Consider the following 68599-nt stretch of genomic DNA (forward strand, 5'->3'; position numbering starts at 1 on the left):
AATATGTCATGCCACATGTGCCTTCCTCAACCCCCAAAGGAAGATGAAGTAATTTGCAATAAGACCCCTTGTCCTTCCCCATAAGGGAAGGTGATCTTGCCTGAAACAGTCCTTTTTTTTTTTTTTTTTTTTTTTGCTAATAACATCTTGTCTCACCCTCCTGTCTTTAAAAACCTTCCATTTTGCACAACTCCTCAGAGCTCCTCTCTATTTGGTCTATGGGATGCTGCCCACTTCTTGAATCGATTAAAAAAGCCAAGTGGATCTTTAAAGTTTACTCCCGGGGCACCTGGGTGGCTCAGTTGGTTACGCGGCCGACTTCGTCTCAGGTCATGATCTCACGGTTCGTGAGTTCGAGCCCCACGTCGGGCTCTATGCTGACAGCTCAGAGCCTGGAGCCTGCTTTAATTCTGTGTCTCCTTCTCTCTCTGCCCCTCTGCCTCTGGAGCTCTGTCTCTGTCTCTCTCAAAAATAAATAAACATTTTAAAAATTAAAAAAAAAAATAATAAAGTTTACTCCCTTGGCTTTTTGTTATTTAACAGACACTTTCCCCAAAGCAAATGCAGACAAATCAACAAATGGGCTTCCAAAAATCACTTTAGTACAACAATGCTTTCTTCATACATTAACTTCCAGACCCCTAGAAAAGAGTTAGCTTGGTGCTTGGGAGGAGGAAAAACCGGCAGGAAATGGATAGGACACATTCTCTCCCACTGGCAAGAAGAATCCAGTTGTAAAGCAATAGACAAATGAGAAATAACTACGGGGTGTTTTTAAGTTAATAATCGCAATCACAGACTGAAGTTCCGGTTGAGATTCTGACCCTATGTCACCATCGCGCGTCCGGAAAGAACTGGAATTACTCCTACTCCAGGGAGGAGCCAATGGAGTTACCTCCTATGAATTTGGTCGTCGACTAAATCAGGATTGCAGGGATGTCACGACAATTGGAGACTATACATTACATGCTGCGATTGGTAGAAGCACGGTGACTACTATGCAGGGAAAGTCAGAGAATAAAAAATAAGGTAAACATTAAAATTGGACTGCGCTTTCGCCTTCTTTGAGCCTTGACTCATTCGGCTTGCCGTCGTTGTCCTGGGATACCAAGAAACGCTGTGCCTTGAGCGTCCTGTATCTAGGGAGACGACAACATGGAGGCGGAGTGAGTTCTGAGAGTTGGTCCCAGGACCAGGGGAACAGCGCGAGCGGCCAAAGAAGGTATCTGTCCTGGAAGGCCGCCTCCTTTGGGAAGTTGTGGCCAGGGGTCCCCTCCATGTCCGTTAGACACCCCCTGTGGGACCGAGACTGAGGCGAGATCAGCCTGGGATCTCTTAGAGAAAGGAGGAACAGCTTTAAGTATTTTGATCACTTCATTTTACCAATTTCTTTCCCACTCCACACTACACGACGACCCACCACTTTTCCCACTGATCATATTAAGATTGTTTAGGTTGGAAATGAAGCAGATAAAGGAAGCTGAGATTATATATATATATATATATATATATATATATATATATATATACACATACATACATATACATATATATATGTATGTATGTATGTAGTTTATGTATATATAGTTTTTAAGTCCTCAAGTTTCAAAAATTGGATTTAAAAACAACCCCTACCTTGGCCCGTGTCTTCACGATGATTGCAGATGTGTGTCTTTTGAAAGAGTAGCTCAAGCTAGTATGGAAGTTATGATTGTTAATTACGATTGTAATTATGATTGTAACATCGGTTTGTCTAGGGCTTTTTCAAATTCCCTATTTCATTCCAGGTTCACATCAACTTTATGAAATAAGATAATCCCCATTAGGTGAGACGACTGAGACTCAAGGAGATTGAGAAACTTGCCCATCTCAACAAACCTGAGCAGGTGCTGGAACCCAGCTCTCCTTGCTTCAAGATCAGCGTTCACTTCCCTAAGCCCTAAGACCTGATCTGGACCAGATTTCTACCCCATTGTCTCTAATTTCTTCTATATGTGATGATTAGAGACTTTTTTCAGAGCCCCAAGGCAGTGACTATCTATAGAATCCCCTGAGGTCACAGACATTAATGAGTCTGGCAGGACTACAAAGCCATCCAGTAGCAGAAAAGTAATGGGACTCTCCTCCCTGTTTCCCCAGCTTGCATTTCTTTGATTCCACCTGAACCATCCTCCTTACAATTGAAGGTAAGGGTCTTGCCTGTCCATTGCCTAGCACTGGTACGTAACAGGCACTCAGTAAATGTTTTGTGAGTGAATGAATGAATGAGTGAGTGAATGAATGAACCTGAGATATTCTCCTGCAGAGGTTTGGAGGTGTTGCTGGTTAGGAAAAACTGAGTCAATGGAATCTTTTGCTTTGGATGGTGGTGGGGAGAGTATGGAGAGTGTCTGATGAAATTGTATAAATGTCTAAAGGGTGACCATAACATTGTTTACTAAAGTGTAATATGTTATAATAAGGAGTTGAACCCCCACCTTGAAAAGAAGTAATTTTAGGCCAAATAAAAGACAGTTTACATTTACTCATAAATGACGTAAAGATTAAAATTCATGAGAAGGCCTTACAACACTGCTTGGCACATAAGTTCTCAGTGAATGTCAGTAGAAGTTGTTACCATTTTTGAGATTGTTATTCAAAGAAGTGGGGAAGGACACTGTGGAGTCTGAAAAAAATATATATATATGCTCAAAAAGATATTAAATTGATGCTGTCCAATATGGGAGCCACACCTGGGTGTGTATGCTGAAGGAGGTCTGCTAAAGGAAGAGGGGATTTGGAGTCTAGGCTCCATATGTGTCTCCTAGAGCAGGGCCAAACACCCTCTGAGTATTCCGTGAAAGCTGTGGATTCTCTCCCTGGAAAAGAGCACTTCTCCAGATACATGACATTTTGCATATGATTTGCATATAACACTCACATATATTTGCATATAATTTCCAGCTGCAGTCTATCCAGGGATCCCTCTGCTCTAGAGGTTGATTCACTTATCCTTGGATTGAGTGATTATTTCAGTGAATGCTTACTTTAAACTTGGACTACAGGTTGCATACTGATGGAGGAAACCCCAAAGACCAAGAACCATCCAGTCTCATTTACCTCTTCTTTGCCCCTCCTCACAGGAGGCAAGTCACGTTCAGAAGCAACAAGCAGAGAGCAAAATCCAGATAAAGGTAATGCGAATGCTTTAGTCACACTCACTGGGGACTGACTGAGAAATGCCAAGTGTGGCCATGGCAGGCAGAGCTGCACGGGCCTCATCCCCAAGTCCCTTTCCTGCATGGTGAATTTCTAGGCTCCTGGGCAAAGCACTGGATCTTGTGTTCAGGCTCATTTCTCATGGTGTCACTCATACCTTGGTTCCAAAGCCGGCAAGCCGGCCCTTCTTCATGATAATGATGGCCACGGCAAGTCTACTCCATCAGCCTCTTTTTGATGTCCCTCCTGTCTCCCCTGTGGTCTTTTCCTAGCTCCAAATTGGCAAGAACTCCTGGTTTAGCCAGAGTGCTCCCCTTGGACTTGTGTTCCAGGTGTGTGATGCTCATCCAGGCAGCCCCAAGCCCCCTGACGAGGACCAGGGACAGTGGTGACTACACCATGAACTCCGGGTCCTGCCTGAGTACCAGCACCATGGCCATCCCCACCATCACTGGCAGCAGCGCGGCCCTGAGTGCCTGCAGTAGCAGCAACACCAGTGCCCACGTGAGGACATGTTCCGGGTGGGCGGGGCAGGGGCAGCAGGGCCGGGGAGAGGTGGCAGGGCAGGGGGGTAGGAATCTGCAAGGACCTGACTCTCCTGCACAGATTGGGCACCAAGCCAACTGGAGTGGCGGCTGTGGGGAATGGGAGTGTGTGTGTGAAGAACTCTAGGGAGGTACCCATCAGAGCTGAGAGAGTAGCCAGCGGTTTTCTCTTCCCTCAGAAAGTTCTTCTGGTCCTGATCCCTAGGACCAAGTGTTTGGCCAATATGTGGATGTGGCTGACTTTTTGCAGCTCTCAGGACTGTCTCTGTGTGACATGGCAGGGGTAGGGGGCAGTTGTCCCACAGGGTGCCTATGGGGTAGGAGTGTGTTTGGTGCAGCGTGTGTCTGTGTTATGTGTGGATTCTCATGCCTCCTTAGGTGAGATGGTGCTTGCATTTGCCTTCCCGAGGACTGGGAGTCACCTCACCCCTCCACCTGTGCCATTCTGGGCCTATTTGCCCCAAATTCACTCACTGCCCTTCCCCACTCTGCTCTGTGTGGGCAGGAGATTGGAAATGGGGAGGAAGGGAGAAGCCAGGGTATTTCTTTCCCTCCATCTCTACTTTTCCGACAGTATTTCCATCAGAAGCTGCACTTTCCCATGACTCCAGCCCCCACCAGACAGGCCTCAGGGCTCTGAGAAGCCCACCACCTCCCCTAACCTAGTGTGGCAGCGACTTCCTGATGCTGCCAGCTTCTGAGTGACTTCACTATGCCTTGGCTGTGCATTAAATTCCTTGTTTCAAACACCCAAAGTGGCTTCTGTTTTCCTGACCCTGACTCATGCACCAACCAATATTTATAATAAATTGCCCTTGCCCACCCATGTCACCTTTCCCCTGTGGGCGAACCAGGAAAGGAAATACTATATTGGCCATGTGACACTCTCCGTACCTACTTAAACCGAGAGTGTAAGCTCCAACAGAGAAGAGATGTATCCGTCTTGTTCGCTCTTGTCTTGGCACCTAGCATAGTGTCTGGCACATAATATGTTGTCAATAAATATTTGTCAAATGGATGAATATATCTCTACCTTAAGTAACAACATAGAAGCAATGCTTGGCCAAACAAAATAAAATGGCCATGAGTGGAGTGTTCATAGCCATGGCTGGGGTAGGAAGAGATACTGGTTCATCTTCCCTTCTCCTTGCCTTTCCCCCTGCATCCTCCTCCACCCTCCTAGGGATCAGGTCATGAGGGATTTTCCATTATAGATGGGAAGTGTTGGCACACTGCACCTCTAGCATCATCAGGAGCTGTGCCTGGGAGTGGCCCCCACATCAGGGTGGGGGGTGAGGGCTTGTTTCAGGCAAATTTACTCATTCCCCTGCTCCATCAGCCAGTTGAGGGACAGGAAGAGGGAGTGGTGGCGTATCCTTGTGGTCTCAAAAAGTGCCTGGGATAGACCACCCCAGCTAGGAGAGGCTTCCATAGTGAAAGGGCAGGATGGGAAGGAAGGAAAGGAAAAGGCAGTACCCGAAGGGCGTGGTATCTTTGGGTGCATGGAGGAACAGAACAGACCAGCCAAGATCGCTCAGTGCTGGATGGAATGGTCCAGGGAAGGCTTCAGGGGCAGGGTCACAGAGAATCTAGTTGAAAAAGCATTGTAGTGATTTCAGAAATGGTAATACCTCACTCCAAGGCCTGCCTGCCCCTCACCTTCTGTCTCCAGACCATCCCCCAAGAGCCAGCAGTGGTGTAAGTCCTCACTTTCCAGATATGGGAAATCTTTATCTGTTCTCTGGGTATTTGAATCTTACCTGGTTAATGCATCCTTTTTCTCCCCCTTTTCCCTGCCAACTGCACAGCCTGCCAGCTTCACGGGCACCCAAATATGCATCCCAAAGAAGCAAGACAAAGTGAAGAAGAGGGTCATCTGGGGCATCGAGGTGGCTGAGGAGCTGCAATGGAAAGGCTGGGCACTGGGGAAGGAGGTCACCAAGAACCTGACTCTGAAAAATCTATCCTTGAAAATCCAGAAGATGAAGTACAGGTATCAGAATGAGGGATCAGAGACCCAGCCCCTGAGTCCTCAAGCCCCTCAAACAGTCGCTCTTTTGAAAACAAAAACAAAAACAAAAACCTTTAAAACTATCATATAAAATTAGAAAAGGGTATATAAAACATGCACAGTTTGAATAATTATTGAAAGGGGAACCCATGGGACCAAATCAATAAGAGTAATGTGTCTGAAGCTCACCTCCCATGTCGTGTCACATCCGTACTGGAACACCTTCCCTACCCATAAAGGTGACCATGATTGGACTTAGTGATAATGATTTTCTTGCTTTTCTCAAGTGGATTTACCACCTACATTTCCATCCCTAAATGATATCATTTAATTTTGCCTTCTTATGAACTTGACATAAGTGGAATAATAGGGTATATATCTGTCTTTTAGATATGTCTTTTATTTTTGTTCTGTTATGTTTTTAAGACTCATGTGCATGCAACTATAGTTCATCTTTTTCACTGCAGGATAATATCCCAATAGATGCTTATATTGTAGTATATTCATCCATTCTTCTGTTTTTTTAAAAAAATTTTTTTCAAACCTTCATTTATTTTTGAGAGAGAGAGACAGAGCATGAGCAGGGGTGGGGGAGAGAGAGAGAGGGAGACAGAATCTGAAGCAGCCTCCAGGCTCTGAGCTGTTTGTTAGCATAGAGCCTGACGTGGGGCTCGAACTCATGAACCGCGAGACCATAACCTGAGCTGAAGTTGGATGCTCAACCAACTGAGCCACCCAGGTGCCCCTGGGTTGTATTTTTTTAAAATGTTTATTTATTTATTTTTGAGAGAGAGAGCATGTGACCAGGAAAGGGACAGAGAGAGACACACATAGAATCTGAAGCAGGCTCCAGGCTCTGAGCTGTCAGCACAGAGGCCGATTTGGGGCTGGAACCCACAAACTGTGAGATCATGACCTGAGCCCAAGTTGGATGCTCAACTGACTGAGCCGCCCAGATGCCCTCATCCGTTCTTCTGTTGAGGGATGTTTGGGTTGTTTTGGTTTGAGACTGTTGTCAACATTCATGTATAGATCTTTACTTGCAAGAGTTTTTTCTAGGGTAGATACACAGAAGTAGAATTGCTGTGATCTAGGACATGTACATGTTTGCTTTTATAGATAAGCCAAACTATTCTCCAAAATATATGTTTCTATTTATATCCATGCCAACCATGCATGAATTCCCATTCCTCCACTTTTCTTACCAACAATTGTTATTGCCAGAGTTTAAAAGTTTTGCTAATAACAGTAATTTTTTGTCATTCTAATTTGCATGTTCCAGCTTACTGATACAGCTGAGTGTCTTTCATATGCTATCAACCATTTCATTTTTGGAATTCCTGTCAAAGTCTGCGCCTATTTTTCTATCAGATTGCTTTTTTTTTTTTTTTTTTTTTTTTAGGTAAACTCCACCCCCAGTGTGGAGCTCGAACTTGCAACCCTGAGATCAAGAGTCACATGCTCTATGGACTGAGCCAGCCAGGCACCTCTTTTTTTTTTTTTAATGTTTTTTAAAATGTTTTTTTATTTATTTTTGGGACAGAGAGAGACAGAGCATGAGCAGGAGAGGGGCAGAGAGAGAGGGAGACATAGAATCTGAAGCAGGCTCCAGGCTCTGAGCTGTCAGCACAGAGCCTGACGCGGGGCTCGAACTCATGGACTATGAGATCATGAACAGAGCCAAAGTCGAACGCTTAACCAACTGAGCCACCCAGGCGACCCCCCCCTTTTTTTTTAAGTTCTTATGGTGGCTACCAATCCTTTGTCAGGTGTTATAGATATCTTTTCCCACCTTGTGACTTGTCTTTTCCTCTTTACCATGGCATTCAAAGAATAGAATTACTTCATTTCAAAGGAATCAAAAGAATCAATCTTTTTCTTTTATGGTTTGTGCTTTTTTTGTATCTTGCTTAAGAAGTCCTTCTCTCCACCTACCTAGGTCATGAAGACAGTCTTCTATAGTATCTTCTAAAGACTATAGCTTTGCCTTTCACATTTGCCTTTTAGCTATACAGAATTAATTTTTGTGAATGGTTGTACGATAACACTTTCCCTCAAACAAATGGCCAAGTATCTCCAAGCCATTTAGTGAAAAGTTCACACTTTCCCTGATGATCTCTTCCACCACTGATGTTTATCCTTGTTTCGTTTGTGATCTCAAAGTGAAAAATTCCAGTGTGTCACTATTTGTTTGGATGTTTCCTGTAGTTTTTTGTTTTGTTTTGTTTTGTTTTTTTTATTTTTTAAGATTTCATCAGGTTAAGGGTGTTCCCTTCTATTCCTAAGTTGCTAAGAGTTTCTCTCATAACACCTTGAAGGCTATTATTTTCCTTTATTGAAATTATCTTTTTATTTTTTCTCTCTTAATTTGTTAACCTGGTGGGTTACATTAATTGATTTTCTCTGTTAAACCAACTGTGTGTTCCTGGTGTAAGCTCACCTTTGTCATACCTGAGTATTCTTTCTAAACGTTGCTGAATTCGTTTGGTTCTCTCCTTTTGTTTTGGGATAGGACTGTAATTTTCCATTCTTCTCTTGCCTTTGCCAGGTTTGGGTAATAAAGTTACCAACATACCAAAGTTACATCAAGTCAGATTCATAGACTATGTAGGGGAGTGTGTTGCCACATTTCATATTACTGGGAAGATAAGGCTGGGATTATTTTTTTAAATTTTTTTTAAATTTTTTTTTAACATTTATTTATTTTTGAGCAGAGAGAGACAGAGCATGAATGGAGGAGGGGCAGAGAGAGAGGGAGACACAGAATTGGAAGCAGGCTCCAGGCTCTGAGCCATCAGCCCAGAGCCTGACGCGGGGCTCGAACTCACGGACCACGAGATCGTGACCTGAGCCGAAGTCGGACACTCAACCGACTGAGCCACCCAGGCGCCCCATTTTTTTAAATTTTTTGATGTTTATTTATTTTCAAGAGAGACAGACAGAGCATGAGCAGGGGAGGGGCAGAGAGAGAGGGAGGCACAGAATTCAAAGCAGGCTCAAGGCTCTGAGCTGTCAGCACAGAGCCCAACACGGAGCTCGAACCCATGAACCGTGAGATCATGACCTGAGCCAAAGTCGGACATTCAACCTACTGAGTCACCCAAGCGTCCCAAAGGCTGGGATTTTTTTTAATCAGATGTTTGGTAGGACTTGCTGTGAAGCCATCCAGCCTAGTGTTTTCTCTGTGGGAAGATTTTTTGCTACTTATTCACTGGTTTTGATGATTTTAGGTAGGGTGGCCATAAAATTTATTGTCTAATTCTTGAGTCAGTTTTGGTAATTTATACTTCCCTAGAAATGGGCTTATTGGCTCTAAACTTTAACATTTATTGGTATAGAGTTATTGGCAGTATCATCTTCCTATGAATAGTTTTGAAGTTTGCAATGTCTGTGGTTTTGCCCCACACTGGAACTCTCCGGCCTTGCCTAGGTCTGTTTGAAAGGCATCCTGATAGGTCTGTTCTCAGCCTTGGTTTCCCCCAGCTCGGTGCTCATGGATTTTTCTTGTTTTCTGGGCCCTGATCCCGAAGTGCTTAAGCCCTGGCTCTCTCCTGCAGGTCCCCCAAGACCAAGTTCTTCTTCACAGTCATCCCCCAGCCCATCTTGCTGAGCCCGGGCATAACCTTCACGCTCCCCATTATTTTTCGGCCTCTGGAGGAGGTAAGGTTTGCCACTTGGAGGGCACGGGCAGGGAGGGACACAGGCACGATGACCTTGGAAGAGGGAGCAGGGCAGAGCAGCAAGGAGCACCCCGCCCCCCTTGCACCTGTGCGTGTGTGCGTGCATGTGCGCACACACACACACACACACACACACACACACATCCTGCCAGCTATAGCAAAAACTCCAGCTAGTGAAGCCCTGGAGAGGCTCAGACTATAAACTCACTAAACTGAGGGGGGTTCCCAGTTGGATGTTGGGGGCTAAAATTTGTGCTACTGTATTAGCCACAAGAAAGCCCTAGATTCCTTAGCCCAAAACACTCCCCCAAATACTTTGTTCCTCACCAAAAAGGCCCCATATCTCTGAGACTAGGGCAGTGTTGAAGGACAGGCAACCGGCTTTCCTTCAAGACAAAAAGCGAGGGTCATGGCCCAGCCCACCCCTCAGTGACTGTGTTGGGGGCATGGCCAAGAGCTGGGGCGGGATGTGTGGTCCCTGAATACCATGTAGGTACCACCGATCAGTGACTGCCTGCTCCCCCCACCTCCTCCCACCCCACCTGCAGAAGGAGTACGTGGACCAGCTGTGGTTTGAGAAAGCAGAGGGGATGTTCTGTGTGGACCTGAGGGCCACCTTGCCTTGCCACAGTCTGACCTGCCCACGATCCCTGCAGTTGCCCACTTGTGCCGTGGGGGACATGACTGAGGCCTGGTTCTGCCTGGAAAATGTGGGGTAAGGGGAGCGGCTGAGGCTCCGAGGCAGGGAGTGTGAGTGCTGTGAGGAGGGTCCCAGGGAGCTGATGGGGGAAGGGGGAGGGGGAGAGACGGTGGGGCCCAGCATCACCACCTTTCTGAAGTAGGGGCAGCAGACAGAATGAGCTCAGTGACCCTGATCTACACCCCCTCCAGGGACTTGCCCACCTTCTTCACCTGGGAGTTCCCCAGCCCGTTCCAGATACTGCCCACCACGGGGCTGCTGGAGCCAGGCCAGGCCTCTTGCATCAAGGTGACCTTTCATCCCCTTATGGCCACCATCTATGAAGTTCAGGCCACATGCTGGTATGGAGAAGGCAGCAAGCAGAAAAGAAGCATCCAGCTGCAGGCCGTGGGTGAGGCCCGACTTCCCACCTGTCCCCAGAGCCCACCTGCTGCCCGTCCTGGTTCTCAAAGCCTCAGTGTGCCCCCTCCACCTCCCCTGCCGGCCTGTCCTCCACCAGTTTCCCACTCTCCCCCAGCCCTGCAGGCTCTGTCTTTGCTTTGCCTTCCTTGGTGTGGCAGACCAGTGTTTCCCTGGGCACATCTACCTTCTTCGAGGGGCTGTTCAGGTGGGGCCACAGAGGCCCCAGGTGGATTTCTTCCCAAGACTGTCTCATCTCCGTCCCAGCCAAATGTGCCCAGCTGCTGGTGAGCATAAAGCAGAAGCGACCAGAGGACCGGGATGCTGAAGGTTTCCAGAAAGTGTTGCACTTCGGCTCTGTTGCTGTGGGCTGCACTGCTGAGAGACAGATCAAGCTCTATAACCCTTCCATGGTACGCGTGGTAGGCGTCCTGTGTATAAGGGGGAGGAGGGGGCATCCCGTGTATAAGGGACTGGAGGGGGTGTCCTGTGTATAAGGGGCGGAGGGGGTGTCCTGTGTATAAGGGGGGGAGGGAACGTCCTGTGTATAAGGAGGGGGCAGACCACAGGGCTGGCTGCTCCTAAAACCCACCCCCTTTACAAAATGCCCTCTTCCTGTCCATACCTTTGGCCCCAAGCCTCGCGTGAACCACGTCTGTTGATACACACATGTGTTAACAGGTGTCAGCTGGTGTCCTCCTCCCTTCTCAGCTGGGGGTTGGGCTGGAGTATCCCTTGACCACCCCCAGAGCAACTCTAAGAGCAGCCCTAAGATTGTCCTAACCCCAGGACCACAGCCAGCCTTTATGATACCTTTGGGAAAGAAAAGAGTGTCCCCAGGCAGTCCCGGTGCAGGGCACACAGCTTGGTCTCCTCCTTCCTCCTGATGGAGGTGGCTTCATGCTCAAACTGACAAGAGGGGCATAGGCTGGACTTCAACTGCCCTCACCCCCTCAGCTGGGCACCTCGGCAAGGACAACTGCCTCACTCTGTGACCTCACCCTTCCTGCCCCCGCCTGGCCCCACAGGTGAGCGCCCCCTTCAGGATCGAAGTGGCCCCAGACATGCTGGCCAAAGATCATACCTTCTCCTGCCCCACTACCAATGGCATTGTGCCTCCGGGAGAGAAGAAATTCGTGTCGGTGTTCTTTCACCCCGAGACCTTGGACATCAGAACTATTGACTACTTGTCCATCATGCCCTCTGGCTGTGCCTCCCACACATTGCTCAAAGTCGTCGGTTTCTGTAGAGGTACTGGCAACCCTAGAATGCTGCCCGGCCTCTGGGGACCGGAGCAGCCAGCCTTTAGGGCAGAGCAGGGCTCTTTGCCAACTTTTAAGGGTGTGACGCATCCTTGCCCTTCAGCCTGGGTGTCTGGTGCCCCCTGGTGGGCTCCATGCGGAATCAGTTTTGGACACCTGGAGATCAGGTTCCCCCTGTCATCCCTGGTGACTTGGAGGTCAGCTCAGGTTGCTGGGGTTCTGGGCCTTTCCAGCCCAGCCTTCTGTCTCCAGGCAGCACTGCCTTCCACCAGAGGGACCCTTTCTGAGACATCCTCCAGGAGGCTGATGCCCCAGCCCCACACAGGTGCAGGGCCTGCTCACAAGAGCCCCATCTCCTATGCCCAGGCCCTGAGGTGTCCCTGCAGCACTGCTGCGTCAACTTCGGCTGGGTCAACCTCGGGGAGACCTTGGAGCAGACCCTGTGGATTGAGAACAAGTCAGACTGCACAGCCTACTTCCAGTTTGCCATTGACTGCCAAGAGAGTGTCTTCGACATCAGACCTGCCTTTGGGACCCTGGTGGGCAAGGCCCGCATGACCTTGCACTGTAGCTTCCAGCCCACTCACCCCACCATCTACTCTCGGCGAGTGGCCTGTCTCATCCACCACCAGGTGAGCGGTGGGGGAGGGAGGGAGGAGGGCTCTGCTGGGAGCTGGAGGAGGCAACCTGAGGCCCAGTGATGAAGACAATGCTTGGTGATCACGGCCCTGTATTCCGGAACTTCTGCTTGGATCATCTCTCCAGGGCCTCAGCCTGGCTTTTGGAGCCAGAGCTTGGCCAGGGTCACACGAAGGCTCACTCAGAGCCAGGCAGGTATGCCAGTCTCGCCCTGACGACTGCCAGGCCGAAGGCTTTGCTGCTGCTGCTGCTGCTGCTGCTAATAGGCTGGGAAGAGAGAGGGGAGACTGGATTCACCCCTCACAGCATGTGCGGGGCAGAGAGCCTTGAAGTGAGGACCCAACTCAGGGCCCTGGGGAAAGTCATACAAATTGTGCCCTGACCAGCTGACTCCTGGCCAAGGTGGTGAGTGGGGGCTGAAATCCAGCCTCACCCAGACACATGTCACAGGACCCACTGTTCCTGGACCTGATTGGGACCTGCCACTCGGACAGCACCAAGCCAGCCATCCTGAGACCTCAGCACCTTGCTTGGTACCGCACACACCTGGCGCGGGGCCTGACGCTCTACCCTCCAGACATCCTGGGCACCATGCTGAGGGAGAAGAAGCTGGAGCAGGATAAGAATGGGGCCCTCCTGATTCCTACTGAGGTTTGATGGACCCTTTGGGGCTCCCCACAGACAGGCTACCCTCCCCAGGTTCATGCCCCCTTCTCTAGAAACTCTTGGGAAACCCTGTGCCCCCAGAGCCCTGTGGGTGCCATCAGTAGTTGGGGATTGTTTGTGTGGAGCCCTTGTAGCCTTTTCCAGGAAGGGGCGTGTGGATGAGGAGCAGTGGCGAGAGGAGTGGCAGTTGGGCCCCTGCTCACCTGTCTCTCCACACACAGGCCCCGGAGAACGTGTCAGCCCCACAGTATCCTCTGATCTCCCCCATGAATGAGTACTTCTTCGATGGTACCAGCGACATAGCCATCTTCCCTCCACCTGTCAGCATAGAGCCCACTGATGTGGATTTCGGTGCCTGCCCTGGGCCCGGGGACCCCAACCCTGTCCCCCTGTGCCTGATGAACCACACCAAAGGCAAGATCACAGTGGTCTGGACACGGAGGTCTGACTGCCCCTTCTGGGTGACCCCAGACACCTGTGATGTGCCCCCACTCAAGTCCATGGCCATGCGCCTGCACTTCCATCCGCCTTACCCTAACTGCCTGTACGCTGTGGAGCTGGAGGCCTTCGCTGTCTATAAGGTGTGTGCAGGGAGACGAGATGGGGGTGGGGAGGGCTGCCTCTCTTCCCTGGAACCTGAACAGCAGGGTGGGGTTGGAGGGGGAGGTGCTGCTGTGAGATCCATCCTCTCTGTGCCAAGCTCCTCCTTGGCTGGATAGTGGTCCTTACTGGTTTGCCTTCTCCCAGGCTCATGGTCTTGCCTTGGCCAAGGGGCTTCTTAGCCCATCTGATTATGTCTCACTTATATGTGGCCTCCCACTCACTCCGGAGGGAGCACCCAGCTGGGGTCAAGCCTCTTGGGAAAATTTGGCATACAGGGAGCATCTCCCTAGGGCTCGTTAGGAGGTGGTCCATCCAAAGACCCATGGGCAGGAGGAACCAGGTCTGGGGCACTGAGTCAGGGGTGCTGGGTAATTAGGTGTGTGTCAGGGGGAGGGGCTTCTAGCACAACTTCCTTTGGCTGGGGAACTCAGACCACAGGCTGTGCCCAGCCCAGCCTCTTGGTCCCAGATGCTGGTCGCACCCTCTTCATCTCTGGTCCTGCTTTTTCCTTTCCTTGTTGGCTCTGCCCACCCTGCTGTTCTTTCCCAGAGTCCAGGTGCTGGGGCCGAGAAAAAAGTAGAGTCCCTTACCAGCTATGTGACCCTGGGCAAGTCCTTTAATGTCCCCGAGCCCTGGTCTTTTCATCTAAAAATTTGGGGCCATATCCGAACTTTTGAGAAGGACTTCCAAAGCTTAGTCTTTAATTGCCTCCATTCTAATATCTTGGCAGTGGGAAAATGCAGAGTTTTGTAGGCATAAGGCTGTGGACACCTGGCTTTGCCAAGGCTGAGCCCTCCAGATTTTTAGGCTGCTGGCTTTATAGCCTGCACTGTCTGATAGGGCAACCACCAGCCACATGTGGCTACCGAACACCTGAAGTGTGACTAGTCCAAACTGACATATGTCGTAAGACAGGCCTTCAAAGACTTAGCACGAAAAGAGTGTGAAGTAGCTCATGCGTCACTTAGATATTGACTATATGTTGAAATGATAAGATTTTGGATCTATTAGGGTAAATAAAACATATCCCTGAAATTAATTTCCCATGTTTCACTTTGTTAACGTGGCTGCTAGAACATGTAACATTACGTTTGCGGCTTGCATTTGTGGCTCATGTTCTATTTTGATTGGCCAGCGCTTCTCCAGGCACATTCCTGCAGGATGAATGCTGTTCTCACATCCCAGCCCCAGCCTTGTCCTTGTGCTGTTGTGGTTATTAAAGAGCATATTTGCTGAGTGCTCAGCGTGGGCCTGGCACGCTGCAGTTGGAACTGTCAGGATGGTTGTTCTCTGCACTGCCTTCCCAGGGAACCCCTCTCTCTGTGCCCAATGTGGGACTCCTGCAGTGCAGAGGAGGAGCTAGGGGACCCCACAGGGTCAGACACAGGAATTCTGAGCTTATCCTTGGGTCCACCCCCCTGCAGGTCCTCCAGAACTACCATAACATCGAGGAGGACTGTACCGTGTGCCCCTCCTGGTGCCTGACCCTCCGCACACGAGGCCATAGCTATTTTGCTGCCTTGGAGCCCCACATCCCTCAATATTCTCTGGACGCCCCCAAGGTGAGCGTGGCCCCAGTAGCAGTGGGAGGTGGGACAGGGGAGCTCGGCTTCTGCTTTGGCCACCTCTGCACTCTGATGCCCTGAGAAACATCCCAGCACCCTCCGGGGCCATCTCAACCTCCCCCACCACTAGCCCCTGGGGCTCTGGGCATGGAGGACTGGGGCTTGGACCACTGGTCCCCTCCCTGATCCATCTGAGATACTCCCTGGGCCTCTCATGCTGAGGTTTAAAATTCTCTAACTCTTTCATTTGTCTGTGCTTGTTTACTGAGCACCTGCCAGGGGTATGGCCACTCACACCATGAGCCCCTGCCCTTGGACATTGGGAGGCCAGTGAGGGTCACAGAGTTGGTCCCTCAGCTTCCTGAGTCATAATTCCCAGGCCTCTCTGAAGGGCTTTTGGAGGCCCTGTATGACCTGGGCAGCCAGATGACAGATGGTTTAAAAGCACAGACCTTGGAACCAGACGGCCAAGTTCCTTCGACACCTCTTCCCAGCTTCCCTTACCTTTGTTGTCTTTTTCATCTGTCTCCCCTACCCTTTCACACCTCATATTGTTGGAAAGGTGCTGCTTTGGGGCACTGTGCTAGGGGGTGATCCTGCCCCCCCTCCCCAGCTGCACATTTGCTCTCCAGTCCCCCGACTGACTTCACCTCCGAGGTTCAGCTCAAATCCCTCCCTGACTGCATGAGGTTCCCCTCCCTGACCCCTGTCCCTTTCCCTTGGCCAGTTCATCCCAGCAGTTTGTGGCCTTTACTGCCATCCACCAGATTTTGGGCCTGTGTCACCCCTGCACTGCCTCACATACGTGCACTTTTGCCCCAGCTGGATGGGCCACCCTGGCCAGCAATTTCAGGCCTTGTGTTTTATGTAGACTGGAGCTGGCCACACCCTATGTGCTTAAGAGATGTTTGGAAGCCAGGATTTCTGGGGCCTTCCCTTTCTCAAAGGGGGGTTCCCCTCAGCCACCTAGATGAGAATCATCTATAAAAGCCTATTTAAGTGTGGAGGTTCCTCAAAAAATTAAAAATAGACCTACCCTATGACCCAGCAATAGCACTGCTAGGAATTTACCCAAGGGATACAGGAGTACTGACGCATAGGGGCACTTGTACCCCAATGTTTATAGCAGCACTCTCAACAATGGCCAAATTATGGAAAGAGCCTAAATGTCCATCAACTGATGAATGAATAAAGAAATTGTGGTTTATATACACAATGGAGTACTACGTGCCAAGGAGAAAGAATGAAATATGGCCCTTTGTAGCAACATGGATGGAACTGGAGAGTGTGATGCTAAGTGAAATAAGCCATACAGAGAAAGACAGATACCATATGGTTTCACTCTTATGTGGATCCTGAGAAACTTAACAGAATCTCATGGGGGAGAGGAAGGAAAAAAAAAAAAAGAGGTTAGAGTGGAAGAGAACCAAAGCATAAAAGACTCTTAAAAACTGAGAACAAACTGAGGGTTGATGGGGGATGGGAGGGAGGGGAGGGTGGGTGATGGGTATTGAGGAGGGCACCTTTTGGGATGAGCACTGGGTATTGTATGGAAACCAATTTGACAATAAACTTCATATATTGAAAAAAAAGAAAAAGAAAGAAAGAAAGAAAGAAAGAAAGAAAGAAAAGGCTGTTTATCCCACAGTTTCTGGACCAGGATCTCTGAAAGTGAGTTCTCCAAAGGATGATTTGAGGGCATCTGGGTGGCTCAGTCACTTGAGTGTCCAATTCTTGATTTTGGCTCAGGTCATGATCTCACAGTTCATGGGATCGAGCCCCACATCAGGCTTGGGATTCTCTCTCTTTCAAAAATAAGTAAATAAACATGAAGAAAAAAAAGGTGATTTGAGGGCACCCTAAAATGAAAGACCTACTTAACTTTGAGGAGATCTCAAGCCTGTGTTTCCTGGGTCCACTTCCTACGGCCATTCTATCTCACTGTCCAGAGGTTTCTGGAGGACAGAAGCATTTTTTGGTGCCAAGCTGTGTCCCTCCATTCCCTGCTCCCAGGGTAGTGATTGGGATGTGTGGAGGTGCCTTGGATCTCCTTGGAGACAGGCCCACATAGACTTCCCTGAGTGTGTATATCGGTGGGGTAAGGGAGGCGGGTGCGTAGATCTGAGTGTGGGTCCCTCTTGTCTCGCACCCCAGCTCTTTCCTGCAGTGTCCCCCAGCGAACCCTCCTACCGCAGCCTGCTCTTGATCAACAAAGGCTCCATGCTGTTGACCTTCAACCTGGCCCCCCAAAGCAGCTCAGACATCTCCTTGCGGCCCAGTTCAGGCCTTGTGGCCCCGGGAGCCCACCAGATCTTCCTCATCTGTACCTACCCGAAGGGCAACGCTTGGAAGCAACACATTTTCTACTTGCAGTTCAACTTTTGTCCCCAGTATCTCAAGGTAAAAGGCAGAGCTAGGGGACTGGGTCCTGAGGAGCGAGCCATAGTCTGGGGCTTCCCTTTTCAAAGCCAAATTCTGGGGTTGACCTCTAAAGCTCCCCTAAAGTAGTCAGGGGGCTGCTCCTCTCCCAGGAAGTGCCATAGCAGGGAGAGGGCACCTTGGCCACATCTGTGAACAGCTCTCCTAACCACAGGGCCCAGCATATCCACCTCAAGGTGTCTGGAACAAGAAAAGGGGTGCAGATGTCCCAAAGGAATAAGTGGGGGCAATACAAGACTCATATCTGCAGATAGTAGAAGGGTGTTTGGGGTGGTGCCAGGGAAAGGGGTCAGGGTGGTGGCCCGATCTGGCCCATGGAATGGTCTGCACATCCTCTCTTGGTCTCCGAATTCTTTTTAAGAGCCATCTCCTGGGTCAGACACTGCCTACTCGGCTTTGACAGAAGCTGTCTATGCCCAGACTGGAGGAGGGCCTTTTGCTGCCCTCTCCAAGGGGGAAAAGCTGCCCACCCTGGCTTCTTGAACATTTGGGGGAGCCAGGTGAGGTCAGAGCTCTTCTCTCCCTCCTCCGGCCCCAGGAGGTAAGCATGCAGAGCCGGGAGGAGCCCCTACATCTGAAGCTGGACACCTGTAAGAGCGTGTTCTTCAAGCCCACCTGGGTGGGCTCCTCCTCCAGCAGCCTCTTCACCTTCCGCAACCCCTCGCGTCTGCCGCTGGAGTTTGAATGGAGGGTTTCCCAGCAACACCGGAAGATGCTGGCCGTCCATCCCGCTAGGGGACTTATCCAGCCCAGTGAGAGCCTTGTGAGTGCCCTGCCCCACTGCTGGGGGCCCGAGGGAAGGAAATAGCTGGGATTCAAGGGAAGAGGGACCCATGCTCCTGTCTACATGCTCCTCCCACCCCCAGCTAATAAACACACTGGGGGAAGTCTATGTGGACTATGGTGGGCCATCTCCAAGGACATCCAAGGTCATCCTTGCTTTCACCACCATCTGTTACTCTTGCCTGTGAGGGGCTAGGCTTACCGTGTGCACCCTCCCATTCAATCTGTAATCACCTCCCCTGCCTTCTAAGTAGGTGTGACAGTTACCCCTGTCATAACTCCCATTTTACAAAGAAGAATTGAGACTTAGAGCAGAAAAAGTCATTTACTAAGATTGTAAATTAGGAGGTGCAGAGCTGGAACTTGAACCAGAGTTTCAAGGGGCAAGTCCACTCTCCCTCCATGGTCCCCAAAGCCGTGAGATGGCTGGGAGGTGGTTTAGAGCAGCTGTATTTGGGGCCAAATGGGTGGGGTGTCATTAAGGCATGAAGAAGGGTACTCCTTGAGATCTGAGCAGCAGTCTGGAGGGGGACACAGGCTGGGGCCCAAACTAGCAGAGCCTCATTCCCTGGTCTAGGGCCTTATAGACCATTTGTGGGACCAAATTTGGGCCAAGGCCACCAGCACACAGTGTCTGGAAGAACCCAGGTAGTAGTGAGGTGAGAGACCACACAGGCCCTGGAGTCAGCTTTGAGAGTTCACACCCCAGCTCCCACCAAGCACTCTCACCAGCTGTGTGAGCAAGTTCTCTGCGCCTGGGTGGCTCAGTCAGTTGAGCATCTGACTCTTGATTTAAGCTCAGATCATGATTTCAGGATCATGAGAAATGAGCTCTGAGTCAGGCTCCGAGCTGGGCATGGTTGAGATTTTCTCTCCCTGCCTCCCTCTCCCTTTCCTTTTGCCCCTCCCCCCCTGATGTGCCAGAGTGCTTTCTGTCTCTCTCTCTCTCAAAAAGAAAGAAAGAAAGAAAGGAAAGGAAAGGAAAGGAAAGGAAAGGACAGGAAGGAAGGAAGGAAAGAAGGAAGAAAATGAGGCACTAAAATAATACCACTTAGCTGGTGGGGATAAAGGATTGAGGGACTGAGGCAGATTACATAACATATGATGTGTGACAAGTGCCTGACATGGGGTAAACACTCAGAAAGGGGTACCGTAGCTTGATATTCTCAGATGCCAGGGGCCTGGGCAGGGGGTTCTGGAGAGCCCCATGCAGGGATGATCTCTCTGACCCCAGACGGTGACGTGGACCTTCAGCCCGCTGAAGGAGACCAAGTACCTGTTCCGAGTGGGGATGTGGGTCTGGGAAGCCGGTCTGCCCCCAGACACCAAGCCCCCCGCTACCACCCACTACATGCTCCGGCTGGTGGGCATGGGCATCACCAGCAGGCTCTCTGTGAGTAGGGGAACTCTGGCAGGTGGGGCTGGGAGCTGGGGCTCTGGGGGCCAGGGCATAGGTGGCGGGGGCGGGGGGAAGGCCCCGGGGTGCCCAACTCCAAGAGGGCAGGGGATGGGAGCCCTCTGGCCCTGCCCTGCCTTGGAGATTCCCTGAAGCCAGGGGTGGGAAAGCCAGGGCTGTGGCTGGCTGACTCGGGCCCTCAGGCAAAGGAAAAGGAGCTGGATTTCGGGAACCTGCTGGTGAACAGCAAGCAGTCCAGGTTGCTGGTGCTTCTGAACGACGGCAACTGCACCCTATATTATCGCCTGTTCCTGGAGCAGTGTAGCCCTGAGGTCATGGACGACAGCCCACTTGGTACTCAGGCCTGGGCTTGGACTGGGGCAAGGGAGGCAGGCAGTGAGACTGGTTAAGACTGGTTAGGGGCGCCTGGGGGGCTCAGTCGGTTGAGCATCTGACTCCTGATTTTGGCTCAGGTCATGATCCCAGGGTTGTGCATCGAGCACCCTCCCACACACACATCGGGCTCCACAATGAGCAGGGAACCTGCTTAAGATTCTGTCTCTCTCCTTCTGCCCCTCCCCTGTTCGCTCTCATGCATGCACTCGCTCTCTCAAATTAAAAAAAAAAAAAAAGGTTAACCAGATCATGGTTTGGGGGCAGGCAGAGCAGGGCTTAAAACTTGGTGTTTCTACCTTTCGATGTGTGGTATTGGGCAGTTCACTCTCTGAGCCTCAGCTTCCTCTTCTGTAAAATGGGACTATTGTTGGCACCTACCTCACAGGGCTGCTGAGTGGAGCAAAGTGCTTAGCAGGTGCCCATGACATGAACACTGGTTGCCTCTGTCTGGTCTGGGAGGAGGGACTCTGCTCCCCGCTTCCCAGCTCTGGGCCTGCTCTCTAGCCGGTTCTCTGCTGGTCCGGGAGAGGGTATCTGGGAAGGAGCAGGAGGAGAGACTGGGACTCTCTGGCCTGCACTGAGGGCCTCTTCTACCCTTGACCCCACCTGGGTCACCCCTGAGCAGCTTTGCAAATGGACCGTACAGAGGGCAGAATGCCACCCCGGTCCCAGGACACCATCTGCTTGTCGGCATGTCCCAACCGCCGGTCCCAGTACTCCTGGATTATCAGCTACTCCCTCCTCTCACACAGAGGTACCTGGGCCATCTGGCAGAATCAGGGTCAGGGAGGAAAGGGGGAGGGCTGTGTGAGCAGGACTTGGGGCGGAAGGGTGCTGAGGTTCCGGACAGGGAAAGCAGAGTGAGTTTAGCGTGCAAGGGTGTGCCTCTGGGTGAATGGCATGTATGTCTCATGCCAACCACATGCGTCTGTGTGTATGTGTGCCTGTGTGTGCCTGAGCCGTGGAGGGCTCAGTGTGAAGGGTTTGGAGCTGTGCCTATTTACTGTGGGATCTTAAGACAAATCCCCAACCACGTGGGGGCCTCAGCTTCCTCCTCTACAAAATGGAGCTGTTACCAGCTTGCTCCGGGGCCCACTGGGAGGAGTCTGGGGCAGCACAGAAGAGTGGCTAAGAGCGTAGATCCGAGCCAGAGCTGCCTGGGATTGGATCCTGGTCCGAGCATTCACTAGCTGTGTAATTTAGCAAATTGTTTAACCACCCTCTGCCTCAGTTTCCAGATAGTAAAATGGAATAATAATGGTGCACAGGCCAAAAAAAAAAAAAAAAAGTACTGATACATGTTACCACATCACCTAATGAAAACATTAGGGCAAGCAAAAGAAGCCAGTCACAAAAAAAGCCACATATTGTATGATTCCATTGATATGAAATGTCCAGAATAGGCAAATCTGTAGAGACAGAAAGCAGATCAGTGGTTGCCAGGGACGGGGGGAGGGGAGAATGGGGACCGACAGCTACTTGGTACCAGGTTTCTTTCTGGGGTGATGAACATGCTCTAATATGGACAGTGGTAATGGTTGCACGACTCTGAATATACGAAAAATCTGAGCCTGGGTGGCTCAGTGGGTGAAGCCTCCAACTTTGGCTCAGGTCATGATCTCACGGCTCGTGGGTTCAAGCCCCATGTCAGAGCCTGGAACCTGCTTCGAATTCTGTGTCTCCCTCTCTCTCTGCCCCTCCCCTGCTTGAGCTCTGTCTCTCTCAAAGATAAATAAACATTAAAAAAAAAAAAAAAAGACAATGCTTGACACATAGAAAGTATCTGACAAGGCTTCACCGTTGGCTGGAAACGTCCCAGAGCCTGGGAGACACCTGCTGTTCCTGACAAGGGTCCCAGGCAGGTTGTCCTACACCCTCAGCCTGTGTGCTCTGCTCTGCCCCAGGGCAGCTGGGCGGTGAGGCCACTCCTCTCTCCCACATGTCTTCCGCCTAGATAACAAGGCTGGGGAGAAGCAGGAGCTGTGTCACGTCTTCTTGACGGCTGTGTACCCCTTACTCTCCATCCTGGACGTCTGCTCCATGGGCAGCGCTGAGGGCATCACCCGGAAGCACCTGTGGCGCCTCTTCTCCCTGGACAGGCTCAACAGTTACTTGGAGCGCGACCCTACCCCCGAGGAGCTCACCTATAAGGTGCCTACCCGGCACAGGTGAGGTGGGCGGACAGAAGGGGCAGGGCCCATCTAGGGATGTTCTTGGAGCTTTCTGACCACACTCCCAGCACCAGGCCCTGCCCATGAATACTCTCATCTCCCCCTGAATTCTTGCCCATCCCAGGAGGGGCCAGGAGAAGTCAGGGCTTGGCTCAAGGTCCGAGCACTAGCCCACCCCTGCCCCTGAGTCCCAGATTCTCCAATTCCCACCTGCAGAAAGAGGAGTGCTGAGCTAGCCACCGCCCCACCCCCCACCCCCCGGGAGGGCCCTATACTGTTCCCACCTGTCTCTGAGTCTGTTTCTCTGTTCCACACAGCACAAGCCAGATCCCCACCGTCTTCACCCCTCTGAAGCTCGACTTCAATTTTGGAGCAGCACCGATAGAGGCCCGGCCCTCTGTGGTGCTCCTGGCCCTGAAGAACATTGGAGCAGTACCCCTGGACTGGTATGGTGGGCTTGGAGGGGGCTTCTGAAGGGCTTGGGAGACAGGTGTTGGAGGTCTTCTCTTGGTGGTGGTAGTCCTGGCTGCCTGATCTCTTTGAACAGTGGATCCCCTCTTTGATGGGATGGGGAGGCCAGGGTGGGACAGAGCCTCAGTCCAGGGACGCCAGGCCTGCATGGGGGCGAGTGAAGATCTCTGGTAGGGAAGGACAGGGACAGGCTGTCACCGAGCCAGTGTCTGGGAGGATGACGTGGCTGAGCCAAAACACCTGGGCTGCAGGAAGGCTTGAGGCTGGCGGCGGGGCAGGCTGAACTTCTCCAGGTCACATGGGCACCGGCCTGGGGCCCTGAGCCTGCCAAGCTTGGCCCTTGCTGTGCTCGACTTTCTTCCCACTGGGGGCCCGAACTTGGGTCCAGTAAACATCCTGTGTCCATGCCAAGGCTGTTTCTTGTTCTTCCCCCCTGTCTCTGCCACGCGTCTTGATTTCCTAGTAAACTTCCTTTTGATGACTTCTAACTTTTCTTGGCTAAGCGGAGGTGAGAAAGAAGTGTACCCATCTGGGTCAGGCTTGGGAGAGACAGTCAGGGGCCCAGCCTGGGAAAATATGTTGGGGGGGGGGGTCCTCTGTGATCTCGGGAAACTTCCTGCCTGAGCAGAGTCTTGGGGTGTGTGGGGGCAAAGTTGGGGTGGGGTCTGCATCATCAGGGGTGCACTGGCCGTCCTTACTCTCTGGATCATGCTGCCCCTCCCTGTGGTGGGAGCAGCTGGGGAAGATGGCTCCCTAGGTGGCTCCTGTCTGAGAAGGGCCAGGACTATGAGTAGCTGAGGGTTCCTGGCCCTGGTGACTTGAGGAAGCTTGGCAGGCAGGACTGCTGGCCTGGTGGGGAAGGCCCGGGGCCCGCCTGAGCTCCAGATCTGCCATTCACTGGGCTCTTCGAGTGGCCAGAAGCCAGGCCCTACAGGAAAAGTGGCGTTAGTCTGTCCTGGCACGGCACAGGGTATTTTGGTGGGGATTATGCATGCAAGTGTGTTTGTGCAGGAGCAAGCCAGCTCATACTCTCTGTGGAGAGAGTCCAGGTTGCTGGAAACCGAGGTGGGAGGAAATCCAGGCAAGGTGCCCGCTGAGCTGGGCCCATCCGTCAGGAGATCATTTGAGGTCCAGGAAGGCAGTCCGTGCTTCTTCCAGGATTCCAAGCACAGCGGACTTTCCTTGGAAGGCTTGACTCTCCTAGGCTTTTTGTGTTGTTGTGTTTCCTTTCAGTTTCTTAGAAGGCTATTTTTGAAAATTCTAGCTGGTCTCTGCTGAGCTCATAAAGAACAGACTGAAGGTTTTATTCTTGCCAGGACCAGTGAGAAATGGGGAGTGTGGAGTTGGCCTAGAGGTGGCAGCAGGCAGGACAGGGTAAGAACCCCAAGTGGGAGGGGGAGCATCAGAAGAAATAGAAACCCCATAGCAGCCATTTTCCCTCCGGGTCATCTCCTCTGGTGCCTTTGCTCCTGGCCAGGGAGACGGAAGGCCTTAGGGACAGCAGATATGCTGGTTAACATCTTCTGTTCTCTCGTGCACTCATTAAGTCCTGGCTAAATGTTTACGGGGGGCTTCCTAGGTCCAGGCTCCAGACCTGGCCCTCAGAATCCAGGTGCCAACAATTCCAAGCCTGGCCCTCTGGGTGCCATAGGGGTCTGGGGCAGGCCAACTTTTTGATGCAGGGTGATGTGTGCTAAAGAAAGCTATAACTAAGCTAGACCTGCAGCCTAGGGAGGTGAGGCAGAGAGACTGCAAAGAACCTTCCAGACAGAGGGCCTGGAACGTACGTGGCTAAAAGGTCTCAGAGTGGCTGGAGGATTCATAGGGAGGAAGGGGCCCGGGATGTGGCTTGGGAGGCAGGCAAGGGCCAAGGCATCTTTTTTTTTTTTTTTTTTTTTTTTCTTCAACGTTTTTTTTTTTTTTTTTTAATTTTTGGGACAGAGAGAGACAGAGCATGAACGGGGGAGGGTCAGAGAGAGAGGGAGACACAGAATCGGAAACAGGCTCCAGGCTCCGAGCCATCAGCCCAGAGCCCGACGCGGGGCTCGAACTCACGGACTGCGAGATCGTGACCTGGCTGAAGTCGGACGCTTAACCGACTGCGCCACCCAGGCGCCCCCCATGGCATCTTTTTAAGAGTTTGAACTTCTTCCTGAGGGCATTGATGGTGATGTAAGCAGGGATGGGGGACAAAGACATGATCTACGTCCATGACCTATCACTCCGGTCTGGGGTGCAGGGTGCAGGGAGAAAAAGGGACTAGCAGCTTGAGGTGGGGGAACAGGAAGGGAGACCCACACTAGAAGACTGGCAGGGAAAGGGGGGTGGGATTATTGGGATGGGAACTGGGTGCAGGCAGCGAGGGAAACGGAAGTGTCAGAACTATCGAGAGAACCCTAAAGTAGCAAGATCTCCAGTTTTGCAGCTGATCAGTATCCCCCCCCCCACTAATGAAATGACAAAAACAGTTTATTCACCTGTCAAAAATCACAAAGGTGATGGAAGAAAAGTGAGAAACTCCCCAGGTCCCATTCCACGTCCACTGTGCTGGGGTGATGAGGGGTGTGGAGTGGGCTTTCACACTCAGCGCTTGGACAACGTACACACAAACACAGTCCAGGAGTTATTATATTTCTCTTGCTTTTTTTTCACAGTAATGGCACAATACTATACATAATGATTTCTGCTCAGCATTACACCAATAACATTTTCACTCAACATGATGCCAGTAACATTCTGTTCAGCTCAATACAGATCGATGCATACAATTCTAACTCATTCTTTTTAATATATTGCATAATACTCCCCAATATGAATGGCCCTTAAGTTATTAAGCTAATCTCACACTGGATGACATTAGTTGTTCCCAGTGCCTTTTTTTTTTTTTTGCCACTACAAAGAAAGTTGTAATAAACATCTGTGTATGCGTGCACACGCGTGCACAAGCATGCATTTATTCCTACAGGTTAGTTTCCCAGGAGGGAATTTCTGAGTCAAAGGGCATGAGCTGCTACAATTCTAGTCGGCCCTGTCAAAATCCCTACAACAAAAGTGGTAGCGGTTCCTTCCCTCCCAATGTTTGAAGGTGTCTGTTCTTTCTAAACTTACACAGCATTGAGTGGAACTGGTTTTTTTGTTTGTTTGTTTGTTTGTTTTTGTGGGTATGTGTTTGGTTTTTTAGTTTTATTCATTTATTTTGAGAGAGACAGAACGAGCAGGGAAGGGGCAGAGAGAGAGGGGTGGAGAGAGAGCATCCCAAGAAGGCTTCGTGCTGAACAACCTCAGCCTGGAGCCCAAGGGTGAGCTCAAATTCACCAAACCACGAGATCATGACCTGAGCTGAAGCCAAGAGTTGGATGCTTAACCGACTGAGCCACCCGGATGCCCCGAGTGGAACTGTTTATCATGTTTCTGATGTGAAAATATTTCAGGTTGATTCAAGGGAGTCTTGATTTGCATTTCCTCCACTCTTTGTTGAGCATTTCCCCATCTGGCTGCTCCCTGTCCGTGCCCTCCCTGTCATGGCCCAGGTTGAGCCCAGTTCTGTGCTGTGCCTTTGTGAGTGAAGGGGTCCGTCTTTTCAGATCGTAACCTGGGGACCCATTTGCCACTTGTTTTGTCAGCTAGTGAGAGTGCAATATCTACTTTCCCACAATGTGAGGCATTTGGGGAGGCATCAATTCTATGCCCAGAACTGCTCCAGATTCAAGAGAGCCAGCCCTGCTGGGCCATCGGTTCTCTGCCCCTGTACCCATGCCATCCTGGACACCCTACCTCTTAGGGGCCTCTGGTTGGTCCTGCCAGCATTTTTAGGTGCTTCAAATGGCCCTTCCTAAGAGCTGTGTCACACCAACCCCTCCAGGGTTAATGGCTAACTAACTCAAAGTTACCTACACAAAGTTACCTACACAGGCACTCCCCCTGGACCCCTGTCACCCACAATGGAAGCCCTGACCTGACACTTTGTGTCACCAGGGACCTGCTGCTGTTCCCAAGTTTGGGGGCTATTATGAAATGAGAATCAACCGTAGCCACGTTTGCTCAGCTGTGCATGGGATGGCTTACCAAATTGGGGGAGGGAGTGGGGGAGACCTCCATCCATCCCATCTGGAGCTCAGAGGTCCCACCTCTCTGTTCTAAGAGGCTTCAGTCCTGCTCTGTACCCCTCTCTCAGGGCGTTCCTCTTCCCAAGTGACCAGCAGATTGACCTGGAGCTGTGGGCAGAGCAAGCAGAGTTTGACTGCACTGAACTGCACCAAATGCGTGTACAGGACAACTGCATATTCTCCATCAGCCCCAAGGCTGGGAGCCTAGGTCCTGGGCAAGAGCAGATGGTGGAGTTCAAATACAGGTGCTCCTCCCATGCCAGTCCTTACACTTCTTGTCCTGGAGATCCCCCTTTCCCTTGGTTCCTGGAAGAGCTTGGCCTTGCACTCTGTGATTCCAGGGTACCCTAAGTAGCTGCTACCCTGGGAGGACCCTGCCCACCCACCTGGTGGGGAGGTTTGATTTTCCTCTTGCCCCATCACAACTCAGGGGTTTCCACATGTTCCCAGGGGCTGGCTGCCTCAAAGTCACAGGTACTTTGCTCTTCCACTTGTACCAGGGCTCAATAACTCATCCCAGATTTGTCTCCTCCCTTCCAGCCACCTGTTCATCGGCACTGATCGCCTCCCAGTGCTCTTCAAGGTGTCCTATGGCCGTGAGATCCTGGTGAGACCCTAGAGCTCCTCTTGCCCTGGACACCGGAGAGAGGAGCAGGAAACCGTGCTCCCCCCTGGGGAGCTAGGGTCCAGATCTCTCTGTTGGGTGCTTCACTTCCTCCCAGGGAAGGATGCTACTCATGGGCTTTCTATTTCCAGCTAAATTTCATAGGTGTGACAGTGAAGCTGGAGCAAAAGTACGTGCACTTCACCTCCACTAGCCACCTGTTCATCCCTGTCCCCATCGACGACACACTGCCCCCAAGGCAGGTCAGTAGTCTACATTGTCCTGGTTACCAAGAAGCCTAAGCATTGATCTCTATATATCAGCATGTATAGAGGTGACAAAGACCCTACCTTCCGGAACTCCTCACTCTACCAGGTGGGGCTACAAGTTTGAACCCTGAGATTGGGCAATTGGGAGAGAGCCAAATCGAGACGTTTCTGCTTCCTGGTGCCTAGTGCTAAGCCCTTTGCCAGACCTCGTTCCCCTGCAAAAGCAGACGGTTCTCTCCTCTAGCAGAGGATTTTTCAAACTTCTTTGACCATGAATCACATTAACGTGTTTTGGATAATAACCCAGTAAGTACATACATCACATACCAATTGAAACATAGTATCACAAATCCATATGTACCCTACTACATGCAAAGTGTTCTGATGTCTTCCGTTTTTATTTTATTGCATTCCATTTCTTACACACTGGACATGACCTGCTAAATTAGTTTCCTGACCTGCTCACTAATAGGTCTCAGCCCCAGTTTGAAAATCACTGCTCCCAAGAAGGACCTCTTTCTGTTAATCCTCAAATAATTTTTCTAGGTGTGCAGGATGGTTTAGCGTTGGTCTGACTGTATTTCATGGACGTGAGACACACAAAAAACTTCCATGCTGTTCCGCCATCTTGGCTCCCTCTCCTTGAAGGACCTCTTTCTGGAGTGTGAAAAACAAATGTGAATCCTTGCAAAGCTATAGAATTTTCTGTATTAATTGGAAGGAATTGAGTTCCTTTGCTCTGAAAATGTACATTGGAAATCTCCCAGAGCAGGACATAGTGTTTTCTCAAACATGCCACAGCTGAGAAATTTCTAACCTTTTAGAAGTCCTTGTATTTCTGAGCAGAGGCCTCTGGTCATCCATCCTAGAGTCAGAGGAATGGGCTTTCTGGACCTAAGGGGGGGGCACCCCAAGCCCCAAGCTCTGTTTGATTTCCTATACCACCCTCTACTCTACTGGCTTCCTGGGAGGCAAAGACTCTTGTGCCCCCTGGAGATCTTTCCAGAGAGACTAGACCACTCCCCCATGGCCTTCAACATAGATGATGGAGAATGCTCCCAGATCTGGAGCCAGGAGACCCAATTGTGCCTTCAGCCAATCTCCACAACCATGGCCAAACTTCCTCTGTCATTCATGAGATGGTGACAGATGGTTGTCTGGACCTGCAAGAGGGCAGCGGAGATAGAAATGAACAGATTTAATTTACATTATGGAGGCAGAATCTTTGGGACTTGCTGGGGCCAGACTTGGAAAGTAGGAGAAAGGGAGGGATTGGGATGTATTGAATTCCTAGTTTGAGCATTTACTGAAAGGAGACACACTGCATATAGAAATAGGCTTTGTAGTGAAGACTTTGGTTTTTTACCAAATTGTAGATGCCTATGAGACAATGCGGGGGGAGGGGGCTTGTCTGGAAGAGGTTGGATACCAGGTCTGGAGCTCAGAGGGTGACCCAAGCAAGAAAAATAAAATCAGCATATTCAGGAGCAGTTGCTGATAAAGATGAGGGGGCAAGACCTAGATCCAAATGAACTGTTTATTCTCTCTGGCTTCCATTTTCTTAAAATGAAGGATTGGACCAGAAGATGTCTGGTTTCTTCCAGGACATTCTGTGATTCCCACACTTCGGAGTTAGCCTTGAGGAACCTTATACCTTCCTTACACTCCCTTATCTGCCTTTAAGCAGGACTGCCTCTAATGGTGGACATGAAAAGTGTTAGGTGGTTAGAAAGAGAGCCTAGAAAATTCTAAAGAGTGAAGGGTGCATGCGTGGCCAATTCTATAAATTTTAACACTAGAGACACAAGCATTAGTGTCCCCTTATGCCTTGACAAAGGTAAATTTAGAGGGGAAAAAAGGATTACAGAGTATCCTAAAGTGTCACAGTCTGAAAATACAGTTACATACTTCTTGGGTGATCAAGCCACAAGGGAAACCCAAGGTAGTTAGGGAGCTCTGGGGCTGTAAGGGTGACATCATGGAGATCAACCTGCCCTCCTATAGCGGACACAGAATCCCAGGCTGTCTGCATTGCAGCCCTGAGCTGATGTGTGGAGACTTCACTCTTCCTGCCCCTCCCCTTACAGATTTATGAGCTGTATAACGGTGGCTCAGTGCCTGTGACATATGAGATCCAGACCAACATCCTGTCACAGGTTCAGGAAAAGAATTTTGATCACCCTATCTTCAGCTGCCTCAACCCCCAAGGGGAGATCCAGCCAGGCTCAACGGCTCAGGTCTTGTGGATCTTCTCACCGATTGAGGCCAAGACCTACACAGTGAGCAGCAGCCTGGGCTAATTGAGGGTGGATGTTGGAGTTGGCCTCTTCAGCAAGCCTTGCTCTGACCAGTCCCTTCCCCACCCTCCTAACTTCCCAGGTGGATGTGCCCATACATATCCTAGGATGGAACTCAGCCATCATCCGCTTCCAGGGAGTGGGCTATGACCCCCATGTCATGGGGGACACAGCCCCCTTCCACAACATCTCCTCTTGGGACAACAACTCCATACATTCTAGGCTGATGGTTCCTGGACAGGTAGGGGGAAGGGAGGTAGGAAGGCCTGAGGCCTAGGAGGAGCCTGAGGGCCCTGGGGTGGCCAGTGGAGGGATAGGGAAGCTAGGAAGGAAATGCGATGGAGGTGAGAGGGAGGGTTGCAGAGGTAAAGCCTGGAACCAGCCCTCCTCCAGATTTAGGAGGCAGCACTGGTTCAAAGAGAGGCTTACCCTGCCATCTAGTGCCCATAGGAGTTCCTGCTCAAGCCACTCCACCTGCTGCAGGGCCCTGCATCCTGCCCTCTTCTCTGGACATGGGGATGGGGATTCTGGAAGGGGTTGAAGGAAGCTCTCCCATTTTAGGGCTGTGAGGTGTTATCTTCATACAGAACAGTTCCTCCCCTCGACCTAGATGGATTTTGCTATAAGACATCTAGGGTCAGTAACACCATCTTTAGTTCAAACACATCTCACTGTTGGGAGGTCTGACCCATTCATTCATCCACCCATCCATCCATCTCCTTCCATTGACCCACATGCCCATTTACCCATCCATGTAACCATCCATACTTCCATGCAGCCACCCAGTCATTATCCACCCATACATCTGCCTGTTCACCCTTCCACTTTTTGGACTCTAACTGCATGAGAAGCACTATGAAGGCCCTGAGGACACAAAGAAGAACCAGGCAAAGTCCTAGCCCAGGAGGCACTCAGGCTCCAGACAGAGAAAGTGCCCCTTCCATGTGGCCTCAGTTTTTCCAGATACCCTGTTTTGTTCCCAGTGAAGAAGCCAACAGATTGAAGGATTGAAGCTCCCCCAATTAATTTACAGCCATCCTTTCTCAGCCCTTCCAAGCCTATTTTAATGGTCAAAATCATAGGCTTTAGAGTGAGACTGGGTTTCTCCCAGCCTGTAAGAGATCTTTGGAAAAATTATTTATGTTTTCTAAACCTTAGCAGGACATCAGTAAAATGGGTACAATAATAATACCTATATCACAGGACCATGGTGAGGATCAGATGCATGTGAACTGCCTACCATGGTACCTGGCCTGTTGAAAGCACTCACTAACTGGTAGTGGTTGCTATGGTTATTATTCCTTCACCTTCCAAGGTGGCTGTTGTGTTGTCTCCACCAACAGAATGTCTTCCTGTCCCGGTCTCATATCTCTCTGGGAAACATTCCTGTGCAGAGCAAGTGCCGCCGCCTTCTGTTCCTCAACAACATCTCTAAGAATGAGACCATTGTCTTTGAGTGGCAGCTGAAGCCTCTAGACTTTGGGGAGGTGAGAGTCCCCTGTTTCCACAGAATCAGAGCCTCTAGCAGGGCTCCAGACCCACCCTATTCTACCTCATCCTATCCCATCTTGTTTCATCTTACCCCATCCCACTCAACTTCCCCTCACCATCCCACCCCAGGCCACCCCACCATCCCATCCCATCCCATCCCATCCTATTCCATCCCACCCCATCCCATCCCATCTTATCCTGTCCCACCATCTCACTCCGTCCAACCTGCTCCACCCCACCTCATCCTACCCACCCCATCCCATCCCTGAAAATCTCCAGAGACCTCCCTTCCCCAAACAAACAGGTGTCTGTGAGTCCCATGAGAGGGAAGGTGGCTCCTGAAGAGACAATCCCATTTGTGGTGACCCTGCAGACCTCAGTGCATGCCAGCTTCTACAGCATAGACCTAGTGTGCAAGGTAGGACTGGCACCAGAGAGAAGCTAGGATGGCAGAGCTCCCAGTCCTTGGGTGTGGGGTGAGCTATGAGATCCCCAGACTTCCAGAGAGAGGCAGGGGCCAGCCCCTGGATGAGGGGGGCCCAAAGCACATAGACCCTCCAGACCTTGGCCTTCACTGTCCTCATCCTGGGCTACAGGTGCACCAGCAGGAGCTCATGAATCAGTACCATAAGGAGCTACAAGAGTGGAAGAGTGAGGAGGTGCGGCAGAAAGTGGAATTCACCATCACAGATAAGAAAGTAAAGGTGAGGAGGCCAGAGTGGGCCTTGAACACCACAGACCTTCTGACCGCCTTACCAGAGGGGTCAGAGGTAGTGATCTGAGGTAGTCTTACATGCAAAACTGGCCAGCCTGCCCTAGATTAGCTTTCTTTCATTAGACGAAACATAGCATCTCCCCAGGAGACTCTCTTCTGGGTACAAAAACCTGGCTGACCATTCCCTGCCTCATGTAGCCCCAGTATTTAATGGGTGCCTGCTAAATGCTGGGACCCAGGGGAAACAAGACAGAGCTCACCCTCTGCTGGAAGACAGTGTGGTATAGTGGGTTCAGGTGCAGACTCTGGAGACAATTTGCTGAGTTTTGATGCTTGGCTTTGATGATTTCTAGCTCTGGCATCTTGGTCAAGCTATTTAATTATCTTAGTTCTCTCAACTGTAAAATGGGGATAATATGACATCTGGGATTGGCTTCAAGACAGCCCAGAGGTGGGGCCCAGACGAGACAAGATCGGCCATGAGCTACTGATTTTTGAAGGTGGGTGGTGGATAATGGAAGACTCTTTGTACATTCTCTCCACTTTCCTGTACATTCGAAAATTTCCATATTAAGAAGGTTAAAAATAAAAGTTTAAAAAATATTTTTGGATGCAAGAAAAATAGTACCTGCTTTGCAGCATTGTTGTAAGGATTAAATAAGGTCATACAAGAAAAGTGCCTCCAACAGTGCCGGGCACCAGGTAAGCATGTGCTAAACATGGCTATTAGTATTTGTAGGAAGAGACTGATAATAAGCATGAGACTAAACATCCATCTTAGTTCTTCCTCTGGTTTCACAGCCCCCCTGTGCTAGTATTTGTGCACCTTGATCACCTCTGTCCTCACCACACTGAACCCCCAGGGAAGCACTGCTCCCCTCTGAAACTGTGGCCTAACTGTGAACGCAAATCATGTCTTGAGGGTATGGGAGAAGGGATTTCTGAATTACATCTTAATGAGGGAGGGTATTTTCTTACCACACCAAACCACAAAGCTCCAAGGCACAAGGACACGCTCCCTTGGGACAGCCTGCACATGTTTGGTGGCATGTTATTTCTCTTTCCTTCAGTTGGGTTATCTGGTTTTCCTTGTCTGCAGGCAGACCTTCCTTAGGGAAGGTCCTGGAAAAGGGTGTGACTGGGAGTTGGGTGGGATCAAGAGGGCGGCAGATCCTGGCATTGGCTTTAGGCCCTCCATGGGTCAGCAGGAAGGGTAGGAAGAGGGGAGTCCCTCTAGGCGTCTTATATCCTAAGCACAGGTCTCTTTGCTTCCACAGAGAAGGGCATATTGTACAGCCTGTGAACCTGTGAGGAAGTACAAGGTGAGGTCCTAAACCCATCTCCTTGGGATAAATTGAAAGATCCTTCTTTGCTTCCAGAGATACCTCCAACTGCTGGCCCAGCTCCTGAAAGGAAGGGGTCACAGCCCTATTTGGCCCTAAAGGCCTGGTTGGGAGCTAGGGACCCATCGGTGATGGGAATGGAGTCCCCAAACCCCTGTCATCCACATCTCCCCCTTTTCGAAGACGCTGCCCCCCATCAAGAATCAGCAGCCTCTCAACCGGCCTGCCAGCTGGAACCTTAAGATCTCAAAGGAGGAGCCATCCTGGCTGTGTCCCCAGCTGCCCTCGCCAGGCATACTGTGCTTGGGCCTCACTGCCCGTGCACACGCCACCGACTACTTCCTGGCCAGCTTCTTCTCCGACTTTCCCCGCCACTTCTTACACCGGTGAACTCTCAGGGAGGGAGGGGTCTCTGCCCCCTGGGGAACCTCACTAGGCTTCCTGCCCCACCACCTTCTTTCCCTTGCCAACTTGGAGCCTCTTCAGATCCTGTGCTGACTGAGGTTTGGGCTTGGTTCCCCAAATGCAGTAGCACTATATTTGGGCCAAAGCCAGGGCCTGCCCCAAGTTCATCTATGTTCTCATGACTGCATCACCACCACCATTGCTCATGACCCCACCCCCAGCATGGTGGCTTGCCCAGACCACTCAGAATGTCACGGCCTGTTCCAGAGAGCTGCCAAAGAGAAAATGCCCCAGGAAGGAGTTGGCAGCTTCTGAGGAAGAATCCCCTGACAAGTGGGCCCCTGTCTCCAAGCAGGAGAAGCAACTCCTGGTTGACTGTCTCACCGCCATCATCAGGTGACAACCCCCGCCCCCAGACCCTCATCACCCCCCTCATCTCTCTGCACTCATTCAGCCAACTCTGGGTTCCCCCCATGGGCCCTGAAGTCCCTTCCTTTCTTGAAAACTAGAACTTCCTTACAAGGTCCTTCCACTGGTGGCCCCAGGATAGGGCAGCTCTAATGGAGCTGGCTAGAGGAATCCTCAGGGCTGGATCCTAAGTTTTGTCCTGTCCATGGCTGGTAGATAAGGTCCAAGTCAGTTCACTGTTTACCCAGGACTCCTGTCCCTTGTTTGTGTGACTCTGACCTCCTGGCTCTGTCTCTAAGAACCCACGGGGCCCAGAGGTGCCTTCCTCCAAAGAAGGGATAGAGGGGGCAACTAAGAGGTCTCCTTCCCTGCTTAGCACCCATTTGTAGACATAGTAGGCAGGCACTGCCCCTTGGGGAACACGGAAGTCAGAGACCCACAGGGGGCTGCAAGGCCTCTCAGCAAGGACCTTCTCTTCCTCCCTGCCATGCAGGGGTCTGCTAGAAGACAAGATCTTCCATGAGGCCGTGGACCAAAACCTGGTGGAGAAGATACCTTACTTCTGCCAGTTCTGGAGTGAGCAGTCAGCCAAGTTCATGGCCCAGAACAACAGCCTACACTTAGCGCCAGTCCTGTGTCCATCCTCCAGCAGCTGGGAGGAAGACAAAGGCAAGGAGCAGGAGGAGGACGAACTGAGCCTGGGGAAGAAAGAAATGGAAGAAGAGGGGGAGAAGAGCGAAGAGGAGGAGGAAGAGCTGGAGGAGGAAGAAGAGGAACAAGAGGAGCTGGAAGAGGTGAAGGAGACAGGCAAGAAGGAGCTGGAGGCAGAGGAGCTAGAGAAGGAAGAGAAGTTGCCCTGGATGGCGATTGAGCCCACACGGCAGCGCATGTCCCAGGAATCCCTGAAATGGCGGTGGCAGCAGCAGCTGAAGGTCATAGTGAAGGAGGAGCAAGAGCAGGATGAGAAGGAGGCGATCAGCCGGTGAGGAACCAGAGCCAGGCGAGGGTTTGGAGGGCAGCTGTGCACAAAAGGATCCTGGGAGGCAATGGTGTGCTGGGGCCAGCCTCTATCTGCGTGCAAGGCTCTTCCCAGCTCAGCGTGCACTCCCATCTCTCTGAGCTGAAGGCCTTCAGGGGGTATTTACAGAATGGCGATCTGAGATTTACTTTTTCCCTCCAAGACCTGGCTATTAACATTCACTAGCACATCATCTCCAGGGGGTAGTTCTAGTCTCTGAAGTCTCTTAAATGGGTTTCTAGAGGCCAGAGAGAAGCACCACCTCTTCTGGTAGGTCCTTCCCCTGGGGCTGCTCTGGGGGCAGCTTTCTGTCTTTGTTGGGATTCCTTAGGCCCCACCTGGTCCCTTCGGGACCCTCCCACCGCTGGGTGCCTTTTCCCAAGCCTGGCCCTGAGATGAGATGGGGCCTACAGTTGCCTGGGTTCGGATTTCACCACTGGCACCAGCCAGTGTAACGTTTGGCAACTTGGTCCCTTTTAAGCCCCAATTTGGGGGTCTGTAAAATTGGGACAAGGATGCCTTATAGTGTTGGAAGGGCAGGAAGTTAAATGAGAATCCACGTAGAGCACAGGGCACACAGTATACAGCACAGAGGAAGCGGAGAACGCGAGCGCTGTAGAAGGCGGTGCTGACACCCATGTCCCCGCCACTCGCAGTCTCCCGGCGTTCGCCAACCTGCAGGAGGCGCTGCTGGAGAACATGATCCAGAACATCCTGGTGGAAGCGAGCCGCGGGGAGGTGGTGCTCACCTCCCGGCCACGCGTCATCGCCCTGCCCCCGTTCAGCGTTTCCAGGTGGGGGCGCCGACTGCGCCCGAAGGGCGCGAGGGACGGCAGGGGCGGGCAGGCTCGGGCCCGAAGCCTCTCTCCAACGCCTTACTGGGGCTCTCTGCCTTCCAGGATTGTGACTCCAGACTTGCTGGCAGAGCCGCCCCTCGGGCTGCATCAAGCAGAGGTGCCCCGCCCGGTGGCGCCGCCCCCTACCAACACTCTGCAGATGTCAGCGCCTCGCCCCACGGACTTGCTGCTTTAAGGACCCCCATCTCCACCGCCCCGCCAGTAAAGCATATAGCCTTTTTTTTTTCCCCCCGTATCTGCCTTGACTTTATTTCCCCGACCTAGGAGGAATTCTCGCACGCGTTCTGGGAGGGACAGATGGTTGGAGTGGCTGAGGTGGACTGCAGCGACTCATTGCAGATTTGGATGCTGGAAAGTTGCGCCTCTCCGCTCCACAGCGCAGCTGGGCGAGAGTTCCCGCCGCTCTCTGCCGGGCGCTGGACCTGGTTTGGCCAGTGGAGGGCGCTTCGAGCGGGGCCTAGCTGGCCTTTGCTTGGTGGACAGGAACTGAGCGCCCGGCCTAGTCCGAGCAGCAGGTGGCCGCGCGGCGAGGTGACCACCCCTCCCCTTTCCCTGTTGCGCCTGCTCCGAGGCTGGGTCCTTCCATCGCCAGCCCTTTATCAGCATCTGCCGGGCTCCTGGGGCTCTGCTAAGAGCTGAGAAAGAAAGGAAACCAAGGCACGTCGCGGAGGGCTGAGCTAGACGCTGGGACGCGGGTGGAGGTCACAGCTAGCGGGCCACAGACCCTACTAAGCGATTCCCATCGTGAATCTGAATCACCAGCCTAGGGAGTGTCCTCGTCCCCCAGGATACCCACCTCCCCTCCCACTCCCCCTAACCTCCTCCCGGCAGCCTCTATCCTCTGCTCCTCCCACCCCCCCAGAGGCAGGTGGGTGGAAAAGTGACATCTGGTGTTGTTCCAGAGGCGCCCAAGTCCCCGACACCCCCCCTCCACCCCCGCGGCCAAGGCCTCCAAAGAGCTCAGGCCCCAGAGCCCTGGCAGGGGTGGGGAGGGGGTGGGGGCGCTCCGCCTCCTCTGAGTCAATATTTGCTTGGAGCAAACGGGCGCCCGGACAGGTGTGTGTGTGTGTGTGTGTGTGTGTGTGTGTGACTAGGGGCGGGGACTGAGCAGGCCGTATAAGGGCGCGCTGAGCCCAGAATCCCGCACAAGCTCGGGGGAGTGGGCTGGGGACCAAGCCAAGCACGGCCCGGCCAGGTGAAGGGTGGCCAGGAAGGGAGGGGCGGACCAGGTGCACACCTGCGGTGGCCGCCCCGGCGGGCGACGTGTCAGCCGCAGATGCGCGCAGGTGAGGGCGGCGGCTAGCGGAGCGCTGTGTGGCACTGTGCTCTCGGAAGACCAGGACAGGAGATCACCAAGGGCCACAGCCAGGCCCCGGGCCTTCCGCTCCCGCCCCGCGACGAGCCCCTCGCACAAACCGGACCTGAGCGTTTTGTTCGTTCGGCTCGCGTGAGGCAGGGGTGGCCTCTCAGCACCTGCCCCGGGGCCGGGCCCGACCGCCACGCAGGCACCTGCCGTCGCCGCCGCCGCTGCCGCCATACGGGTCGGAGAGGCTGCGAGCCGCTCCCGGGGAAGATCCGGCTCCCATCCGGCCCCGCCCGCCCTGCCTTATCCTGCCCGCAACTCCGGGGCTGCCCGGCTCGATTCCGGGTAATATGGGCCGGCTGAGCTGGCTCCACCGGGTGGCATAGGGGGCTGTGGCCGAAACAGGAGCCCTTCTGGAGGTGGAAACCCAGCTTCTAGTCCCTCTCTGTCCCAGCGACCTCTCTGGCCTTGGGCAAGTCATTTCCCAGCCTTTCCTCGGTTTTCCTGTATGTTCAGAGGGGTTGGTCTGGCCTTGGGCAAGGGCCTCACCAGTCCCCAGATCCTGGTTTCGGGGCTTCTAGCAATAATGCTGAGCCACTTACCTGGGAAGTTGGAGGCCTTAGAGGGATTCGATCGTTAGCTGTGAGGAGGTGTGGAAAATCAGGGTGGGGGAGCTAGAACCAGATGAAGATCAAGTCTGCTCCTTCACATCTGTTTGGTGCTGACATCCTGAGGGTTCGCCCCCTGCCATCTCCCTGGCCCTTCTTTCAGTCTTCCCATGTCTGAGACAGACAGACAGACAGATGGAAAAGGACAAATGGGGCCTGGTAGCCCTTGCCAGGGGGGGACCCCAGGCACCACAGCCAACCACCTTTCTTAAACTTCATAATCCCAAGTCTTCCTGTTATATGCAGCTGGGGGTGAGGGTGGGTCTCAGTGTCCCTCATCTTAGGTGGGAGTCCACGGGTCATTAGCCACAACCAAACCTGAGACAGCCGGCCCCTCTTCTGCAGGGAGTCAAAGTGTTAAGATCTGACATGAGGGAGGGGGGTGGAGATTGCCTTAGACCCCTGGCCTCCTGCCCCGGAGAGTCTAGAACTGAGGGTTCCACACACAGCCTGAGGTCAGTGTGAGCCCTTAGCTGAGTCTCTGTCCTTTCACTCCAGGTGTCCGTCTTTCCTCCTCTCTCAAAATTGATGGTGATGCTGGTCTAGCCCCAGAGAGAGGGTCGTAGGTGGAGGGAAGCCTCCTTGGATAGCAGTAAGGAGCTACAGTTTCCCCTTAGGGTGAGGAAGCATCATGGGGTAGGAACTGTACTCCCAGACAGAGGTAGCCCCCAGTGAAAGAGGAGAGTGAGGAGTCACTGGTCCCTTCCAGCTCCATTTTGGATGCTTCTGGAGGTGCTGGCTTGTCCCCTCCACTTGTTCCCCCCCCCCCCCCCCCGTCACCCCCACCCAACTACCCGCAGGGCCTCGGGATCTGCTGAGTCCTCTGCACAGAGAAAGGGAGGGGGAGGGGGAGGGGATGAGATGGCTCTGACAGATTCCAGGCAGTTCTGGGAGGGGGTGGACTGCAGCAGCCCCAGGGAGGGGGCATCCATGGGTCCCCATGCTGGGATATGTGCAGTCCCCATCCTGGCCCCCCGACCAGGCTTCTGTCCTGGGCCCAGCCCTCTGCTCCTTGCCTGGCACTGAATGATTTGCCTGTTAGGGGCCTGACCCGGCACTGGCACATCTTCCCTGTGTCGTTGAGGGCTTCCTCTTCCCCTCCTTAATCATGGAAGGGGTGAAAACTCCCCACCTTTGGCTGGGATTCCAAATCTTGGGGCTGCACAATGAAGAGCTCTCCCCCTGAAATGACTGCCCCACAGTTAAGGGGGGGTGGGGTGGGAAGAATTAGGCCAGCAGCGGGCAGGCCACCAGAGGCCATTGTGACTGAGAGCCACTGCCTTTCCCCCCCCAGGGCCTAATTTCCCCCAGAACTCCACTCCCAGTCCCCAAGACCCGCATTTCCAGACCAGGGCCAGGGAACGGGCCTCTCGTCCAGGTCCCTCCTCCCTGCCTGGCCAGGGGCGGAGACTCCAGGCGCCAGGCTGGCCTGCAGGTGCGGGGCTTGGGAGGGGGGGTGCTCAGCAGCTGGCGTTCGAGGGGCCCCCTTACCCCTCCCCCTTCCTGTTCCTAGCCAGAGCCTGCTTCCTGTCATCCCTGTCAGCACCCCAGGCGGGGGAGGGGACAGGTAGTGGAGGAAGCGGAAAGAGGGACTGAGCAGTGGGAGTGCGGGTGGCGGTGGGATGGGAAAAGCGTGCAGGAGAAATGTGGAAGGGAGGAGGAGAGCAGAAAACACAAGCAGGACAGAAGGATAGACAGAGGGTGCAGCCCAAAAGGATGGGAGACACAGGGAAGATTTCAGGACGGGGAGGGGGGGAGCTGCAGCCCTCCCATCATCCCCCTGTGAAAGCCAGAGCTAGAGAGAGGGCAGAGACAACCGGAGAGAAACCAGAGAAAATGGACGGAGGCAGAGACACAGAGGCAACGTGACGTAACAAGAGATGCACAATTCAGAGAGATGGAGAGATTCCAAGGTGCCAGGTCAAAGGTCAGGGTATCGAGAGGTGGAAGGCACAGTGTCTGTGGAGGTAGGGGTCCACCATGTGAAAACAGCTTCCAACCCCACATTGCGGGAAATTACCCCCAAGAGGGGAGAGACAAGTGGCTTCTATAGCCAGGGCTGGGGGTGGGGCTGATACCCCTCTCTTGAGAAACCCAGCTTTCCCCATTAAAGGGCAAAAGATGAAGAGGGGCAAGGCTCTGGCCCTACTGGGCACTGAGCAGCAAGGGGCTTGGGTCTGACTCCGTCTCTGCCCTTTTCTGTCTTGGCCACAGCTGGAGAAACAGCTGTGGCAGCTGACCGGCCCCCTGCCCACCTGCTGGTTGTGACTCAGCCTTGGAACCTCTGGACGCAGAGGGTACCCAGGGTCTATGTGAGAGTCAGGGGACCTGGGAGTGGAGGCACCAGTGGGGGGGGAGGGGGCCTCATACCCAGGTGCTAATCCCCATCCGGCCAAGGCAGAACCAGAGCCTCACTGACCTTCTTAGAGATTAGTCCCCATGGCGACCTTGGCAACTCGCCCCCTCACTCTGGCTAAGTGTGGGGGGTGGTGTGCAGAGGCCGGGTGGGGCAGGGAGAGAGCCTTCCTGAGGCATCACAGGATCACAGCAGTCAGGGTTGGGAGGGCCCTTCCAGGGTCAGCAGTTAGTACAAAACTGGGGCCTCAAGAGAGGGAATGACCTGCCCAAGGGCACCTATAGAGCCAGAAAAGCCTCAGACCCGAAGTCAGGTCCCCAGTTCCACTCTCAAGTGTTCTTTCCAGAAGAGCAGAGGCCTGAACAAGAACAAAGGACATTAAGATACACCCCCTTGGACCCTCCCCACTCATGATCTCCTAAACTGAGATCAAGGGCAGAGCAACTTGAATGGGGTGAGGCAGGAAGGCTCTCCCTCCTGAGTACTAGGCTGGCTTCCACAAGGCCAATGTGGAAAAGGGGATGCAGATCCCAGAGCTCTGCCTGCTGCCCTGACTCCTCCCTCCAGCCCAGCCCAGCCTGCGGGTGTGGGGGTGTGGGGGGCGGGGGAAACCATGCCGCAAAGCCAGTTATAACCACAACCACAATGACAGAGCTGCTAACATTTATTGGGTGCATATGGCACGCCAGTTCTGTGCTTTACATGCACCTAAATCTTCACCACATTTTTTAAGACTATTGTCCCCATTTTACAGAGGGAAAAACTGAGAAGTAGAGTGCAGCTTATACGCAGGGGAGCTTGGATTTGAACCCAGGCTTTAGAGCAAGACTCCAGAGCACTCTTAACCCTTCAGTGTCTGTATGATCAGGGGCGGGTGACTGAGACACCTTCTCTCCTCCTCTCCGTGGCCGTGGAATGGGATACGTGCATGTGTAAGCGAAGGGCGTACTTGTACTCCAACACCCAGCACAGAGTGGCACACAGCACATTGTATTAAACGTTTGAGGAATAAGTGAGTGAACAAGTGTGTGCCCATAAATGAGTGTGATTTGGAGGGGTCTACTGAATCCTAGGAGAGTGTTCACATGTGATGCCTGCCGGATCTGTCTGCGTGCCTGCAACTGTGTGAATGCATGTATGCGCGTGCCCTCTCCCTGCCTCCCCGTGTGAGCCCCATCGCTTTGCGTCTGGTGAGTGGGTGGTAGTGGGCGGGGCCTCCCAATTCCCCGGATGGTAGCCAGCTCTTCACCCTACTGAGGGGCAGAGAAGAGGGGCTCTGTTTCTAGCAGGGTAAGACAATGAGTATGTGGGTGGGGCTCCCGCCCCGACAGGACCCCCCCCCCACTCTTTTGGGGCCGGCTGTTGGACCCTGCCTGAGTTGAACTGATCTCTCACTCAGTTATCTCTGTCTCCCAGGAGACCAGATCTCACAGCCCCAGGGAAAGTGCCCTTCTGCCAGTTCCAGGCTCTAGAAGGGGGGAGAGGGGGAGGGGGAGGCGAGGCAGAGGGTGGGGGAGTGGGGCTGCAAAGAAGAGGCTGGTGGTGGGACCAGGGGAGGGAGGGCCCCCCAGTCACAGAATTTGCATCTTCAGTCACCAAAGCCCTGACTGATTTCCCAGTGAAATGAGGTTCGGGAGCAGGCCAACTTGAGGAGAGGACATTGGCCACTGGGTGCTTGCTCTAAGCTGCCCGGCCATACGGAGAAGTCAGGCTGTTCAGGGATGGGTGAGGGAGATGTCCCTGGGGATTCTCAGGGCCTTTACATGGAGAGAATAGAGACCTGGGTGGGAGCCCAGGATCAGGTTGTTTCTTTGTCAGATCTGCATGCACGTCCCCTATGGTATGGGTATCTGACTGGGGTCTGAGGGCCTCACAGGTCCTTAGAACACAGGACTGAGTCTGCTGGTTTCTCTTTGGGATCTTCAGGTGCCTTGTGAGATTTTGAAGAATCGTGAGGAAGGTGACTGAAGATTTCTCTATGGGACTGAAAGTCCTCATAAGAGAGGCAGGGCTGGATAGGGTGTGGGTAGGAGTTCTTTGAGGCTGATGAGATCCCTATGAGATCTTGAGGTCTCCTGGCAGTGTAGATCTGGGGACACCATTTTCTTTTTGTCTAACTTCCCCCTCCATGCCCAAAGGCTGAGGCTGTGGATGCAGAGGAGGTAGGGGTGAGGGTGCTGAGCTGGCAAACAAAGCCACCTGTGCATCCATCCTTCAGGAAGCTCTGAGCGCAACTGAGCTGGGAAAACAAACAGGACCAGCTGCTGGGGGGTGAGAGGGGGCTAGGAGGGGATTGGGACGGGGTGGGGGGAAGCTGGGGGGCTGGAGCTGGACCAGAGAAAGGAGAAAGGAGGCTGGGACAGGGGTCCATAGCACAGAAAAGGGACAGGGATCCCAGAGTCCCATTCCAGCACACGAGGCAGGGCCACCTGACAGCCCCTTCCCCTCAGTAGGTCATTCTTCCCTTTCTCCATGACTTTGAGGCCCAGAGCCAGGGAGGGGTCTGGGGGATGTGGGGACCCTGAGAGAGGACTAGGCAACTGCCTATCGGTGGTCTTGGTGGGTGTGCCTATTTCTGAGAGAGCCGGGCACAGACATCTACAACTAGGGGGAGCAATGAATGGGCCCTACACACCATTTTCCTGATGAGGAAACTGAGGTATGCAGGAGGGAAGAGGCTGGCTAGTGCCTCACAGCTTCTTAGAGCAGAGCCAAAAGCCGAATTTAGGACTAGAAAAGGGGCGGTGTCCTTTTCCACCCAAAGGGTCTCCACCCCCAAATCCCAGCCTGATTCCTAATTCTAATTTGGATCTCAGCTGTTATTCCTCCGCACTACTTCCCTGGCCTGTGAACACACACCCCGCGCGCGCGCGCCCCTCCTGTAGAATGTGGTTGTCTGGCCAGCTGAGAAACTGGAAACTGCCCACCTAGGTGGAGCCCCAATCTCAGGGCCGCGCCCAGGACCCCCGCCCCAGCTCCCGCAAACACACTGTCCATCTAAGAGACACCAGCGCACCTTCGAAGCTGACACCCAGCGCCAGCGTCACGGAACAACGCAGACGCACAGCCTGACGCACTCGCCACCCGCGCGCACCGCCCTTCCGACCTCAGCCCCCGACCAACTCCCTCATCCACCTCACCCCTCTTCGCCAGCTTCCTCCGGCGCGTCCCGCCCGCGCCTCCTGGTGGCCGAATCCAGAATTTCTGATAGAGATGGAGGAAGAGGGAGGAAAAGGGAGGGAAGGAGAGATTCAGGTTCTCACCTCCCACCATGTCCAGGCAAAGTCCAAGGGCCAGGACACGAAGAATCCAGGACTGGCTCTTGCCTCCCTCGATAGTTTGTACTTCTTTATGGATTTGGGGAAAGTATACCCTATTTGTGTTTCTCCAACCACCGCCCACCAAGGGTAGGGAATCAGGGAATTGGCATGGTTCTGACCCCGTCTCCAGTCAACCCCATATGGTCGTCCTTGCTGTGACTCAAATATTACTAACTGTGCTTTACTTCTCAGTTTTAGGGCACTTTATTCTTCGCATTCACCTTCACGCACCTTATGATCCTCAACAGCTATTCCTTACCAATGAAAAGAGAGACCCAAGGGAGGCTCCAGTGGCTCCCAGAGCTTGTTCTCAGCATTCCAGAATTTGTGTATGTGTGCGTGGGGGGGGGGGGAGTTGGTAGAGTGCGCAAACCATTACCCTAGCTCTCTCACTGGGTAATTTCCTCTACTCCTCTTCCCCTCCCCCCAGACATTTGGCCCAGCCTGACCACTTTGTTGCCTCACTCACTCATGTTTTATTGAGCACCTACTATGTGTCCAGCACCATGCTGGGTTTGAGGATAACAACAGGACTGACACAGCCCCTGCCTCCTTAAACAGAGCTTACACTCTAGCAAGGGAGACACTCGGTACAGCCATAAACACACATAAACAAAAGAGGAAGACAACTTTAGAGTGACAAACACTGTAAAGAAAATAGGGTGAGGGGTGCTTGGATTACTCTGTCGGTTAAGCCTAGGGCTTCAGACGTCAGCTCAGGTCATGATCTCACGGGTTTGTGGGTTTGAGCCCCGCATCAGGCTCTGTGCTGACAGCTCAGAGCCTGAAGCCTGCTTCAGATTCTGTATCTCCCTTTCTCTCTGCCCCTCTCCCATTCCTGCTCTGTCTTTCTCTGAAAATTAAATAAAACATTTTAAAAAACAGAAGAAGAAAAGAAAACAGGGTGGTATGATGAATAGTAAATGCCAGGAACAGCATCACTCAGGAGGTAATAAGGAAGCCAGCATGTCAAAGTCTTTGACTAAGACACTCCAGGCAACAGGAACAGCAAATGGAAAGGCCCTGAGGTGGAAGTGAGCTTTTGGCAGTTGGGGGAAAAGATGGACGGTCAGCATGGCTAGCCTGCCAGGAGCTGGAGGTGGCTGCATCTGGCCTATGAGTCCTTTTAGTCACAGGGGGCTGAGTGGCAAGAGGACTGGCTTTGGAGTCAAAAGGTTTAAATTCTAATCTTGCTTCGACACCGGTTTTGTGAATCTGGCCAAAGGTCGGCGCACCCCTGACCCTCAGTTCCCACATCTGTATATCCAAGCCTACCGCTCTCCACTGTTGTTGAGTCTATAAAGAAAGCACTTGGCTCATAGGAGCAACAAAATATTATTAGTTCCCTTCTCACTCACCCCTCCACTTCTGCTGGAATAGCCCCTCCATTAAGGAAAACTCACAATTTTGCCAGAAGTCTTTGTGCCTCATTGAGAGCTACGATGGTTGGGACATTCCGCGGTCAATTGTGAGGAAATGTCCTCCCTGGAGCCTCCCTTGGGTCGTCAAGCCTTTCCTTCTCCTTCTCTCCCTCCCACACTTCTCCCCCACACACAGGGCGCTGGGAATGAGGGTAAGAGCCTTGGCCCTTCACTCCCAACCAGAGCTCTCAGATCCTGGAGCTCGGTGTGGCGATTGGGAGAGTCGCGCTGAGGTTGAAATATTCTTTCTACCTACCACAGCGAGCCACTTCCCTAGCTACTATTATTTCTAAGCGCTTCGTAAATCCGCGCCCTCCCTTGGGCGGTTCACTCTCCCTGAGTTCAGCGCCGCCTCGCGGCGAGTCCTGCGGGTGAAAACTCCGGGACCGCAGAGCCGGTTCTGGGAACTCAAGCTTGGGTGGAAAGGAGCCACAACGGGCCGATCCTCCGGGGAAAAGAGGACTGAGGGGCGTGAGGAAAGTCTCTTGCGGAAAGTCGCGTCTACCCTCCCTGCCCAGCGTGGCCCCAAAGAGAGGCCTTGACCTAGGCCTGAGGAAGAGGCGGAGTTTAGACGTTGGGAAGAACTCCCCGCGCCCTCCAGTCAAGAATTGGCGGTCTTAGCCGGGCGGCCCCAGGGTGACCTGGTATCTCCATCCCTAAGTGTCCGGGCCAGGGAGGGCGCGTTCTGCCCAGAGCTCGGGTGCGCCTTGCCTGGCTCAGGCCCCCAATAAAGAAAAAGCGGAGTCAGCCTCAGCTGTGGCGGGCGCGGGACGTGTGCCTCAGCACTTTCTATTGTAATCCCGGAGGGCTGGGGCCAGATTGGTGGCTTTGGGAAAGGCCTCGGCTCCCCAGAGGACACCAGAACTGACCGCAGCCTGCCCGCTGACTCAGCTCCCCCCACCCCAGCGGGAGGGAATGCGGGGAGGGGAAGCGAGGCCGGGTATAAAGCCCCGCACGCCCGGCCCGCGCGCAGCCTCTCCATTTTTCCGTCAGTACCGCGCTCACCCACCCGGTGAATACTCGGTGCTGGGGCAGGGTTTCTCCGGGGCGGGGGAGGGCGAGGTGAGGGAGAGCCTCTAGCGGCCCTGGTCCAGCCCCGCGTTCTTCACCCCCAACCCGGGTTGGGCGAGCCTGGGCCCCGGATGGGGGCTGAGGGACGCTGAGCCTTTGGTCCCACCCTTCTCTCCTCAGCGGCATGAGCAGCGCCCCCGCGCCGGGCCCGCCGCCCGCCAGCCTCACGCTCTGGGACGAGGAGGACTTCCAGGGTCGCCGCTGCAGGCTGCTGAGCGACTGCGCAAACATCGCCGAGCGCGGAGGCCTGCGCAGGGTGCGCTCCGTCAAGGTGGAAAATGGCGCGTGAGTGATGGTACAGGCGCGGCCGGGCTGGGTTGGGGGCCGCCGGGCTCCCCTGGCCTAAGCTCCGAGCCTGGGACCTCAGCTCTCAGCCCTCCGTTCCCCAGACTGTTAGCCTTGCCTGTGACTGACCAACATGGGAAACCCCTTGGCCTCCCAGAACTCCCCCATGTGCCACAAGACAAATCATGTGAACTAAAAGGATAAAGGCGAGAGGCAACCCTTTGTGGGAGCCCCGAGAGATGGGCCTGAACCCTGAAGGGGTTCCCAGTGTAGTTATTTCCTCCCCAGAGTTTTTCTCTGCGCAGCTAGATAGTTCTGCACTTGGTGTAATAAAAGAAGCTAAATCTCTTCCTCTCCCTCCATCCTGGTCTCTGAGAGCCTGGGGCGCTTGGGAGAGCTGAGACCTCTGATTATTGCAGGTTGTTGTTATCACAGATTGCCACCGCAGGTTGGGGGGTTCCTACACCTACCTTTGCAGGCACCTAAATCCTCGAGGTAGGAACCGTTGGTAGGTGATCTTCAGACCTGGAAAATTCCTTTCATCCTGGGGAGGCTAAGCTGGAAGCCTGGATCCCTGAAACCCCAGATAGCAGCTATATACTGTCTTTAGTTTTTCTAGAGGGGCCATATTGCCATGTGCTGTGTATGTCAGGGTAAGGACTTGGGGTTGGGGAAAAATGATGGGGTTCTCAGTCTTTTCGATCACAGTAATCAAGGTGGGGACAGAGGAAGGAGTGAGCCTGGGGCAGATGCCTCCCAGCTTTCTTTGTCTTTCCCCAGTTGGGTGGCCTTTGAGTACCCTGACTTCCAGGGACAGCAGTTCATTCTGGAGAAGGGTGACTATCCTCGCTGGAGTGCCTGGAGTGGCAGTGGCGGCCACCACAGTGACCAGCTGCTCTCCTTCCGGCCAGTGCTCTGCGCAGTAAGCACAGTCTTCCCCTTCCCCTTCTGCTTCCTACCTCCTCACTCCAGACCCTGACCCCACGATGGCACCTCATAAAGGCTGTCCATCCAGTGTATGGGAATGTGTAAACACAGTTCCTAGATGAGTGGTAGTGGCATTACTTCCAGAGCCAGAAGAGTCCCTGAAAGTTGGGACAGTGGACCTCAGTCAGGTGCCCAAAAATCAGCACCACGGACAGCACCAAGCCCATGCCTGTCTTGAGCACCCATGTTCCTCACATCATGTCGTCCACACCTGTTAAAGAGTGCTTCTGCCATCACACAGTCCTGTAAGGTTGGGACGGCTGCTGTTAGCCTCATATACACGTATGGAAATGGGGCTCAGAAGGGCAAAGTGACTTGCCCTCGGACACAAGGGTTAACGTGATGAGACTAGAACTCAATTCAGGGATCATTGTTGAGAAGAGATCAATCTCTGTGTGTATGTATGTGGGGGAAGTGTTGGCAATGAATCAAATGAATCACTGGACAGGAGGATCTCACTTCTCACTTGTGCTGACTTAGGTACCCTACTGTTGAGGCCTGGGGCTGAGAGGTAGAGGGCAAAGAGCAAATGCTGACTCAGCCTAGCTTCTATATTCCAGGAGGGGAAGGCCCTAGGACTATGGAAGCCCAGACTCAGCCAGCACTGATGCCTGGCCTGTCTGTTATGATTCTGCCATCTGGCACCCCTCAGTTGGGCCTTACCCTATGAGAGGCTGTTCCCAAGGTGCTGCACAGGGGATTGAGTAGTCAATGAGGCCCTTAGGAAAACTGCCTTGGTTCATGGGCCAAATTTCTCTCAGGATTCCCTGATTTTCCTTCTGCAAAGAGGTCCAGATTACAAGATTCTCTCTAGTCCTGACCTGGAAGGGTTTCTGGGAAACCCTCAGTCTCACCATCTCAACCCAAAGCCATAGAAGGGACTAGGCGAGGGACTTCTGAGCCTCCCAGCTTCCTAGCCTGCTATGGACCTGATGGAGTGATCTTTGGGAATGCTTGTGGAGCCAAAGTGTCTGCAGAGCTTGTGTTGGGTGGCAAGGTGGGGAGAGTAGGGCTGAGAATGTACCCATTAATACCTCTTTGGAGGGCCTAACCTGACCACTCCCACCTTCCTGTGCTTCAGAATCACAGTGACAGCCGTGTGACCCTGTTTGAAGGAGATAACTTCCAGGGCTGCAAGTTTGAACTCAGTGATGACTACCCATCCCTGCCCTCCATGGGCTGGGCCAGCAAGGATGTGGGTTCTCTCAAAGTCAGCTCTGGAGCGTGAGTCCCAGGACTGGAACAGGGAAGATGGGAAGAGAATGGAGGCAATGGAGACCAGGGAGGGGGGTTGGGAAAGGTGATGGGGTGCTAAGAGACATAGTAAAGAGATGCTGAGTACTGGGGGACCGGGAGAAGTGAGATGATGGAGACAGACGGGGGGGGGGGCAGAGAATAGGAGAATAAGAGTCAGAGAGCCAATGTGGGGATAGAGCAAGGGATTTTTAAAAAGATGGATGAAGAGGCAATGGAGAGTGGGAATAGGGGAGAGAGATCATTGCAGGGAAAATTGAAGCAATGGCATTGGAGCTAGGGGCTGGGGCTGCGAAAGGAGGGCTGCTAATGGGGGACATTGGTGGGGGTGGGGGCAGAGCCTGCTCACCACCCCTGTGATCTCACTGGCCTAGGTGGGTGGCCTACCAGTACCCAGGCTATCGAGGCTACCAGTATGTATTGGAGCGGGACCGGCACAGTGGGGAGTTCCGAAACTACAGTGAATTTGGCACACAGGCCCACACTGGGCTGCTGCAGTCCATTCGAAGAGTCCAGCACTAAGCTCCACAGCCCTGACACCTCCCATGAGGACCCTCAATAAAGGTTCCTGAACCTGTCTGCCCCTCTTGCCTCTTTCTTGGTGTCTTGCGTTGTGATCTTCATCCTAATCCTTCTGAAGGTCCTTCCCTGTCAACCTGACTCTTCCCTCAGGCTTTGGGATTGTTGACTATGAAGCATAAACTGGCTTAGAATGTATGTGGCTAGATCCCGACAGGGCTGAGAAAACGGCTGTTAAGAACCTTGGGCATCCTGTTAAAGACAACCAGTCCCACACCTCTCCCTGATAAAGGCCAATCAGCTTGGTCCAGGTGTACCATAGCACACACATGATGCCTTTGCCATCCTCTGGTTTGGGTGCACACAGTCCTATCACAGTGCTCATAGCTGAATTCCACCCATCTGGGCCAGGCACCAGCATGCACGGCAGGACCTACTTAACCCTATGTGGAGCTCAGTTGGATTCTTCTCTAACCCCCCAGAGTTTGTCTTCTAGCCTGGCTCCCTATCCAACTGAGTAAAGCCTGCACCCTTTTCCTAGCTTTATAGAATCTCTGTCTGATAGAGAAGCAACACTGTAAAAGGATAAATGAGTGGGAAATTCCACTGCTTCCTGGGGCCTTTGAAAGGGGAGACTTTCTCTCGGTGGAACCCCAGACCCTTTGTCTGAATAACAATCCCTTCGAGACATTGAGCTCCAACATTTACAAAGCATTTTTATGCGCCTCCTCTCAGCTGTTCCCAAGAACCCTCTTCATTCTTCCTCTCTCTCCCCTCTCTTCAGAGGGTTGGTCAGCTGCAAAGTCTACCCCACAGCCACTGACCACAATAAGCCTGGTTTCTGGAGCGGTGGCAGAAAACCATAGCCATGTTGGTGCTGAGTGTGGTAGCAGAGCCCTTGGCACCAAAGCAGTTTCTACCCAGTTCCCTCACTGGCCCAGTTAATGATACCCTTAGTCTCATAAGCAGGGCCTTCAAGGCCCTGGGGACTCCCCTCACTCTGTCATTCAGGGATGCTTGTGTTTTCAAGCCCCTAGTGGACCTATCAATGGGGAGAAGTGGCCCAGATCATCGCCCAAGCCCAGAGAAGGTAGGGAGAACAGTCAGATTTGGACCTGAGCCATTCCCAAGGGCCCAGCTGTGCAGTCAGGCATCTGCTCCTTTAGAAAGAGCCCTGGACCAGAAGTCAGAACACCTGGGACCCAATAATGTAGCATCCGTGAACCTCTACTCCCTCACCTGTAAACTGGGGCTACTGATCCCTGCCTTGTCTATCTCACAGTGTTGTGAGGATTCAAGGAGAACCCACTGAAAATGCTTGTGGTGTTATGGAAAAGCACTGGGGCAGTCAACATAGGGCCCTCATTCCCTTGCACTACCCCCCATCCCACCATCCATGGATCCTAGGGTTAAGTCGGGAGAGCATGGGACAAAATTCTAGGTAGGGTATGAATTCTGCTTTATACCTGGATGAGTTCTAGAGTCCATGGCCCCTGTTACATTTGATTCTCCTAACACCTTCCATACTTCATCCATTTCACCAACGAAGCTGGGCTGTCTGAGAGGGAGAAGGTTTGATGAAGCCATCCACTTAAATGGTGACAAAGTCAGGACTTGAACACAGGGCTCCTGACCCCAAATCCAGGCTGTTAAGGGAAGGCTGACCTGAGCTGTGGCTAAAAGCCTCAGCAGAGCCCCAAACCTCTTTGGGTCCCAGAAGAGCCTGGGGTTCCTTCCTGGTCCTAAATGTCCCCTTGGGGGATGGTAATGGTAACAATAGCTAAATGTATATAGAGCCTGAGTGTTCAGCACAGGTTATATAAGCCTCGTAATTCTGTATGGTAGGTACTGTAATCCCCATTTTACAGTGGAAGGGACTAACTTCCCCAAAGCCATACAAGTAAGAAATGGGGGAATTGGAGTTGAACCCAGAACTCAGACCAACTGGCTTCAGAGCCCAGCAGTCTACCTCTCCACTTCCTGCTTTGCAATGGTAGGCAGTGGACAAAGGGAGATCTAGTATGCACCATCAGCTAAGCTGCCCTCCTTCTAGGAGGGTCTGTGGCTTCTGGGAGGAGTCAGCAAGATGGCTGTAGGGACTGCCAGCGTGAACTTGAATAGGACACTCTGATTTCTAGGTCTTAGTGTCCCCACCTGGGAGTTGAGAGAGCTAATACTTGCTTCAGGCTTTGTCAACACGAACCTTCTAGGTTTTCCTGGACCTAGGGGTCCAACTCCGCTTCCCACACTAGAAACTAAGGAGTATGGGATGCAGAGGCCAGGCTAGAACTGAGTGTTTCCACCTTTCCAACCTCCTCCCACTCTAGGCAGGTTGATGGTCAGCAGAACCCTGTGGGACTGGCACCCAGCCAGCTGGAAGGAGGATGCAGGAGAAGCTGCCTGGGACTCATCCATTGGCTGCACTCAGCCAAGGCCAAAGGGGATGAAGGAGGTCTTCTCCTTTCAGGTGCAGCCAAGACCCAAGGGCAGGGTCAGGGATGGGGGGGGGGGACACCTCTCAAACTCTTTCCAGAGCTCACCTACCCCTCTAGCACCTGAGTCTTCAGTGAGGTGGAGGCACAGAGCCTGAGCTCTTGATCCCTCACCAGTCTGGAGCTGGGATGTCTGGATAGACCCCCAACTCTGAGCATCTCTCCCTTCTGTCTCAGCCTTCTGCTGAGAGCTTTATGTGGGTGAACCTCACTGCCTCCCCACTCTCTCAGCTCTGACCTCCTGCCCCTCATTTTCTATCTAGGAAAGAAATATGAAGGCATGAAGGAAAGAGATTGGGACCTCAACCCCACCCCTAGGCCCTCCCCTCCTGTGAAGCCCTGGGTTTGGTCCCCAGGGAGGATCCTAACCTCTTATCTTTGCTCCCCCCAGATTCTTCATCCACATCCTGAAGCCCCATCTCTCTTCCTTTAGGATCCTCTGGCATCCTGAGATCTCCCATTTCCCCCTGGGCTCTGCCTCCCTCACTCCTCCTTTGCTCCTTCTGACTTTTGCACCCTCCATCAGCAAAGATGAACACTCCAGCAGTTACAGCAAGTGAGGAATGAGCAGGGGCCCACCCTGCTGAGCCCCCGAAGTTGGACTTCTCAGCCATCCTCAATCAGGCACCCCTGGATCATGGATTCTGCAGGAGACTTGCCCACTCCAATCAGTGTAACCTGAAGCCCCAGGTCTCCTCATCTCTTGGGCACAAGCAGTGTCCGTTTGGACAGTAGCCACCAGGTGCTGCATGGCTGCAGCGGGGCTCTTAGTCCAGAGCCTCATCTTCAGCTAGCATCCCTCCTTAGCTAGGCTCTCTTGAGCCAGGAAGCCCCACAGAGACTCCAGGCCACTTGGGAACCACATCTGCTTTACTAATACACAACCAGCATCTTTGGAATGGATTTCAGCTTCCACAACTCCTCCCGCCCTGGGTTGGGGGCCTTAGACAGTACACAACACTGTTTCCACCCCTTTCCTCCTGCTAGAACAAGGTACCAGTTGTTCAGAGAGAACCAGGATGAGAGTAGTTGTGAGGGTGGATAGTGGGCTGGGGTGAGGGGAAGGGGATGGATGGAAGAGCTATAGTTTGGGGAGGAAGAGGAGCCCACCACATGCCACAAATTAGGAGCAAATGAATGAGAAAAGGAGAGACATAGGAAAGAGAGAGAGAGAGAGAGAGAGAGGAAACAGGAAGGGGGATGGCATAGAAGAGACGAGATGAGGAACGAGAGACCTAGAAAGGGGGAGAAGGGGCAACCCACTTGAAGTTGTGGGGGGAGACGGCCCCGCGCTGGCCTAAAGGCCCGGGAGATCTGGAAAGGCAGGGAACAGGCCAAAGCAAGAGGGAAACAGGGAAGGAGATCGGGTCTCCAGGGAAGAGTAGAGAGCAGGCGAGGAGGAGTAGGGAGAAGGCGCTGGGAGGAGGAGGGGGCGGAGATAAAGGGAGCAACTGCTGCCCGGCCGGGAGCGGAGCGACAGGCGAGAGGGAGGGAAGCGGAAATTTAAAAGTGAAGATGGAGATAACGCAGCCTGGAGACGGGAACCCGGGCGGGGGTGGGGGGAGGAAGGGGGAGGAGAGCGGAGCCGAGATGGGGGCGGGAATGGGCGGAAGGAGGGGCTGTGGCCCCGGGGGTCCGAGGTGGGCCGGGTACTCTGCCCCTTCGCTGTTTGCTGAGAGTCACGGAGGCGGAAAAGAAATGCGCTCCCGACCCCTATCAGAGCGGGAGGCCCAGGCCCATCCCCCGCGCGTCTCCCGGGTTGCGGGGCGCTGGGGGCTGCTGGGTGCGCTTGGCTGCGGCGCGGCGCGTCGGAGACTTTATTGCGATGGGGCGATAAGAGGGGCGGGGGCGGGGTCCGGGGGGCCGAGGCAGCAGCGCTTTAATTAAAACGGAAATTGCGGCCCCTGCCCGCGCGGGGGGCCGGAGGGTTCCAAGCAGCCTGGTAGCTGGGAGCATCGCTCCAGGACCCCCTCCATCCCCCGCCACACCCGGGCAGCCCCCTCCCGCCAGGCCCTGTCGGACCTGTTCCGTCTTCTTCTCCTTGTCACCCGCGGTTGCCTCCGGCGGGGATCCGTGCCCCGGAGCGCAAAGCCTGACGCTTCCCCCCTTTCTCATCCCCCCCCCCCCACCTCCCACCACCCAGTCCCTGGCGGCGATGAGACAGAGCGGCGCCTCCCAGCCCCTGCTGATCAACATGTACCTGCCAGGTACCAGGGACCAGCCGGGGGCTGGAGGCACCGGGACCTGGGGCCGGAAGTTTGGGCTAGGGCATGGGAAGGGGTTGCTGGGGTCCAAGGGAACGGGATGCGGTCCAGACACTAGGATTGCTGGGAAGACTGAGCAATCTAGGGCACTGGGGGACCTTAAAGGTAGATGGAGAGGTTTGGGGTTTTAGTGCGAGGTCTAAGGACTCCAAGTGAGCAGATTGGGAACCTGGGAGGCCGAGGGCGGGAGCTCAGGGGCTGAGAAAGCCTGGTACGGGGAGCAGAGGTCTTCGGTGTGGCCGGGGACTGACTCCGTGTGCGTTCAGCGTTGGGAGGCTGTGGTCCGCTGAGCGTCGCCCCTGCGCCCTCGTGGCTCCTCACCTCCGTGCTCCGAGCGTTCCCACCAGCCCAGCCTTCCAGGCGCCCTCCTCTCCTCTCCGATGGGCTCCGGGCGCTCCCGCTCGCCAGGCGCACTGCCTGCTCGGCTTTATAAGGCTCCCGCCGGCCCGTTCGGAAAGCGGATTTCCTTTTTCCTGGACGCGTTTCCTGACTTGGGCGTTATGGAGGGGCTCCGCGCGGCGCGCGCCCAGGCCAGGCTCCGGGAGGAGGAGCTGGCGGCTTGAGCCCCCAGCCTTGCACCCAGGAACCAACCCCCAACACCCCCACCTTCCCGAGCCTTGGCCCGGAGCCCTTTCGGTCAAGCACAGCCTCCGCCCCGGTCCTCCTGACTGTTTTTTCCCGCTGCTACAGATCCCGTCGGAGACGGTCTCTTCAAGGATGGGAAGAGCCCGGGGTGGGGGCCCCTGAGCCCGGCGGTACAGAAAGGTGAGCTGGCCCGCGGACTGGGGGCGGGGGTGAGGACAGTGGATGGAGGCCGGGGCATCCTAAAAGGACGGGCGCCACCGGCCACCCGATCGGAGGGTGGAAGCATGTGTACTGCAGAGCTCTGGAAAGGGAGGGTGCAGGCATACTGTGGAAGCCGAGGAGAGGGGGCATGCACTTGGCTTTTGGCTCCAGCATATTCCAGGTCCCAGGGCTGGACCAGCAGACCAGGGCAGAGGGAGAGGATCCTAGCCCTTGGCCTTTTCTGCTGCAGGGCCAGGACCCAGGTGCTTGGTGTCCTTTCCCTATTGGCAGCAGGAGCACAAGGCTCAGGACCTCTGGGCACGGGGACCCCGATAATTACTCCCTGGCCACTCCAAGCCTCCTCACCACAGCACCCGGCCAGCACCTACCTGCCTCACTGGCCCAGGCTGGCGAGGCTGTGGGAGCCAAGTCTGCTAGGCTTCGTTTCCCCACCCAGTTCGGCATGTCTCTAAATTACTCTAGGTTTTGCCTTGTTGGTCTCAGAGCCTGGCTGGCCCTCCCGCAAAGCCTCCCCAAAGCCCCCCACCTCCCCCCTCCTCTCTCCTCCGCCACCTTCCTCTCCTCTCCCCTTCCCCATCTCAGTACCCTGGATCTCACCAAGTCACGGTAACCACAAAGACAAGGTTGGCAACTGCTTTACCCAAAAGGAAACGTGATTTCCAACAAGAATGGGTTTCCAAGCTTCTGATGTCGGTCTGCATCAGTGCCAGCTGCACGTTTTCACCCAAACCTTTCCTTGTTTCTGACCCTAAAGCTCCTGACCTGAAGTCAGGCAGCTACTGGCTGCACTGGTGTGGAGGGATTGGGGTTGAAGTGAGGGTGAGTAGCAGGTCTGCGTTTAGAGCGAGGGGTTGAGAAAAGAAGAGAGGTCCCACCAGACTTGATTGGAATCAATCATCAGACTACTCAAAGGAACACTCCCCCCCCCTTTTTCCCCTAAAAGAGAGTGCGAGGAAGTAATTGTATCAAGATTTTTCTCCCCTTGTCCGACGGAGCCTCCAAAACAAGGGAGTGGAAATTCTCGGGCAGACCTCTGTCTCCTCGCCGGCGTATCTGGGAAACACCTACTGGCCGCTTCCAGCAAATCCTGAAATCAGGACTGGGCCGAAGAGCCCGGGAGATGGCCAAAGATAGGGAGGAGGCAGGGAGCCAAGCACGGGTGGCTTCCCAGTCTCATCTCCTCTCCTCAGAGCTGTGCGTCAAGCCCCAGAGAAGTATAACACCTCCACCTGCCAGAATCCCGCCTGTTCCGAAAATGGGGACTCAACCCGAGTAGCTGTGCTGTGCGCACTGGGCAGTTGAGAAGGGTGGGGAGCCTTCAGAGTCTGACCGTCCTGGCGCGCACTGGGGGCCACTGCCCCCATTCCTGTCTGACTGATACCGCAAGAAAGCCAGCCTCCACCTCTTCTCCACTTTAGGCAGGGCCAGTCCGACTAACTGTACGCCTTTGGGGGCTAGGCCTTGTCTAGGGGCGGGGGTGATCCTGCCGCACTCCTGCCTCTTCCCTCTGGACTTGCGGACAAGGTCCAGCCGGGACGGGGCAGTCTAACGACCTGCAAAGACTGCCCTGTGCGGTTGTGTGGGCTCCTCTCTGCTGAATAGGGGCGCAGGGCCAAGGCGGCAGTAGGGGCTGCTATTCGGCCCCTGCTGGCCTGCGAGAGAGCCGCTGCTGCTCCCACGCAAAGGAGGCTGTGCTTCGCCCTGCCCTCCTCCCCAATTCTCACACACCCAGGCTCCCGCGGAGCTGTGTCCTCCTCGGTGGGAGCCGTATTTCCATTGTGCAAAAGCGCGGTATGCGCTAAGGGCCGCTCGGCGGATCAGCCCCTCCCTGGCCAGCCGCTGCAGCTGCGCCCAGCTACCCCGCTGGCCGCGCCCGTTCCCTCCCCGACGCCGGGTCCCACCCGGCCGGGCCGGTCTCCCGCCTCACCTCTTCCCCTACCTCCTGCCTCCCCCATCCCGCCTGCGGCTGACAGCCCCATCCCCACAGGCAGCGGGCAGATCCAGCTGTGGCAGTTTCTGCTGGAGCTACTGGCGGACCGCGCCAACGCCGGCTGCATCGCGTGGGAGGGTGGCCACGGCGAGTTCAAGCTCACGGACCCAGACGAAGTGGCTCGGCGCTGGGGCGAGCGCAAAAGCAAGCCCAACATGAACTACGACAAGCTGAGCCGCGCGCTGCGCTACTACTACGACAAGAACATCATGAGCAAGGTGCACGGCAAGCGCTACGCCTACCGCTTCGACTTCCAGGGCCTGGCCCAGGCCTGCCAGCCGCCGCCCGCGCACGCCCACGCCGCCGCCGCGGCCGCCGCCGCCGCCGCCGCCGCCCAGGACGGCGCGCTCTACAAGCTGCCAGCCGGCCTCGCCCCGCTGCCCTTCCCCGGCCTCTCCAAACTCAACCTCATGGCCGCCTCGGCCGGAGTCGCGCCCGCCGGCTTCTCCTACTGGCCCGGCCCGGGCCCCGCCGCCACCGCCGCCGCCACCGCCGCACTCTACCCCAGCCCCGGCTTGCAGCCCCCGCCCGGGCCCTTCGGCGCGGTGGCCGCCGCCTCGCACTTGGGGGGCCACTACCACTAGACGGGGCGGCCGGATGCCGCGCGCGCCCTCTCCCAGGCGCCGCGCGGCCTCGCTGGATCCCGTCCACACCCCGGGGCAGGGGCCCGGAGCCTCCCCCCCACACCGTTCCTTTGATCTCAGATTTTACTTCATCGCCGCCCCCAGCCCCGACGGAAGGGACCTGAAGCCTCCTCAGTCTTCTTTTAACACTGGATTTGCCACCACCCCCAGCTGTGACAGTGGCCTGCCCCCACTTCCTTTAACCTCCTTCTTCTAGACCCCAGACCACGAAGGGGGTTCTCGGACCTCCCCGTCTTTTTCTGCCCTCCACCTGTCCTTTGGCCTGGCTCCTGAAAGCCCCCTCCATTATGACCCCTCTCTTTCGAATTCCAAACCTTTTCTCATTTTTTCTCTCCCCCACCAAGCTGCCCCACCCCAGCATGATGGAGGCCTCACACCGTCCACCTGCTCCTCCACCGCCAGGGCTTCACCGGACTTCGTGAGGGCCACTGCCCCTGTGACACATCTAGGTAGCTTCTGGGCCCCTTTCCTCCGCCCCCGCCCCCCACGCGCAGGATGGCCTGGTGTGTTTCTATTCCCTTCCCTTCTATTAAAGCTCCCGAGCTCCCTACTGTCTCCTCTCTGTGTTCTTTGCTGCACCAGAAGGTTTTTTCAGAGGGAAAGGAAATGCCCGGCTCAGGCCTGGCAGAGAAGCGTCAGGAGGAAGAGTTGGAGAGAATGAAGGCAAAGCAGGCTTGGGTGCTACCAGAGGAGAGAGAGGAGCCCCTGGAGGGTGGGCTCAGCCTAAGAGGGAGACTGACCTGCGGCAGCCCCACCCTCCACTGAGCAGGGGACCCCAACGTGCCTCACCCTCCCTTCCACCTGCCCCACCCTCCCTTCCACCTCCACCTGCTCAGTGACCCCACCCCATCTGTCTTTTTTTTTTAATGTTTATTTATTTTTGAGAGAGAGAGGGAGAGCACGAGTGGGGAAGGGGCAGAGAGAGAGGGAGACACAGAATCCTAAGCAGGCTCCAGACTCCAAGCTGTCAGCACAGAGACCTAGGCACTGCTCCAACTAAGCAACGGGGAGATCATGACCTGAGCCCAAGTCGGAGGCTTAGCTGACTGCATCCCCCCAGGAGCCCCCCGACCTATCTTTTAAAAAAATGTTTATTTCTGAGAGAGAGAGAGAGAGAGAGAACGAGCAGGGGAGGGGCAGAGAGACAGGGAGACAGAGGATTGGAACCAGGCGCCAAGCAGACAGCAGAGAGCTGGATGCCGGGCTGGAACTCAAAAACGGGGAGATCATGACCTGAACCAAGTCAGACGCTTAACGGACTGAGCCACTCACTCAAGCGCCCCCCACCCTGTGTAATATTTACACCATCTCAACTTTTCCTCAGTCTCTCCAGCTCATCTTCCCCACCTCCCCTCGCCTCCCCAGCCTACACTCACTTTGACTTTCACACTCACTCACAACCGCCCCCCCCCGCGCCCCTGTATCTCCAACGCCATCTTTCCTCTGGATCAGCCTCCTTATTTTCAGAAAGAGGGACACCCACCCCTTCGAGCCCGCGGTCCGCTCCCGCCCCTCCCAGCGGTGGCTTGCGGCGGCACCCTCCTTCTCGCGGGTGGCGCGCGCCCTCTGCTGGTGGGATCCGGGTAAGCCTGGGCCAGGTTTTGCAGCCAAACCCAAGCTTAGCTTGGTGGAACCTCAGGTGTCTCACCCTAACGGAGAACTGGAGGACTCCGAAGCTTCCAGCCTTCCTTTGACCTTCAGAGAGGAGGGCAAAGGGGGAGCCCTAGCCCTACATCCCTAGGAAGTTCTGGAAGTGGCTCAAGTGGGTCATTCTGGATGAGCCCTTTTCCTCACCACCTGGAGGTGCTCCTGAATGCTGCACCCATGGAACCATGACCCTCCTAATATTTCTGCGCCTTTTACAAAAACTGTTGGCAGGAAAACTTCCTTCGCGTTTCCTTAGATGAAAATGACACCTGGGTAGGTGCGTGAAGTGATGACAGCGGCCTTGGGCTGCACACGAAGGCCAACGTTCCCCTTCCACCTAGTCTTGGTGCTTCTATCCCAAGCTTCCGGCAGGTTGTTGGGAGAACACCCTGGGCTCCCGCCAGGAGGCTGAGACTTCCCTGTTGCCCTGTGGGCAGGAAGGGGAAATGCAGGTGGAAGGCAGGACAGCTAAGTGCAGGGAGGGCTGGAATGCTTTCCCCCAAAAAGTGCTGATGAAATCCTCAAAGGCCACCCAGGGAAAGTCTTCATTCTTTTTCACTTTATTGTCACTTGATATTTTCCTGGTTTTCCGAATAACACATACTCAGCATAGAAAATTTGAGAAATACACACATAAGGGCTTCATTAAGCATGTGTTGGATGAAGAGTGTAATGAAACATGGGGGAAAAAATCACCTACAGTCCCACTGCACAGAGGCCACTATTTTTTTTTATTTTTTTAACGTTTATTTATTTTCTTGAGACAGAGAGAGAGACAGAGCATGAACAAGGGAGGGTCGGAGAGACAGAGAGACACAGAATCTGAAACAGGCTCCAGGCTCTGAGCTGTCATTGCAGAGCCCGACGCGGGGCTCAAACTCACGGACCGTGAGATCGTGACCTGAGCCGAAGTCGGCGTTTAACCGACTGAGCCACCCAGGTGCCCCATAGAGGCCAGTATTCATAACTCTTTGACATAATCTCCTTCTTTTTGCTATGGCTTTTAGAATTTAATGGTATCCTACTGTAGTCGCCTAATATTCTGGCATAAACATGTTCCATCATCATTATGCTTCTATATACTATAAACTTCATGGGTGGAAGGTCAGGCTCGTGTATTCCATGGAGCAGATGAACCAGGGGATGAGTCCCACCACCAGGGGATGAGGGCCTCAGTGACTTGGAGGGACACGCAAAAGGCCTCTTTGCAGGGGGCAGGAAGCTGGGAGGGAGAAAGAATTCATCTGAGAGCCAGACCAGGATCCAGAAAGATCTGGGCTGCTAAGAATTGTGGGCTAAATGCAACAAGGTGAAATTTTTTGGCAAGGAGTGTGAAGTCTTGCTCTTAGATCTTTATTTTATATATATATATTAATGTTTATTTTCTTGAGAGAGACAGAGACAGAATGTGAGTGGGTTAGGGGCAGAGACAGAGGGAAACACAGAAGCCAAAGCAGGCTCCAGGTTCTGAGCTGTCAGCTCAGGGCCCGCCATGGGGCTCCAACTCGCAGATTGCGAGATCAATACCTGAGCCAAAGTCGGCCTCTCAACCGACTGAGCCACACAGGCGCCCCGTTGCTCTTAGATCTTTAAATGAAGACAGGAGGCCAGAGTGTGAGGCATGGCAAGGAAGTGGCTCGGTAGAGCCTGTGTATAAGTTAGTGGCTTCTTAGTCAACACAACATTAAACGGAAGTCTGAAGGATGAAATGCAGAAAGACCATTGTGATCTGAGGATGCATTGATGGAGCTATGGCACCCAGGATGAAGGAAATGACCCACTTGCTCTAATGATTGTGCCCCCAGCATACAGTACACAGTGTTAGAGAACACTTTCAAGAAAACATCAAATGGAGAGTATACAGAATAGTGGGCTCAGGAAGTGAAAAGAAAGAATGTTGGAGAACCAACAACAATGAGAGATGTAGTCTGGAAATCAAACTAGGGAAAGGGACATGAGAGCGTCCTCAATTACTCAAAGAGCTGCCCTGTGGCAGAGAACCTGGATGTGCGCGACAGTATTAGGACAAGTGGTAGGAAGCTACGGGAAGACAGATCCCATCAGTTTGATCTAATGAAGCACCTCTGTCAGTACTCAGCTGCTCCTTCCTTGAGGGGTCGAGGGGGAGGTGAACAAGGGAACTTCTCCAATCTTGAGACTCTTGAAGTCCTGTGAATGACTTGGTAAAGGCAGGATTTTAGGTGCCATTTGGCAGCTGAAGGGAGGTGTTGTTAGATTGGAGGATCTTCTTACCTATGAAATCACATCCTTAAAGCCCACCCTGCCCCTCTGTGTTTTCCTGCACACAGAGCCAGTTTGGGAAGCTAAGATACAGGAGTGGGAGCAAGAAAACCTGAGTTCCAGTCCCAGTCTGGCAACTAATTTGCTATGTGACCTTTGGACAATCACATCTCTTCTCTGGAATTCCATTCTATCTTATTAAATAGAGACTCAGCCAGGGATTTGCAAATTCTACTCTGTGGAACCTCAAAGGTCACCTGGGTTCCTCTCTGTTCCCCCCACCCCCCAAAAGTTGGAAAATGTCTTTCCAAGGTGATTTCTAAGATTGTGTCCAGCCCCAGCAACCCATAGATGGGTATTCTCTTCTCCAGGCCATCTTGGCACTGGCAATATCACTGCCTCCAAGATGTTTCCAAGCCTGGGTTACTATGCTCTTGGGATGACTCTACTCCCACCAGAGCCCCAAAGAAGCCACGCACTTAACACACTTAGCTTCCTGATGATTCAAGTCTGTCTTCATTAATGATTAACCCCTTGGTTCTTGGCCTTCCCAAGGTACTGATTCCAACATTTCTTCCCTTTCCCAATCCAGGGTCCAGCCCCTCTTGCATTCCCTGAAGTCTTGAGCCTTTTCTCAATCTCCTCATTTGTGTCACTGGTAAAAATATGACTCACTCCCCACCCCGCCCCCTACACCCTATATGATTTTGCTCTCAAGTTTATAAAACACTTCCACATCCATTCTTTTATTGGTCCCCTCAAAGATCAGGGAGGAAGACAGGGTAGGGATTGCTTCACCCACTAGAAGGATATATAAACCAAGGCCCAAGACATTAAGAGACTTTGCCAAAGTCTTGGGCTTGTTCTAAGACCTCTGTCTTCTGGTTTCTCTCTCCCAAGCCTTTTCTCAGTGCTGATAGGTTTCTCCATCATCCTGAGTGGCTTTGATCACCTTGTTTTTAGGGTCCCTCCCACTGCCTGCTTTCCCTCCCACCACCTGCCAGGATTACACAGACCTGTGTCTCCTCTAGTAATGTGTGTTCCATGTCACCAAGCTCCACTTGCAGATGGAATCAGAAGCCCGACTAGCATGCGGCATGAGGACATCTGTGTTCGTGCTGACTGATACCTGCACGGTCAAGGAGCAACAATGCCACCTAGGGCACCGAGGCTGACAGAGCACTTGCCCATATGTTGGCTCTGTTACCAAACATAGTCATCAAAATGGGATTCTGTGTTGTACTTTTCTTAGAGCCTTCTGCTTTTCTAGCCTTCATCTTTTTTTCAACATGTCTCTAAAATGCACTTAACTTCAGCTTGTTCCTCAACCTATGTGTAATTCATCTCAAGTAGACCTACTGATAATAAAAATGAGCCCTACCACTCACTGAACCTGACTCTGCCAGGCTCTGCCCTATGCTAATGCTTTTCATGTAGTATCCCCTTTGATCAGGCCACCGCCTTGCAGGGTGGGGATGACTATCTCCATTTTCAGATGAGGAAGCTGAAGCTTAGAGAAATCAGGTGACTGTGATCCCAGAGCTCAAGTCCTCAGCATCTCTCTCCTGGAGAGCCTCTTCCTCATGCAGATATGACCTGCTGCTGTGCCCCCTGCAGATACACTTTTGTCTACTTGTCATAGCAGAAGACTATTGGTTATGAAGGGCACATTGATGGCTTGTCTTATGAGGACCCTTATGAGTGCCCTTATGAGTGCCCTTATGAGTTAGGGCCTCTATCTGATAACAAATCAGAGACTGTTTTGTTGCCCCATTGTCTTTTGCAAGACTTCACCTTCCTGCTTATGTTCTTACAAGTTTGGAGTAGATCACGGTATGATGGGTGGGGCTGGGGGTCTGACTGCACCTTGGCTTTGGTGGCATTTCCTACCTCAGTTTTGTCAGTGTTATTTCTCCTTGACTCTCCTCTGTCTTGGGATGGTGGGTTTCATATGCAGAGGCAAGTGACCCACCATCCCATTGACTGTGACATTCTCTCTCTGAGAATTCTATTTCCTTCTTTCCTGTCTTTGTAGACAAAGGCAACATAGTGTAATGGTTAGGATCAAGGGCTCTGGGGCTGGGCTTCCTGGTTTGGGGTGCTTGCTCTGTCCCTTGATAGCTGTGTGACCTCAAGCATGTTACTTTGCTACTTTGTGCCTCAATTACCTTATCTGCAAAATGAATATGATAATAACAGAACCTACCTGAGAGGGCTGAAAGATTAAATGATTATATAAGTACCTTGGTACATATATCAGTGTTTTCTATTAAAACAAATAAAAACCACACCAAACAAAGAAAGCACCTGCCTCTTCCCCCTGTAGTCCCAATCAGATGCCCCCATATGTCCTGGGAGGAACTCGAGTGCCTACATCTACTTTTCTAGGCCAGTCCAGACCTTGTCCTGGACCTACCTGCTGAATTTCATCAAGAACCAGCCTCTTGACTGGTGATGGAGCCACACCGCAGGCACATGGGGTGGCCTCCCATACCCAGTGCATCCTCGTTTATTCTTGAGGTGAGACATAATCTAGAATTATAGGATCTCAGCTAATGTGATTTTGGAAATCCGTCTATACTATTTGGAGACTTAGTTTTCTCTTCTAAAATGTGGACAATAGCAGGGCACCTGGGTGGCTCAGTTGGTTAAGCATCTGACTTAGGCTCAGGTCATGATCTCACGACTGGTGAGTTTGAGCCCCATGTCGGGCTCTGTGCTAACAGCTCAGAGCCTGAAGCCTGCCTCGGACTCTATGTCTCCCTCTCTCTCTGCCCTTCCCCTGCTCACACTCTGTCTCTCTGTCTCTCAAAAATAAATAAACATTAGAATATGACTCAAAATGATACTATGTGTTGCTCGCAGGCTTAAGTGTTTAGAAGTGGATGTCCCTTCTTCATACTCTCTTCTTCCCTTCCTGCCATCTGGATTCAGATGAAGACTAGTTCCTGAAAGAAGGCAGAGCTACCATGTGGATGGATCCTGGTTCCTAAAACACCCATGGAGAGGTCATCCATTCACATGCATTAGACTATTCCTTGAAGTTTGGAAGTTTTCTTGTTACAGCAACTAATATTACCATAGCGAACATTCAAATTGCATTTAGTCTTTACAACTAATCTTTTGAAATAGACATTATGATTTCTCCCACTTTATAGATGAGGAAACTGAGGCACAGAAGGGTTAATGAAATCACACAGTGAAAAAGGCCAGAGCAGAATGTGCACCCAGTCTCATTTCAGAAGCAGTGAGTTCTCTTAACCACTAAGGATGCGAAAGAGCTTTATATGCTAAAGCTTCCTAGAAATAATAATAATAAGGGTACTATTTATTGAACACTTATGTGCCAGGCACTATTTAAAAAGCTTTACATTCATTTAATCCTTACAACCCTCTGGAGTTGGTTCTAGTGTTATTCCCATTCTGTAGATGAGGAAAACTAAGGCACAAAATGTTAAAGAACTTGCTTGGGGTCACAGTGCTGCTAAATGGTAGAGACGTGATTCAAACCCTAGCAGCCCAACTCACTCCTTCCCCCACCCTTTACTATCATCTCTGATGGAGGAAGGAGCAGATTCTAAGAGGCCCAGGAAGTGGCAGGATTATATGCCTAAACCCCAGCCCAACCCCAGGACAGGTTCCAATTCCAGCACTCACCATGGATTCCAGACAAATAGAGTGAGACATAAATTACAGAAGTCTTGTGGCCAACTGTGTCCCTTACACTTATCTCAAATGACATGATAGAGTAGAAGGAGACCAAATGGACATGGATTCAAACCCAACCCTTGCCTACTTCCTATAGAATTGAGAAGGCTACTTTCTCTGAGCCTCGGTGACCTCATCTGTAGAATGGAGATACTGATTATACCCACCTTGTTGGTTTGCTGCAAGGGCAGAGACTGTGCCTAAAGAATCTAGCACAGGGAGCTGTTTCATAAGTGTCATCCCCCCAGCATCAACCAGCTCAGAACAGAGACCTGCCCTGTGAGCTCAGTCTTCCACCAGTCTAATCCCCCAACGGTAGCCCAAGTCTCCTTCCATGAGTCAGGAGCTCCTTCCTTAATTTCCATGAGATTAGGGGAGGAAGAAGTAGTTAAAAGGAGGCTGGGAGGCCAGACCCTGAGCGTGAGCATCAGGTTCATTTTTTCTGAAAGAGGAGGACAAGTTGCTTAGCAACACAGCAGGAAGTTGTCAGGGAGGCTTCAGGCAGTGCTGTCCTTTTTTTATTTTGCAGTATGGAGACATCTGAGGGAACACTAGATTGGGAAATGAATGGGACAAGTGGGAAACGGTCTGAGGTCGGATGGCAATCTCTGGGCCTCATCCTAGTTTCCTATAATCACCTTTCCAATACTCCTACCCTTTTCCCTTTTGGCACACAGAGGCAGAAAGACAAGTTCTGGGTCCATCTTGCACACATCTGTGCAATGACCATATCAGCAACCATGTATCTAAAGCTCAGGACCACCTTATATGTGTACTTCACTTTACAGTTTACAAAGCACACCCACAGACATAGTTTCACCTAATATTTACAACAGTTTCTTTAATTCCTATATGACAGACAGGGGAGAAAAGTCTCAAGGTCCCAGTGAGGAAATAGCAGGGCCCAGGTTTGCTGCAAATCTCAGCATATTTCCACTTCATGTTGAAGCATGGATGTTTATACAAGCATCTACACACACATGTGTGCACACAATTCCATATGCTCACAGTCTGAAGGTGCTTCATGCCTAGTGTCCCCTGTGCACCTATCCCCATCCCTGTTCAAAAAGAAGGTGCAATATGGAGGCAGGGTTCAGCTGTTCTTCCTTGCTGACCCCAACCAGCCTGGGGCCAGGGGATCCCTGGAGTATGGAGTTTCAAGAGGGACCTGGCCTGCTGGCCCAAAGGCCTCAACTCAAGAATGTTGCTGGACTGGGCCTGGCTGGCACAAGTGTCTACATACCAGCAGCTGAAGCAAATCCCCTGGCTGGCATTCCATAGAGATGCACGTGGGTCCCACTGGACCCTTGCCTGCAGCAAGGAGTAAACACATGTCACCCAGGTTATAGATAGCTCATGGGAGGTCCAGGTCTCCAGAGCTCCCCACTGCCTCAGGGGCCAGCAGAGTTCATCGGAGCAGCTCCAGGCTCCTTTCTGGATTCTGTCTTGATCCCTTATTCCATCTGTCAATATTTATTAATAGTGCTGACTACCTTAGCAATGGTTGTACCGCAACAACAGTAATATTGTCATTCCTGTTACAGCCATTTGATAGACACAAATTCAGATAGACATCTGAAGTCTTTGTTTCCATCTGATGGTTGAGAAAACTGAAGTTCAGAGAAGTTGAATGACTGACTTAGATCACTAGCTAGTTAATGGTAGAATAGGGACTCAAATCACTGACTTCTGGTATTTTTCTCTGTACATCGCCTCATTCTACCTTCAAATATCTGGGTAGAGGCGGGGAGGAGGAGTTGCAAGGGAATATTCAGCCACTCCATCCTTTATCCCCAAATTGCGCATGCCCAGTACCCTGTAAGTCAACATGCCTCAGAAAAGGCAATTTGAATAATTATTTTGATAAAGGTTTTATCCACTTCCAAAAAATTAGTTGAGAAGACTTACTGTATAGCAATATACACAAAACAGAATATTCAGTTTCAAAAGACAAATAAAAAAAAGCAGTTGGTGAACTATGAGAGGCATTCCCATAAATCAAGGACAAGGTCAATATATCTGTTTTATCCCTTCTAACCTTGTGATCACTGCCATCAGTGAACATTCTATCATCACTTCTCAGCCTTTGGGCTAAGATCAAGTGTAGTGAACATTCTATTAAAGGTCCTAGTCAATGCAATAAGATAAGAAAAGATACATGCTATATGCAAATATTGGAAAGGAAGATATTAAAATGTCCTTTTTGCAGACAGAACAGCTTCAGACCTAGAAAATCCAACAGACCCAACTGGAACACAATTAGAATTAATGAAACTAGTGTATCCAGTCACATACAAAGATTAACATACAAAAACTTATGGTTATCCTATAACTCTATAAAAATAAGGAAAAGAATTGGGAATAACAGATTTACAACAGCAATAAAAATATGCTCCTAGATAAACCTAATGAAAACCATGGGAACCTCTAAATGAAGAAAATGACAAATCTTCACTAACGAACAAAAAAGAAGACCTGAATAAATGGAACACTTAGCATGATGCTGGGTAGAATGACTCAATATCAGAAAATGTCAAATCTGTCCAAATTGGTCTATAAAAGTAATATAAGCTTGGTTCTAAAGTTCTTCTGGACTATGCTTAAGAGTAGCCTAGACAATGTTAGCCAAATAACAATAAGCTTACTGCAAAGCTGCAGTTATTGAAGGTGTGATTTGGCACAAAAATAGTTAAGTAAACCAGTGGAACTGAGTAGAGCCTTGAAACAGACCCATGTATATGTGGAAATTTCATAAAAGATAAAGATCACATTCACTGTAGGGAAAGGAAGACTGTTGAAAAGTTGGCACAACTTGTTATTCATTTGGGAAAATATAGTTATATCTCTACTTCTCATTACACACAAAAATAAATTCCAAAACAGATTAAAGAATGAAATCTTTCTTTCAACAATGAATAGTTGTATACTTGTTGGCAACCAAAGACAAACATGGAAACTGTCACTATTTCACATTTCTTGAGACCCTACTAAATGCCAGGTACTGTGCTAGTTCTCATTGTTTAAAGCAAGAATGTGGGGGCACCTGGGTGGCTCAGTTGGTTAAGCAACCAACTCTTTTTTTTTTTTTAATGTTTATTCATTTTTGAGAGACAGAGTGTGAGCTGGTGAGCGGCAGAGGGAGAGGGAGACACAGAACCAGACGCAGGCTCCAGGCTCTGAGCTGT

The 68599-nt window shown here is 52.7% G+C and overlaps 3 protein-coding genes and 1 long non-coding RNA gene across 11 annotated transcripts; all 4 read left to right on the forward strand.

Annotated features, from left to right (window-relative positions):
- The first annotated feature begins 1124 nt into the window (after window positions 1–1124).
- CFAP65 (cilia and flagella associated protein 65) lies at window positions 1125–36664 on the forward strand. Of its 8 annotated transcripts, XM_019445923.2 has the most exons (36): window positions 1141–1222; window positions 1788–1826; window positions 2140–2186; window positions 3123–3173; window positions 3531–3702; window positions 5552–5736; window positions 9312–9414; window positions 9983–10149; window positions 10326–10525; window positions 10801–10946; window positions 11562–11784; window positions 12162–12427; window positions 12885–13085; window positions 13322–13681; window positions 15128–15265; window positions 17423–17668; window positions 18246–18470; window positions 19725–19883; window positions 20090–20240; window positions 20908–21036; window positions 22237–22450; window positions 22771–22899; window positions 27099–27275; window positions 27571–27637; window positions 27787–27897; window positions 29991–30182; window positions 30283–30441; window positions 31544–31687; window positions 31996–32109; window positions 32288–32395; window positions 33684–33728; window positions 33933–34135; window positions 34422–34550; window positions 35056–35544; window positions 36237–36374; window positions 36480–36664. In XM_019445923.2, exons 5-36 carry the CDS (start codon window positions 3538–3540, stop codon window positions 36610–36612), a joined length of 5616 nt encoding a protein of 1871 aa, XP_019301468.2. In that variant the 5' UTR covers window positions 1141–1222; window positions 1788–1826; window positions 2140–2186; window positions 3123–3173; window positions 3531–3537; the 3' UTR covers window positions 36613–36664. The 8 variants fall into 8 exon arrangements, 7 of the variants coding, with proteins under 7 accessions (XP_019301466.2, XP_019301471.2, XP_019301473.2 ...); XM_019445921.2 differs by lacking the exon at window positions 1788–1826 and having other exon boundaries at window positions 1125–1222; XM_019445928.2 differs by having other exon boundaries at window positions 1132–1222; window positions 1788–2186; window positions 30060–30182.
- A 3045-nt stretch (window positions 36665–39709) lies between these two features.
- On the forward strand, window positions 39710–41788 carry LOC109265045 (uncharacterized). Its single transcript, XR_002079003.2, has 2 exons — window positions 39710–40720; window positions 41519–41788. It is a non-coding gene; the product is annotated as an uncharacterized LOC109265045 (long non-coding RNA).
- A 4624-nt stretch (window positions 41789–46412) lies between these two features.
- On the forward strand, window positions 46413–49679 carry CRYBA2 (crystallin beta A2). The gene is made up of 5 exons (XM_019445930.2): window positions 46413–46517; window positions 46697–46861; window positions 47642–47783; window positions 48930–49072; window positions 49477–49679. Exons 2-5 carry the CDS (start codon window positions 46701–46703, stop codon window positions 49622–49624), a joined length of 594 nt encoding a protein of 197 aa, XP_019301475.1. The 5' UTR covers window positions 46413–46517; window positions 46697–46700; the 3' UTR covers window positions 49625–49679.
- Window positions 49680–55045: 5366 nt separating this feature from the next.
- FEV (FEV transcription factor, ETS family member) lies at window positions 55046–58353 on the forward strand (the record flags this gene model as incomplete). Its single annotated transcript, XM_019445932.2, has 2 exons — window positions 55046–55142; window positions 57172–58353. Coding segments are annotated over 2 exons (684 nt in total), but the record flags the coding sequence as incomplete, so codon positions are not given.
- Window positions 58354–68599: the final 10246 nt, after the last annotated feature.

Source organism: Panthera pardus, unplaced genomic scaffold, assembly GCF_024362965.1.
Source record: "Panthera pardus isolate Hobbes unplaced genomic scaffold, ASM2436296v1 HiC_scaffold_10, whole genome shotgun sequence".
In the NCBI taxonomy this organism is placed as follows: Eukaryota; Metazoa; Chordata; class Mammalia; order Carnivora; family Felidae; genus Panthera; species Panthera pardus.

What these genes read in the sequence shown, in the direction of transcription:
- CRYBA2 (XM_019445930.2), top strand. Translation starts at nt 46,701, where the DNA reads ATGAGCAGCGCCCCCGCGCCGGGCCCGCCGCCCGCCAGCCTCACGCTC. An exon ending in GTCAAGGTGGAAAATGGCGC is followed by an intron (nt 46,862 to 47,641) that starts GTGAGTGATGGT and finishes GTCTTTCCCCAG; the next exon opens with TTGGGTGGCCTTTGAGTACC. An exon ending in TCCGGCCAGTGCTCTGCGCA is followed by an intron (nt 47,784 to 48,929) that starts GTAAGCACAGTC and finishes CCTGTGCTTCAG; the next exon opens with AATCACAGTGACAGCCGTGT.
- CFAP65 (XM_019445921.2), top strand. Translation starts at nt 3,538, where the DNA reads ATGCTCATCCAGGCAGCCCCAAGCCCCCTGACGAGGACCAGGGACAGT. An exon ending in CCCTCCTGATTCCTACTGAG is followed by an intron (nt 13,086 to 13,321) that starts GTTTGATGGACC and finishes CTCCACACACAG; the next exon opens with GCCCCGGAGAACGTGTCAGC. An exon ending in ATTCTCTGGACGCCCCCAAG is followed by an intron (nt 15,266 to 17,422) that starts GTGAGCGTGGCC and finishes CTCGCACCCCAG; the next exon opens with CTCTTTCCTGCAGTGTCCCC.